The sequence below is a fragment of the Aythya fuligula genome, chromosome 1 (genome assembly GCF_009819795.1).
Source record: "Aythya fuligula isolate bAytFul2 chromosome 1, bAytFul2.pri, whole genome shotgun sequence".
Lineage (NCBI taxonomy): Eukaryota > Metazoa > Chordata > Aves > Anseriformes > Anatidae > Aythya > Aythya fuligula.
In genome coordinates this window covers 65,511,871-65,583,402 of record NC_045559.1, presented here as the reverse complement: position 1 = coordinate 65,583,402, position 71,532 = coordinate 65,511,871, and the positions used below count along the sequence as shown (strand labels likewise).

The window sequence follows — 71,532 nt, the reverse complement described above, 5'->3', positions numbered from 1 at the left end:
GTGAGAGCACCATCATCACTCATGGTCTAAAATCCTCGCACTTCTGCTTTTTTCATCCCAGAACAGCTGCAACTACCGCTGCAATGCAACTGAAGGTGCAACCCTATTAAAGCCAATTAAAATCATTATTACTCCGGCTTTGTCAACGCCATCCTGCAGCAGGACATCCCGCAGCCTCGTACGCACGAGGTGGGAAGGCACGGAGCGTTTGCTTTCATCCAGCCCGAACCATTTGTCTTTCAGCTCCACTAAGTGACCTCTTGCTAAGTCATCTGGAGCTGTAAAGTAAATTGGCGCAACCATCTGGCTCGGTCCTGTTCCTTATTTAATATATTGCTAACATATCTGCCTGCATCTGATCGCTTTTATCGCTCCTTGCTAATTGTTCCTTTTTCATCCTGTGTTTCCCTTTCCCATTAAGTGCTGGCTATGCACGGTGGCAGGGAGTGAGGGCTGGCACCGCGCTGGGTCCCGTTTTCCACCATGGCCAGGGCACTACCCAGGAGGAGAAATTAGCAGAGGTGGAGGTCCGGGGGGGTCCCGGTCACTGTGCGGGGTGGGAGGTGCAGGGAGGCCTCCGAGCTGATGGTCCCTTCACCTTCCAGCCCAGGAAGGGGCAAATCCCAAATGGATGCAGGAGGGAAGCCCCCGAGGCACCCCCTGAGTGCTGCCAGCCAGGGCAAAGGGAGCAGGGCTTGGAAAGCAAACAAAGGGAGCGAGGGGAAATGTCTTGGAGAGGAGATAGAGAGCGTGAGCTGTGAGTCTGAGGGGCTGTGTGTGCGAACAGAGGCTGCAGCGAGCAGCAACTTTGATCTCCCAGGACATCTGGCATGTGGGCACCGCCATACAGCTGCCTACAGGGCAGGCCCAGGGCCGTGCGTGACTGGGACAAGGGGCTGAAAACCCGCAGCGGGAGAGTGGCTGCTTCCCATGCTCCTTCAAAGCAGGCAGGAGGCGTCAGCCCCGGAGAAAACCCCGGCGCTGGTGGGCACGAAGCGGTGCCACGGCTGCCAGGGCTCCGAGCAGGCGCATCGAGGAGCCACCGGGGTGCTGGGCTGAGGGAGATGGCGTGAAATGGCCGCCGGGACAGGCCTGAGGCGCTGAGGGGCTTCCAGCCCTGGCAGTGGTGCTCATTATCATCAGTTGGGTGTCAGGCCCACCTCAACCCGTCCCACACCCGCGGGCCTCACAACCCAGTGCCTCCCTACCAAGAGGCGCTGTGAGAGGTGCTTCCCAAGGGAACGTGTGTCGGGAGGCAGGGAAGCGCGGCGGGGTGCCTTTCCCTCGGGAAGCCGAGATCACAGGCGGGCGGCCAAGGGAAGCGGGGCGGACTGGTATGCACAGGCTGTGTCCTCGGGGAGAGCTGTTTCATATGCAGGTATGTCTTCAAAGGGGACACCCTGCATGCTGCCGGGGTGAATTACCCTTGGGAACCTGAGCAGAGAGGCAGGCGCCCGCGGGAGCTGCGTCCCGAGGCGTGGAGCTGGGTTGCTGCTTATTTTCCTACGGAAATGTAGTGGCGCGGGATCTTCCAAAAGCCCACGCAGCCTGGAAACCTCAGGGACCATTGGCAAGCAGGGCTGTAAAGCTGCCGGAGTCTCCCATGTTGCCCGTGCTGATGCTGGCTGCAGGCACAACCCCTGCAGGACATCTCCTATTGCTCTGCCCAGCCAGCATGCCACCGCCCTGCAGCCTGCTCAGGAAGGGCAGCTTCAGCAAACCCTGGCAAATCCCCTGGGCAGGAGCACATCGTGCCCCGGCCGCCGTGCCAAAAATCGCCACTGTACCCCTCCGAGGCCATGCGGGAAGGAGCCCTGCCCCTGCCCCTGCCCCCAGCCATCAGCAGGGTGATGGATTGCAATTCTCCTCCGCCACGGCCAAAACAAAGGTCACGGCCCGAGGAAATTGCAAACAACTTTTGCCCACTGGCCCCGGAAGGATCAGTGCAGGCGTGACAGGGGGGGTGAACTTTTTACGATCCCTCCATGCTGGCAGTCTCACAGGGAAAGGAATTTAGAAACCACAGCAGGCGCTGGGCAGGGAACATGTGGCCGCCTGGTGCTGACAGAGGAGGAGCAGCCTCACCCACGGGCAGGAAACACCGTGGCAGGCCTGGCCCCTGCCCACCGCCTCCTCTCCAGCAGGGCTTTCTCCATCTCCTCCCCGAAACATCTTTCTCCTCCATCGGGCACCCCAAAGGCCCCTTAGCTCCAGCACAGCCGTCCCACCCTGTGGCTAGAAGCTCAGCGCTGAGCTCTCTGCAGGAACTGAGGTTGTTTGCAGATAGGAAAAAAGGTGAAGAATGAGGGGGAAGATGTGGGCTGGCCTGACACTGCCTCCCAGGCCGCCGATAGCATCTTGTCGAGGCTGGGACATGGCATTTCCTCCAGCACAGATAAGCTTTGTCCGGGCTGTAGCTGCGAGGGCGCTGTGAGCGCAGCGGCTTCCCAGCCCCTGGGACTGGTTCCAATTAGTGTCAGCGCCGGCTGCGCCCCTGATTAGAAATCTCGCCCTGCTACCAGCCCCCCCGACCCACACAACATTTCCTGGGACTGGGGGAGCAGCCAAAGCCCAGCCCTGGCACTCCCTGACCCGCCCCAGGAACGGGGATGCCATCAGCTCCTGAGCAGGCCCTTTATTTGGGCTTTCTCCTCTCCTTGTAAAATGCTGGCAGGCTGACTTAGGGCACACAGGGAAAAAGAGGAGCTGCAGGAACAGGATGAGGCCCTCGGTTTGGCCAGCAAGCGTGGGGTCCCCCATCGCACGCATCTTTTGTGAGCATCCCTTCGCAGAGGCAGCCCGGGCGCCCCGAGAGCTGGGCGCAGGAGGCACAGATGGGCCCCGTGGCGCAAGCTGGCTACCCTGCGAAGCTGTTTTGGCAGCAGAGGAAGATGTGAGCAACAGCATCTGTTACCAGCCCGGGAGGAGACAGAGGGAGCTTTCACCAGCCACAGCCTGGGAGGGCAGGGGGGGCACGCAGCGTGCCGCCGGGAGCCCCCCTGCCCCCGCCTTCTGCCATCCATCCCCTGCTCCACGTTTGCTGGCACCAACTTTGAAAGAAATCACATTAATTTTGCCCTGATGAAAAGCTGCTGGATCAGCAAAACGGAGCTGCTTATTCAGGGAGCAGCTGAGCAGGGGCCAAGCGCAGTCACCCCTGTGTACGTCCAGCAGCCACCAGGCCCATTCCCGGTTTCGGTGCCCAAACCCCTGTGAGAAAGGGCTGCGTTGGCTCTCAGCACCCCTCTGCTCAGAGGGCTGCGGCCGCTGCCACCTTTCACACGGGAGATTTATTAAACAGCGAACGGTCTCCATAGGACTGCGGAGCTGCCCGTGGGCTCAGGCAGCTTCCTGCTCCTCTGACAGCCCCCGAGGGCCTTCACCCCCTACACTGCCTGGCAGCGAAACGGCACAAAGGGAACCACACCGGCTCGGTCGGTTCGTCCTTCACAGCAGTGTGACACCATGGGCTTCACCCCGGGGCAGTCGCCCTTATTAAAGCGCAGAGAGACTGGGGGTGAGCACAGGGCACCTGTGGGAAACCAGTGACACCACCTCGTTCCCACAGCCGGGCTGCTGGTAGGCAGACAGCTGTGCTTCAGGAGGGGAAACGATCCCAATTAGCTTCCCAGGTGCTCTCCTGTAAATGGTTTTCAGGTGGTCCCACTACCTCTGACCACAGCCCAGGGCTTTGTCTCTCTAAAAAGACCTCTGTGTTCCCCTCCCGCCCCTCTCCGACCCCCCTGCAAAGGAAGAGGGAGGACATCCCAGAGACAAGAAAACACACGCACAGCAAGGGTGATTGCTATTTTAAGAATGTACTTTATACAAAATAACCAATTCATATGGAAATAAAATCTACAGACCTCCAAGGATCAAGCTTTTAAAAAAGTTCTTTAAAAAAATTACCCAACACACAGTATTAAACTAACTATTGAGGTAACTGTCGCTCTTGGGGAACAAAGGTAATCAGCAGACCAAGACAAAATATACACAATATAAAAATAAATAGCATTCCCCTTTCCAGTATTGACCAGGAAAGTTCACACAACTTTGCAGCAGCAGCAGGAGAGAGAAGAGGATCCCTGACACTGTGCTCTACGGGACGGGGAGGGAGGCGGGGGCGAGCTGGGAGCGGGGTGACAGCAGGGGCAGCAGCTCCAGCCCAAATTTGCTCTTGCATGGAGAGGTGTGCGCCTCCCAGCCCGGCCTTTCCCTGGCTCAGCAGCATGGGCAGCCAGCCAGCTCGGGGTCTGCCTGAGCCGGAGAAGAACAGCACCAGCCCTTGGTGTGACGCCCCACCCGCCAGCAGAAGACCCCGGCGCAGATCCCCCCGCCAAAGGATGCAGGCAGGGGTGGTTTTCACAGCCTGGGGGGGAGGTCTCTGCTGCAGTGCCCCCACCTCCCGGTGCCCCGGGATAGCTGCGAGTGGTGGCTGGGGTCAGGCATTTGCCCCCGTGGCTGCTGGGCCCCCTCCCCGCCAGCAACAAAACCCGCAGCGATGCAAGAACAGCCTCACCCCGAAGGAGGAAGGCCCCCATTTCCTCATGCCCCCGACAGACAGATTACATTCTTTACAAACTTACAATAATACAAAACAAAAACAACAAACCCAGCCACCCAACACCACCCAGCTGCAGAAGGACAGATGCAGAGGCACAGGTGCCCGCTGCCTCCAGCCATGGGTCGCTCCGGGGTGCGCCCACCCCTCTCCTCCCTGCTCTGAACCCAGGCTATGGACGAGGCTCAGCTCCAGCTTGCTCCCTTCCCACCCTCAGAAGAGTGACCGGCTCTCTCCTGGCCACCTAAATCAACCTGACAGTGGCTGGGAAGGCAGCAGGAAGCCCCTTGCTCCCCCAGTGAAGTCGGGAGCCCCGCAGCGCGTTTTATGGCCGTCCTCTGCCTGACACAGCAGGGGAAGGTCGAAGCTGCACCGCTGCACATTATTATTGCTCAGGAAAATCAGGCAGCAGTTGAGCTAGCAAGGAAGAGAGGTAACAGGTTTCAGGGCTGCACACAGTGTGTATTTTTAACCAAAGCCACCTTGGAGGTAGACACGGCAGGGTCCCGAGAGAGGCCTTGTGCTGGCAGGGGGACAGACATCGCCGTGCCAGGGTGGTGAACCCCGGGGGCACGCAGGGGACCGCTGCTTAGCCACGAGGACACCTTCACTCCCGTCACAAGGAGGGCAATGCTTGCTCCCCGCCTGCTTCCTCCATGCATATGCAGAGACAGCTGGCAAGCCCAGCCGCCTGCCCTGCCCTGCGCAGCGAGCTCTCAGCTCCGCGGCTGACAGCGGCGAAGCGAGCAGAGGGGGAGAAAGCGAGGGGAGGGGAAATGTCGGTGCGTGACACGAAGGGCGACCAGAGGACTTTCCAGAGTACAAGTGGAGGGCCAAGCTCCTGTCCTGCCTGACTGGGTTGGGAAGGGGAGGAGCTCCTCTGACGTGCCAGGCAGCGCTCGATGCGCGAGGCGTCTGCTCACGCTGAAGGCCGAAGGAGCCCGTCACAGCCACCTGGCCCAAATTCATCCACCACAGTGGAATCTGCCCACACACTAAGTAGAAGTGTCACTAAGTGTCACTTCTGCTTAGATTTTTCCAGTTCCTACCCTTCTACTAGTGAGCCATGTGTTTCCAAATTAAAAAGGCAAAGGACAGAGGAACCTGCTACAACTGGTGACAATCCCAATTATTCCTTAGCCCTAATTAGTCCTTTGGCCCCCTCTTCCACTGCTGGATGTAGCTCTCTCTGGCTCCTGGATGCACTATCCTCTGATATCCTACTCTTCAGAAAGAGGAAGGCCTTTTCCAAAAGAAATCTAGGCCACTGTTGCAGAATGAGAAAAAAAACAAGTGGACACAAGGCCAGCTGCAGTAAAACCACACAGCGCTCCATGGTCTCTCAGCTACCGCACGTGAGCAAAGGCAGGACAGCAGCCAGGAAGGGCACACCATCACACTGCACATCGAGGGAACATTTGGATGTTACCTCCTAGCTTCAGATACATACACCCTGCCCCGAATTCCTTCCCTAGGGGCAGACTGAGCTTTGCTGTCTCCATCCCAGCAGCTCCTATCCGAAGGTCCCCCCAGCGCCTTTTCAGAGCGGCGTGCTGGAGGGAGGTGGGCAGCAGAGCGAACACCACAACGCTCGGTTCATTATGTGCTGGTTAAAAGCGTTTTCCTTCCGCATGGGCGGCAGGGGTCCTGCCAAGCCGGAGCGTGCTCTCCCCCCATCTGTATGTTAAACAGGTACAGATGGGGAAAGGCTGGAAGGTCACCGTTTGAGATGCTTTCTTGGTTACAATAAGCACACGCTCTTAAAGCTTGTCACATGGCCCGCAGCTGCACCACCACTTTCATAGCCTGCTATCTCAATCTCAGAAAGGATACGGCACTCACACACCTGCTGTTCAACCACCAGCACCAGCCTTAAAGTGAAACAGGAATTCTGCCAGAGCCAACTCCTCTGCTTCCCCTCACGTCCTGCGGCACCATTCCCGAAACTCCACAGCGCACAGCGCAATGCCGAGGCGTCTCCTTGGGAAACCAACCCCGAGCAAAGCCACAGAGAGCAAAGCAATAACTCTGGCTCAACGCAGAGATGCAGAAGACTGACAGGGATCGGCAGAAGAGAAAGATGCGGGTTGCCGTCTAATTATACTTTCATTTTACATGGAGAAGTGTTGGGGTGTAAAGAGAGAGGAGCTGCAGGGAAACTGCCTCAGTCAGCAGAATGAAAGACAGCCTCTGTGACTAGCTTTCAGATAAGACATCAAGCTGATAGCTCTCCAAGACCCTGAGAAACCACACTTACAAAAATATACACAGGAGATTTGCTTCAGAAAGCCTGCACGGGAAAGGCATTTGGCAGACAAGGAAGAATTAGAAACTCTTCCAAGAAAAGTGTCTTCATGTACTTTAGAGTCACAAATCAAGCCAGTTGGGCCTTGAAACTTCAAATTTACTTTCCTCTTTTGTCCTCCTCATTGCAGACTGGTGTCTTGGACTGCTACCAAGTGGTTTGGTGGGTCACACCATGGAATTCATAAACTGCAAGCTTCTGCTGGACGCAGCTAAAAATCACTGTGAGGCCTGAGCTACTGACCTGCTTAAAATACTTAGTTGAATTGCCAGGGCCTGTAGTGCTTAAGATGTCAAAAGCCACCAGAGTCCCAGGGGAGGCTTATACAATGGCATTTATAATGGCAATCGAGCATCCAGGGAGCCTGTGAACACCACACACCACTTGCAAAGACGGAGGTGGTGGGGAGAGCGAGAGGCTGAAAAGCCAGAAGACAAGTACAAAGCTGCTCTGGGAATATTGGGAACTTTTGGCTTGCTCAGCATCGTATTCGCTCTTCCTATTATACCTTGTTTAACATGGATATCCATAATTACAGCAAAACACGTCCTCCGTATGGGAAAAGTAAGGGAACTGAGCAAAGTCCCTAGCTCAATATGCTTTCTGAAAAGGGTCCAACTGGTAATATATTATATTACAACAACGCTGGAGGATGAGAAAGAGGGGTTCCGATCAGAGCCCAGAATCTCTATATTCTGTTAAAATGTTATTTGAGAGAGTGATGCAAATACAACAGTCAAAAGCAAGGATATTTTAAAACGCAGCTACCTTTCTCCTGCACTGTTACACCAACTCATGGGGAAAGAGGTACCATCCTGTCCCTAAAGGGCTGCCATTCCTCTCTTCTAAATCTCTCCTTAAACCTGTCTCTTTCACAATGTCTACAAATCGGCCTGCACAGCATAGGTTAGGAAACCATAAACAATGAAATTCATGTTTTCTGCTTCTCTCCATGTACTTTCGCTTTTGTTCTACCTTAGCTATCTGCTCCCAGTCCCTGGGAGCTCTGAGGGGTGCAAATTTTCTGAGGGGTGGTTTGTTCAGATTGTACCTAGCGAGACAGAGCTCCCATTTTTGGGGGGATGCCTCAATGTCATCACAAAATCACAAACAAACAAAACCAACTAAAAAAAAACAAACACAACCAAACCCACAAAACATTTACAAACAAAGCATTTGAAAGTCTGGAAACTCCGAGCTAAGGTTCCACAAGCAGCTCTTGATCTGAGCATGCCCTGTCCCCAGGATGTCCCTGCTGCCCAGCCATAGCTTCCTCTACGCTACGTTAGTGCTTTTCTAATACAAACCATGTGTCCTCCCAGAAGCAGCTCGTTAGTCGCTTTAACAAGAATTACCAACTACATCAAAAGCCTTTTACCTAGAAAACCTCCCAAGGGGAGGGAGTCGGTTTCACTGCTGTTCCATCTACCCTCTGCAAGTCACCTCCTCCCTGGTTTCCCATTAGGTCAGGTAAGGGACTGTACCTTCACGTCTCACACTCCATGTAGGATCCTCACAGTATCTATCGCTGTCTAACGCTCCACTACCCTCTCTGCACAGGCCACAAGCAATTCCTGCCTTTCTTATTCCTCCTGATTTGATCTAGGGTTGGTACTCATCCAAATGCCATGACCACTAGAAGCGTGTTTTCAGTGCTGGTTCCAGCTGAAGACCAAGAGTGCTTTGGCTTGTTCATTTTGTACAGCTTCAAAACCTCCTGTTCCACAAAGTTCACACTGAGCTGAAAGGCACTTCAAATATTTGAATAGCTGTCCATGATACAGAAGACACAGGCTGAAGTATGGCAAGGGTTGTTTGCAGAATCTATGTTCACATTTCCAGAATTTCGAATACTTTGCTATATTTGCTATATTTCACAGTTCCTCCATTTTTAATGAAAATGAACAAAATGAAGTAAAGATTGCCTTAAAAAGAGATGCAATAGTTTTCTCATTTGTCCCGTTTGTGTTTTTTTTTTTTTTTTTTTTTTTTTTGTCCTGAAGAGCAGTTATACTTGCATGCCTTTTCAAAAATACCTATTACTGCTTCAGTGAAAGAAAAGCTAAATCCAGACTTGCATTTCCCAGCAGCTGGGGCCCCTCTGAAAACCCAGTGCCAGCTGATAAGCCAGCAGTAGACCCTCGGATCTGGGACAAACTCAGATCAGCCACTGCATAGTTCTTGGCCGGGTAGTGCAGTTACCAGCTTCTCACTCCAAGGACAACCTTCAGGATTATCTATTCCAGTTTATACCATTCCACCAGTGACAGCTGTTCCCTGACTGATGAACACAAACGGGGAAAAAAAAAAATCTCTTTTTAGTAAAGTAGTTGACATTAAGCTGAAGTCCTCCTTTGGGGAGGAGCCTGCGAAGCCAGGCAACTCACTGGACCGAACAGAGAGCAGCTGTGGTTCAAAGGCTAGCTGCAGCAGTGAGTAAGGAGAAGTGAATTTATAAACACACTTGTGGGGCTCGCATGAAGAAATTTAACTCCTCTTAGGCTTGGAAAATGCCTTGGCTCTACACAGCTCGTCAGAGGCAAAACTGCAGCAACAGGGACTGAGGCTCATTTGTAAGAGTGGCACTGATATATCAGTCTTTCCTCTTTCTTTTTCAAGAAAGACCACTTCTCGTCTTCTAGGCCTTTTGTGTTTCCAGAAGCTGAGGACAGGAGGAGTAATGGCTCAGTCAGATGCTACCTGCCATTTGCTCAAACAACTGTGCCAGCACATGGTCAATACACACAGCAGGACATAGGCAGTGTGGCCACGAACGCTAGTGCAATCCAGCTAACAGGGGTGACAGCACCATCCAAGGTGACAAAGCAGTCAAAAATTCTCCAGGAGCTTGGAGAATAAAACCTTCCCCTGGCTGGTACTGCTGACCAAAGGGCACGCTGCTCTGCCCTCACGTGCTCACTTCTGCTGCCACTTGTGCTCCCGCAAGCACAATTTGGCCGGCACATTGGCACGTCCTTCTTAACTATATATAAATATACACACACCGCTGTCCTGCCAGAGCCAGAGCCAGCCTGCACTAGGGCTCTGGTCCAACAGACCTTGCTGCCCAGTCTTACAGCACAGCAACTCCACCTTGCTTTACCCCGGCTCCCCCGAGAACATTCAGCTGTGCTAGTTTCAAGGTATGGATAAGCAGCTGCAGAAGAGATGCCTACTGAACTGATGTGTCGAGGGGCTCCCCGTGCAGTGCTGCTGCTGTGAGAAGTGCCTGCAGACCGAAGCTGCCACTGTACTGGCTGCTACAAGATCAAAAACAACAGAGGTAAACTGACTCAGCTCAAGCACACGGCTCTCTCATCGCCCACTGCCCAAGCCATTCCACCTCAACATCTGATTTCAAATCAGTGCTTTCTGAATCACCAGCTTCTTGTAAACACCAAGCCCAACTCTGCTGGCCAACAAACAGCTCACGCTAGCAAACAAACCATTCCCCCAAAACAACCTTATACTCCTGCTTTCACAGGCAACTGAGAGCGGTCAGGAATCCTGGTGTGGTTTCTGCTTTGCTGCTGCTAAGAGGTGAAAATAGGCAAGGAAAGAGAAAGAAAGGAGGGACGTGGTTCCCCTCCTCAGGCAGGGAGGGGTACAGACCTGCACATTTGTTCTGCTGAACAGGTGCTGCTCCACACCCAGCTGCACTGGTTTCACTGAAAGAAGTCTAAGATGACCATTTGTGCCATTTTCTGTTTTCTAGAGCTTAACTTACTCCTACGAGAAAGGCAGGGAGGAGGGTACTACGCTAGCAGAAGGGACAATGCCATGAGTGTCCTGTCCTGGTTTCAATTCCTGGTCCTGGTTTCCTTGTTCCCCCACGATGACAGGGAGCTGGAAGTGCACTCAGGCCCGGGATCCAGAGGGGTGGAGGCAGGGGTGAGAGGGGAAGGAGGAAGAGGAGAAGAGAAAGAGGAGGACACGTTATGCCCCTGAGCAATCCCTGCTAGTCAGTCAAACAACTATGAGTTGGTGTCTCAGTTGCAGAGGACAGCAAGTCATCCATTGCATGTTCCCTCACCTCTCCCCACTCCCACAAAACCCTCACCCTATCCTGAAAGATTTCAGTGTGATATGATTGTAAACAGTTAAGGATTCCTCCAGTGCTAAGCCCACTACAAGCTGGGCCCACCCCCTCCCCCATTATGTACAATACATTCACCAACAACAGAAATTTATTTAAAAAGGCAACAGGTTAAATTCTGTAAACTGGATCCAGCTCCAAAACACACACGTTAATACTACAAGTAAAATTCCATCATCGTCCTCTTCCACCCTGAAAAATATACCTGAGTTTAGCAGTCAATGAAAGTTTCAGCCCCCACCCCCGCCCTCCCCACCCCAAAAATCCCTCAAACCCTGAACGAGACGCAGTCTCCAGTCACGGAAAGCCACTAGGTTTGGCGATGCTCGCCCTGTGGTGGCGAGCCAGCTGCTCGGCCGGCTGGGGCCCTGCACCGCTCCGGGTTTCCAACACAAAAGCCGCCGTGGCACCATGCTCCACCGACCCGGGAAGCTACGTGCTGCTTGGGTGAGGGGAGGCTGGGAGGAAGGCCTGCCCCTCCTCCCCCTTGTCCAAATCACGTGTGGCTTTCGTCTTCATGAGGTCCTTCCTTCCTTGGACTAGCTCTGGAAGAGGAAGAAGAAGAGTTGGAGACTTTAACGGCCAGCTGTAGGAAGGAACAGCCTCATGATTTCATGCAATTACTTCAAAGCTAGCACTACGTCAGCCCAGGTTGTGTGTTATAGACAGAGACATCCCCAATTCCTCTACCTAACAGTGAGCTCACTTCCCAGCTTCCTCCAATGCTTCCCACTCCTGGCAAATATTTCTATCCTTTAATTGTCACTAAGAAAAAAGGCTCTCATCTGAGCTCTGCTTTCTCGGGTGACCCTTACTTGATCCAGAGGCAACGCTGATGGTTTTTGTGGCGTCAAATCTTCCCGGGACATGGTTGCTGTAGGCATCTTCGGGAAGGGAACTTGAGCCTGATGCATTTGCATTCTGGAGCCAGGTTGAATGGAGAGAGTTTTAGCACATGAACATCAAGAGCAAACCCCATCTACTTGACTGAACGCACACACACACAACTTTCACATACAAGTACGTATTTTGCATGTCTTCTTTTTTAAGGCTTCCCGCCCACCCCCCAAACACAAACTTTGACTCCCGTCCCCCTCCCCCAGTGACACAGTTGTAACCCCTCAACACTAGGAGAAGAAAAGTCCTTTGGGTCCTTTTTCTCCACATCTGCCTTACAAGATTTACTGCTCAAGTCATGCTGGAACTATCGCAAAATGGTAACAGCTGAAGCACATTTATGAAGTCTGAACAGGGAATTTTTGGAGTAGCAAAATTTTCCACTTGGGAATAAAACTTAATATGCAAAATCTCAATGAGACTTGATTTTTCTTTAAGGGAAATATGAGACAGAGAAGAAGGGCAAAAAAGAAAGAAGAGGGTGACATTAAAGTAGAGGAGTTTGTAACAAGAGGCTAACTTCCACTTCAGTTAGGTACTCTGTTGCACTATGAGAAAGACAAAATGAAATTCTTGCAAAGAAATTGGTACGAGACCCTTTGATTAAGAGATGCACAACACTGGACAACATGCTAACAAAATACTCTCAGATAAAACAAAGCACCAGTGTGGAGACGGACAGGAGAGGCTAACAGGTTTCCATGATGGCTAAAATTACGTGTTTTAAAAAGCTGCAGCAAGACTCTTTTAGTTTCCCAGGAAGGTCTAAGGGACCTCTTACTTCAAGAGTCTGAGTAACCCATTAGCCTTTCACATTACCTGCCAGCTCCTCCGTCTTCAGCCTGGGCCTTTCAAGAATACCCAACACACATGGTTACCCAGGCATCACCCCCTCCCATCTCGCCTTCTCACAGAAAACACGCTCTTACCCCGATGATCTATACAAGTCCTGGGGTGGCCCCCCCATGCCACCTCCACTGCCTCTCTGCTCCATCAGCAAGGCCTGAAAGTGACCTATGTTCTCCTCCCGGCAGCGGTACAGGGGTCCCTCCTGAGAGAGGCCGTTGGCCTGGCCAGAGGCTGGATGATGATGAGACAGGTGGGCATTCATGGGCGATCCGTATGTCCTGGGTTGGAAATGGCTGGCGGGATGCCGGGATGCATAGGGAGAGCCAGTCTGTAGCATCACCCCGTGGGGAGGGAAAGCCGATGGCCCAAATCCCATTCCCGAGCCCAAGTGGGGCGGGGGAGCTCCGTAGAGGAACTCTCCTGCTGCCACTGAGCTTTGCCTCTTCGTGGCCGCATTGTGGTTGTCCAAATCAAGGAACTCTTTGGGACTCTCCGGCCGCTCCTGCGATTCCTCGGACTTCTCATCTTCAGGCCCCAGATCCTGCCCATCGCTCGGAGAAACCTCTTTGGCACTCGCTACGTCCATGCGGTTGGGAGAAGCCAGGGCAGCGCTCAGCGCCTCGCAGCCCTGCAAGCCGCTCACGTTCCCCCGCTCGGAGAAGGGGGGTCTGGCCAGGGGCGGGTGGCCACTGGGGCTGGCCTGGGGGTGCAGAGGCCTCTGCCAGTCCGAGTAGCCCTGCGGACAGGCGTAGTAGGGCGGCCGCTGGTAGTGGTGGTAGGAAGGTTGAGGCTGGGGCTGGTAGGGATAGGGCATGCCCTGGTGGGGCCGATAGCGGGGGAAGACCCCGGGGTGGGCGTTGCTCGGCTGGAAGCCCCGCGAAGGGAAATGCTGCGGGTGGGACACGGGGGGAGGCTTGCCGCCCATCACCGGGCTGAAGCCTTGCAGCCCCGGGTTGATGTGGTACCGGGCAGCTGAATTGGGGTACTCCAGACCAGGCATGTAGAGAGGGTGGAACTGGTTGGGGGCAGCCCCCACGGTGCTGGAGTCCATGGCAGGGAGGCCGGTGCCCTGCCCCAGGCAAGGCACGGCCGCTTCGGGCAGAGCCTTCCCCCCGCCGCAGAGGGGCTTCTCCATCAGGCTGGCGGCCAGCCCCTTCCCCTCCGCCGGCCCCTCGCCCGCTGCCCCATTCTCGGGCACGGGCCCTCCTCGCTCGGAGGTGGGCGCCAGGTCCCTCACGCAGCCCTGTGGGCCAGCGTAGCCGCTCTCGGCTGGCCAGGCGCCCTTGCTCTGCCCTGCCTTCAGGTCGCTCTTCATGCCGGAGCCGTCCCCCTCCTCTGGGGGCAAGGCGCGTCGGGTGCACTCCATGGGCAGGGGGGGCTTGGGATGAGGTAGGAGTTTGGCGTAGGCCCCGTCGGGAATGCCGATGCACTGAGCCTTCTCCTCCACGCCCGCCGGTGGCTCCACTGGAAAGAGAAAGGGGAAGTGTCAGGTGCTGGTCTTGTTTTGCACGTCAGCCCTCCCCACCCCACAGGCACACTCACCCAAGGCAAATTTGCCAAAGAGGAATTCCTGCCCGCTCAGCCAGATGTGCCAAAACAACCTCCTACCGTCTACTTTTGACAGCATGAACAGCAGCCTCGGTCATGCTGGGCCTCCCTCCTCTTTGGCTGCTGACACAAAGCCCAAGCGAAAACCTGAGGGCCATCCAAATCTCCAACATTTGGATGGAGAAAGCACCCTATCTTGATGAACTATTAAAATGGAAGAGGAGTGACTTTATAAGCTGAGCAGGTGTTTCCATCAAAGACTTTGAAGTAAGTACCTCAAAGCCTACAACATCCCATCCTCTACTCAGACGTCTTCATAAGATGGCTGGAGCACAGCATCATGCTAACTATGGGCTTTGTGGGGCTGTAGTCCCCCTTCCTACAGCCAATACCGTTCTTTCAGAGACCCATAGCAATTCCAAACTTTGCAAAGTTGGCTGATCTTTTTGAAAGAACTCTTTTAAGTTACTCCTAGCGTTGCACACCTCTCTCATAAAGACAAGGCATGTGAACTGAATCCTTAAGATTTCCATAAGATACAGCTCCAACTGCAGTTTGCAAACCACCTCCACCAGAGAAACATGGCACATGTAGGTTTGCTCTGACACGTGTGTACAGAAGCTGCCCCATGGAGAAGCAGCTTTGGGAAATACTGCAGAAGCCACATGAGAGCAAGCTAAGAGCCAGGGCTTTTTTTGATTTTACACTGTGTTGCCCCTTCTGGTCCACAAAGCTTGTTTGCCCACAGCTGGGCAAAAGCACTACCACATAGCAAGGTACTGTGAGGCTGATCACAGCCATATTTTAACCAACTGTGATTTGGAGATGCAGCCACTCTGCCCTGTAATCACTCAACGTCCTCTTGCAGTCTCTGTTCTATATCCAGCACAGTTAAATGATAATGAGTTTTAAGCAATGCCACACAAGGAAAGAGTTTCCGTAGTCCAAGGCACACAAGGGATCGATAAAAGATACAAGGTTTTTGATCTCTAGTTTACCAGCTAAAATTAATGAAAAAAATTGTTTTTGATCTCTAGTTTTTTTTGATCTCTACTTTAGGTTTGTTTTAAGTTTTTTTTTTTTTTTTTTTTTTTTTTTATCTCTAGTTTACCAGCTAGAATGAATGAAATTCAACTAGAAAGAAACTTGTGGTGGCACACATGACACGCTGCCATCTCATCTGAACTGACATGACTTTTCAGTGCCTTTCTAGCAGTCCTGTTCTGTGAAGATTTTGAGATGCTAAGCTCAGAAGGCACATGTGCATTTCAGAGGAGAAGCCATACTGACATATATTCAAGGAAGTGTATTCAAACCATTTCTTTGCATAATGTCTTCTCTCCTTACCTAACTCTTTGCAGATTCAATTTTTATATTAAATCCAAGTGAGTTCTAGAAGCATTACAGACTTACAGACCGTGCACCCAAAGGCAAACTGATAACTTGCAGGTATAACTGGTATGGAGGGGACCTCTGGCAGGTTACAGTGAAATGAAAAATCTTAGAAAAATCTACGTGATGGCTGGAGCAGAAAATATATTCTGATTTAGAATTTGAAGAAAAAAAAAGACGTGTATAAACTATGTGTCCCACAACTATTTACACAAAAAATTAATCCTTTTCTAGAATAGAACCTGCTTTTGTTGCTGATCTTCAGCCAGTGCTTAAAATGGCCCCCAGTGAGCCTGAAAGTCAGAGCATCTTTCACACTTCTCTAACGGTGCAAATCCAAATAAAGCCACATCTGCAGATGCAGGCTTTGTGCATCTGCAGCACAGTTAAGCTCAGGACCCCAAGAGTCTGGAGCAGCAAAGCTAAACTATGTGGTGTTTCCCAGCTCCTCACAAGCACCCACCTACTACATGTGAACTCACAAACGCAGGGCATAGCTCCTCGCTCCCTGTGGCTGCTTGCGCACCCTTGATGTGTGCAGACAGGCACAAGGATTCATGGGGCTGCATCCTCTGCTGAGGTCCAGCAGCAGCAAGAACTGGGGAGAAGCCTCTGGGTGGCTTCTGGTCAGTGCCACGGGGAGTTACCTTGGTTGCTCTCCGGCTCCATGGTCTGATCCTGCGAGCTCCCATTTCCCATGACCGGCTTTGGGGGTGGCACGCCAGCAGAGGCGGCGTGAGCCAGCTGGGGAAAGGGTCCGGGGAGGTGCGGCGGGGGCGGCTGGCGAGGGTGGTAAGGCACGCCCGGCGGGCACACGCGGGAGGACAGCTGCTGCATCGCGATCATCTCTGGGCTGTCCATCATTGAGTCCCCGCCCTGGCACCCTCTCTGAACCTGAGCCGGTCCCCCAAACAGAGCGGCCGGCGGCTGCGGCATCCTCTGGCCAGCAGCTTTCCCGGGTGGTCTGATGTACCCTGAGGGAGGCACCCCGTGAGGTAGGAAGTTTGATTGCTCAGTCCACTGGCTGGGAGGCAGAGGAGGCCGTAAGGCCCGGGGCTCCATCATGTGGCCGATGGCGCGGGGCTGCAGCGAGGGCGCTGGCCCCATGGGTGCCTTCTCCTCCGGCCCCACGGCACCCTGGCTGGCGGTGCTGTGGCTGCCATTCCACAGGGCTGGGTGCCCGCGGTTCAGGTACTTGTAGGGCCGGTACATATGTCCAGGGGGCACCTCCGAGCCTTCTGGCGGCCTCACCGGAGGCCCGTTGTGCCTTGGAGGGAGGAAGCCCTGCTGGAACTGGGCTGGCGGGTAGACGGCGTCCGGAGGGGGGCCGCTGACGCGCCCCAGCTGCAGGGTGCCGGGACGGGGTCCGAGGCCGGTGACGTGGGTCGGCCCCGCACACACCTGCTTCTCAGGGGCAGCCAGCCTGTGCCCACGGTGCTCGCTCAGTCCCACGGCCGGCTGGGGAGGCAGAGAGAAGGACATCAGTGAGAGGGAGGTGGGAAAAGACTGATGCTGGCATGCCAGCAGGTTGATCTGAGAGGCAATGCCACCGCAGGGGCCATCAGGGAGTCCCCCACACAACAGAGGGGACAAGCAGGGCACTGGGTGCCATGATTTGTTGTTATGAAACAATTGTTATTGTTATGAAACAATTTACCTGCATGGCAAAGTGCTGGTGCTGCTGAACCGGGTCTCCAGGATGGGGCTCTGGCACTCGCGGTGAGCCATACAGTTTTGTTGGATCTGATCCGCGCAGGGGACCGAACGTTCCTGGCACAGCTGGTCTCTGGGGGACGGGGAAGGGAGCAGGAAGGAGAAATAAACACATTTGTGAGATGCAGAAAAGCAGAAGAGCTGCTTCAAGCAGAGGGTAAGCCAAGACCAAAAGAACCACACAGAACAGACAGGCTTTTTGGAGATGCCATGAAAAACCTGTAGGCTTTTCTATGAAATGACACAGCTCTCCTACCACAGAGTATCATATATCCCTGAGCTCAGGTTGTGATACACTCACCTACCACCCAGCTATTCGGAAGCAAGTAAGACAACTGGAGGGGACGCTGGTTTATTCCTGTCCCTGGAGCAAACCACAGGAGCACGTGAGCAGAACAAAGGGGACCATGCTGGATTGCTTTCAAAATACTTGCTGGCTCCAGCTCTCCTACTGGCTTCTGCTGCTATCTGCATCACAAGAATCACTCTAAAACGTTTTCTTTCCAGCTAAAAAAGTGAGGAATAGCCTGGATCTCAGAAAAGCAGCTGTCACACTACACCACAAGACATCACGGGTTAAAAAGGAAAAGACAGTAAAGGATGGGTGAGGAACAGCCCATAGAAGAGGCAGAACAGGTGGCCCTCGGAGAGGAAACATCAGGCTAAAGGGAGGTCACTGCTGCAGCCCAGGGTGGCCTTGTGTGTGGTTTTGTTTACTGCTTTTATAAATATCAAGGCACAGAATGCAGTAGTATGCAGATGGCACAAAGTTACCGGGCATCTGTAAACAATTGAGACAAAAGAAGGCTGGCTTGTTCAGCATCATAAACTGGAGGTTGAAAGAGGAAACGTGACTGCTTTACGTGCACAATGGGGTACCTCTCCAGGGAGAGAGAGAAAACCGGGGGAGCCAGGACTGCCCAAGCACACATGGGTACTTGCCTGCAAAAAATGTTGTTAGACCTTTCCTAATTAGTGTGGTAGTGATCTAGTTCAGCCTCCAGTTACAGAAGTAGCTACTCTTCTAGCTCCAGCTACTCTGAACAAAGTGTGTTATTTCCAGTCCTATCTCCTCAGCCAACTACACAAAGACCGGGTAAGGCCGAACTGTCTTGGTTTAAATTTAAGGGCTGAAAAGTTTCAGTTTGAGAAACCACAGCTCCGACCCTCAATCTCTGGGAGGAGATCCTTGCCACAAAGTAGGGATTCCACAGGGGAGAGTTCAATTCCCTTTTCCCTCCCTGCCTCTCTCCACAGGCAGGATCGATGAAGAACAGCAGAAACTGCTCCTTACCATCTGGCCGGGATGTGGCACGGGGCTGGGCATGCCGCCGTACTGCAGCGAGCGGGGGAAACCTCGCCCATTGGAAGGGCCCACTTCTCGAGGAGGCTGCATGGGGTTGCCACTTGGATCCTCTGCAGAGGACGAGGAGAAGGAGGAGGAGGAGGAAGAGGAGGAGGAGGCGGGAGCCCTCGAAGCAGCTCGATATGGTGGAGGTTTCCCTCCATTTTCCAGGCGCTGCTGCCTCTTGCCTGGTCCCTCTGGGTCTCGTGACCGAGTCCAAACATTGCCAGCGCTGGAGCGGCCAGCCCGCCGGCTCCTCTTCTCCCGCCTCCCATCTTCTCTGATCCAAAACTCCTCATCTGTGTCTCCATCTTCCCCAGGGAAGTGCTTCATCATTGCTCGGTGGAAACACCTCTCCAAGTTGTAAGCCATCTTGGTATATTCTGCCAAAAGAAACCCAGCAACATCAAGGACAGAGCCTTACAGAGAGAAACAGTTAAGCAACATCAGACTTTCCTCATTTCCCCACAAAAATTATCTCTTTCTGCAGTTGTTTTTTTTTTTTATTTTTTTTTTGAGGAAGACTTTTGTTTCTACCTAGTTGACCGGTCTATATTCTTAAACTCAATAAGCAATGCAGCATCAGATTTGTTCAGTAACCCCACCAGAGGACAGGCACATAGGCATGACAAAGTACCATTAGCAGCATGGCTTGCACAGTCAGCATTAACCTAACATCCCAGAATAGTACCAAGAATTACATTACGGCAAACACCACCTCTGCTTGCAGAGATGTGTGACCTGCACTGCTAGCCAGCAGTGCTGAGAAGAGAAACGTTAAATTCCAGCAATGCTATTTGATTCTGCTCAAGAGGCTTTTGCTGGACTGGTTCAAATCTCTGCTGTATGCTACAAGACAAAGGAAAAAAATCAGCAAAGATCATTTATCCATGTACAGTTTTTAAAGCACTTGCTGACCATGACACATAAGCTATTGCAAATACCACGGTCACTACTGTGCAATTCCCACAGGACAGTTCTGCTCTGAGGGGCTCCTACTTTTCATTGGAGTGGATAAGAAGGAAAATACAGGTGAGAGGTGTCGATCACAAAGTCTTGAAGCAAATGACTTTCCAGTTGTTTCCACTGAACTAAAAAGTTCCTTGGACGACAAAGTTCCCCCACTGGCAGTGCAGAAATGCTTTTACTTAGGGCCCAAAGTGACAAGCTGAGAAGCTCTGTTTTCACTTTCAAAGCGGTGCTGTTGAGACATGGTCTGCAGCGATGACCCACCATATGGGGAGTGACTTCTTACCTAAGCAACGTGCAGAATTTTAATCGGCGTGGCAATTAAACCCAGGGTTTCCCATTTGTGGGCTTATGCTATTCATTCAAAAGCCAAGCAACCTAAAAAATACATTTTCCATCCAAAAGGCTACAGATGTGGCTCACTTTTCACTTTTTTTTGGGGTACTCAACAAACACTGGGGGCTGACCAGACTTGTTATGTTCTTCAAAATGTATTAGATATCATGAGACAAAGGAACACAGACGCATGCAAGCACACAAAGGAGTAAGCTCGTAAAGAAACAGACTTTCTTCTCTTTGTATGTTCTGCCTTCACCACCTATCAACATGGGAGCCCCTTAGGATGACAGGCCGCATATATCAGCATGACAACTGTGCTAAAAACCTGGCTAAATCCCCAGGCCTTACTACTCAGGAGCTTTCCTCCAGCCTCTCAAAAATATCCTGAAAGAGAGTAAGCACAAATCAAGTTCTGGTGAGTAGGTAGGGATCAGTGCCTGCTTTAACTCAGCACTGGAAATAGATGAACTTAGCATCTTAGTGCTCTTACCACTGCCTTCACCATTGTACTTAAGACAGTTCCTGAACATGGTCTTCATATCGCCCACAAATTCTTCCTTGGTGCAGTACTGACCTCCATTCAACTTCTTCTCCATGCTAGAGATGTCCATGGGGGCCTGAAATTCAGCAAAACTTTCTTTGAGTTACAGCAAGAGCAATGGGACTTACAAAGGTACATAAATTACTAGCTTCCTCACAGAGGGCATGCAGAGCAGAGGCTGCTCTCCTGAGGGCAGCCTCTCCTCTTGCATTTCCTATACCCAAAGGGATTACTGCAGCTTGACTGTGAGGATAACACAGCTCACAGAACTTCAAAACACTTACAAGTAATTGCACCCCAGTCAACAAAGAGCATCAGTCAAGCACGCTGCGCTGCTTTCCCTACCTTAATGATCTGGTAGTAGTTAGGAGCATACGACTCATCAACAGGTTCCAAGAAGGGCCAAGAGTCCTTGTGAGCCTTTACCACATCTAGAACTGGTAGCAACAAAAGACAGGCGATTACACACATGCCTGGGGGACTGTGTCGCTTTGAAGAAGTCATGCAAAGAGGAAAATCGGGACAGGTGGACTAACCTTTGTACATGGCTGTGAACTCATCATCCAGTTCAAAGCTGTAATTGGAAGAACAACAGTGAATAACAGAGACTTAGCACATATAAGGCATTCCCTCTTACCTCATCCTCCCTTCCATGCCACATGCAGTGCCATGAAGTTAAACAGGCCTCATCACAAACACTTGTCTCGCATGGACCAAATCCAGGTGTTTCTCAGCTTACTCCTTGCTGCTCTCCAACCTCACTTATCCCTCCTCGTTCCTGTGAATGACCACACTCCTCTCCTCCCCTCCCTACTAAGGCTTCACTGCACGGGTGTGCTGCACGCCCAGCTGCATACTCACAGATCCTTGGTCCTTCGCTCTTCCCTGGTAGGGGAACTGGGATCCAAGTGGGAAAGCTCGGGGGGCAGCTCCTTCCCCTGTGCCAGCAGCCAGGCCCGCTCTTCACGAAGCTTCCTCCTCCTGGCTCGCTCTGCAGCAGGAAGGGGAGACAAGCAGAAAAAGCCATTCAGTGCTCCTTGTCAACAAGGTCTCACAGAGAAAACTCAGGCAGCTCCTGCAGCTCTCAAGAACTCTCTGCAAAGAAGCAGAGGATCTGAGAACACCGTACACCACAAACACACCTCTTCATTTTCCCTTGACTAGTCCATCAGTGATTTCGGAGCATTACTGTGATGCAGATGCTCCACATGCCACCTTCCAGACAAATTCCTGACCACATTGTGGTACAAAGAGAGTTCAAAGCACAGACCAAGGCATAGATCAGTTAAACAGAAAGAGATGACTTATTAAATTACCATCCTTTATCTGCTTGCCACCAGTCCCCATGCTGTCAAAAAAGCACAATAACTCCTCAGCCAGGTGAGCTCACAGCAGCTGGTTTTGCACTGAGGCTGATGAAGAACAGTGCTGAAAGAAGGGTGAAGTTCTACCAGCTGGGTGGCAACGAGTAGCTGGGTCAATAATATCCTCCATCCCCACAGCCAGCTTTGGGAAGATTGTTCAGGTAGGCCTTCACGGCCAGCAGCCAGAGAGAGCAAGCTACCACACAGGAGGGCCACTGGGACAGCTTTGGTTTAAGAGGTGAGAGACAGGAAGAAGCAACGTTAGTAATATAACCTGTGGTTTGCAACCAGACAGCTGGCTAACAGATTGCTTCATAATAGAAAGTTTATGGACTCTTATGAACCTCATTTCCTTTTTGTTATAGGAAACCTGAATTCATTTGACTTGCTAAACACCTGTACCAACTTTCTGTTGAAGCAGAATTCTGTGAAAATGCAGCTCAAGGAGAGATGTCATAGCTGCAACACCCCAGGAAATTGGCCACAGGGCCACACCAGGGAAACACCCAAGTGAAAGAAAGATTGGAGACCTGGCCAAAATCCTCTAACAGAGGCTCCATCTCTGGACAATGACCCAGACTTGAGAAGCACATGCTGGTAGAACAGTATTAATATGCTGTCCTACTGTGCCAGTCAAAAGAAAGCCTGTGATGAGGAGTAGGAGCACAAGAGAACTAGGAATGAGTGTCTCCAGGATGACCCTATCTGTATGCATTTAATCTTTACTCTTACAAGAGAATCACCACTCAAACAGACATTCTGCTGCTAAATAAAACCTTCCATGCTTCTCCTGCAGCGACTGAGGAAAATGTAGGTACTCCTTCCCTGAAGAGGAATTGACAGCCACACCTCATGCCCACTTAAAAAAAACAGTGATGGATTTCTCTTCTGGGAAGGAACCTGAGATGTCACAGTCATCAATGGTACCACTGCAAGTCATGGTTTTACTCCAGGAACAATACCCATATCTGAAAGCACACTCTAACAGGATAATGGATATTGTTTAGGAATAGCTACAAGGTGTATGTTTTCCAGAGAGGTCCATGGCTAGATGTATCAAAGATTGGTAAAAAGAGTCCAAATTTAAATTTTCTGTTAGAAGACTCCGGGCAGCACTGAAGTTGAGAGGACAGGACTTTCATTTAATATGTCCTACAGAACCTATCAGCATCTGTTACACCATTTAGTAAGGTGAGGTCTAACATCAAACTACAGTTAGCGGAGATTATCAGTCAGTCCAAGCACAGGTTCAGTATTGCATGCTTCTTTAGTAAAATTAACCTCGCTTAGATAACATTGTTATGGATGCCTAAGTGAAAAAGCTGAGAAACACGTATAGTAATGACTTGGGCAGCAAAAGGAAAGTCTCATGCCAACAGCAACCAAGAGGTAAGGTCACGTAGATATTAGAAATCCATCAATGCCTGCCAAGCATCTGACATGGTAAACTGACAGAGATTGCGGAGCACTTCTGTGTTACCAGGCTGGAGCTCAGTCAGTACTGTGACAGGTCCCAGCACCACAGGGAGGAATTAACACAGCTATGTTAAAGGTAGAGTTTGCTGCCATGCTGTTGGCCTGGACTGAGAGGCCACCAAATATCAAAAGCTGACCAATGCCCTAAAAAGTACCTCAAACAGATAGAAAGTCGTGTGTGAGAGGTAATGTTACAACGGCATCTGGAAGAGAACTGGAAGATTCTAACCTGCTGTTCTGGGAGAAATCTAGAAAGCTGCTTTGACTCCTAAATTCAGGAAAATCCAGATGGGCCCAGCAGGAGGGTCCCTAACTGGGGTGCGCATTGGAGTGGAGGGAAGTGAAATCCCACACTGGAAAGAGGAATGCGATCTAGAGACAGGCATACAGTCCAAACCCAAGATGCAGGTGAAGTACTGATGAAGTCACAAAGAACACAGATATTCCACCCTGTGTTTCATATCACCCTTCTTAACAATTTACAGAATTGTTAAATCCTAAGCAGAAGGCAAAATACAGGAAAGTCTTTGTTACCCTAAAAATATCTGTCAGCGGATGTCCAGCTTTAACAAGTCTGAACCAAACAAAACAAATGACTTCATTTTCAAATCACTTTCTGTCCATCATAAGAACTATCACAGTAAGTGTTAACAGAGGGTGTTGGAGGGTGAGCTTGACAGTCATAGAACCAGTAAGCAATAAGGAAAGATGGTTACGAAGCCAAAAGTCTTACCCAGATAGCTGCTGTTTCTATGGATGAAAAATATAGCACTGACTTAACAGAACAGATCATCCATTCAAACAACCTTTCCAAACAGCTTTTGCACCAGTTTAAAAGCAGACTTCTCTTGACTTAGCCTAAACTGACTGGGAACAAGTTTGAAGTAAATTGAAAGAAACTGCTCAAACCAAAATAAAAGCATGCCTGCCAAGAAAAGCACTAATGTATGCGAAATGGCTTAAAACAGCTTACTGCCCAACCCCATGCCAGTTTTTTGAGTGGCTCTGGTGAGTTTGTATCAGATGACATAGTTATTGTATTTACCCCCAAATTCACAAGGCTTTTATCAAAACAATACCTGACCAACTCTGAATACTAGATTTAAATTTGCAGCTCCTCTGGATCTTGAAGATTAATTTTGTCTATACAGATGGAGAGTTAAAGCACAGGGAACATGCAATTTGCCAAGGTGAAACAGATACCTGTAGCAGATCTGGAAGCTGGATGATTCTGAGTTTAAAGTACCAGATTAGCCAAGACCAGCAACCAGAAATATCCAAAGGCCAAGCAAGTAATTGGATTTTCAAAAGGTTAGAAAGTAAGCAGGTAAAAGGAACTATTCTTAGATAACATCTGGTCTGCTACCAGACATCTGGTAGCAGACTTGTTTCATCTTGGAAAGTTTACAGGGTTTGCATGAACCCTTTTTCCCCCCCCCCCTTTTCTGGTTCTTTTTCCATCTAAGGATTCGCAACAGTGATACTGCCACGCATTGTGAGAACATATTTTCTGACAATATTCAGTGTTTCCCTGGAACTGCAACAGCCCAGCCAGCCACTGGCAAAAGCAGCAAATAAAGAAATCCCTGTAAAGGAGGCTAAGAGAGGTGGTGGTTAGATATGAGCCTGCTCTTAGACACCAGTACCTACATGTACTGGCTGAATGTCTCCAGTCTGTGTCTCAGACTGATGTATGAAATGCAAGACCACTGTTTCTTGCAGAACAGCCTATATTTATGTTACTTAAAAACATCAGAAAACAAGACCAAAACTTGAATTTGCCACCTGCCAGTGCTCTGTTTAGCCTGGTTCCTTCACCTTTAGTACTCCAGCTGATGAGGTCAGGAGCAATATAAAAATAATACCCTCACTATTCCCATGTTGTCCCCTTCCCTTTCTCCCCGAAAGGAATCCTCCTTTCATCATGCAGTAGGCCATAAAGACCAAATACTATTCAGTAAGAGTTAAGCCAGCTAAGCCTGCATGGAGGGAGATCTATGAGAAGCCTGGTGGGGACACAAAAGAAGGAAACCGAGGAACAACATGGATAGCAGGAGAAAAATACAGCTATGACAAGGAAAAAATGAGTATGACTTGAAGAAGACAGAACTGAAGAGAACACTAGAGAACAGCCATCAATACAAGAGGGGTGGACAAGGCAAAAAGAAAATACAGTCAGACCAATTTATCTAAGCCAAGTCCAAGAAGAGTTATTCCCATCAGCTTGCCTGGCAGGGGAGGGATGCAAATAGATCTTAGTTCAAGATCTCAGACTCAGCTTTGAAATCTCCCACCTCTGCTTCACACTGGCTGCACGTACCTTCCACTGCTTTGACCTTCTCCTCCATCTCTCTTTTTCTCTCCTCCTTTAGCAGCTGCTCCTGCTCCCTCTTCTGCACTGCTATAAGGATCTGGCGCTCCTCCTCTTCCTCCCTGCGCCTCTGCTTCTCCATCGAACTGAGCACATTCGGGTTTACCTGTGACAAAACAGTGCACAGAAAAATGTAATGCAGCACTGGCTTATTCAAGTCTGAGCAGAAGCAGGTTTACTTGTGCAAGTATTAAGGCATACCTACAGTGAATGGCTGGAACAACAAAAAAGAGAGATGTACATATGAATTCTCAGATAAAAAGCAACATGGAAAGGTAATTGTCAAGCAATGAGACCCTACTGACTGAAAGGCAAAGGAAGGAGAAGTGATTGGTTCGGCAAACTGCTGCTCCACCAGGGATGTGCCCCATGGACTTCCCTTCTGGGCAAAGGAATCTGGCTGTTGTCACCCCTGTGCAACACCTACACCCCTTCCAGCTAGCCGAGTCCCGAGTTACAAGTGTGAGCAGAAAGAACTGCTCTGCTGCGCCTGGCTCTGCCATAAAACACCCAGTACTTCGGATAGAAAAGGAGACCAGTACAGCCTTACGTCAAGGTATCATTTGGAGTGTTTTTCTTTCCCATTCAAACTAAAGCCCACCATACTTCTATGAGCTAATCTCCCATGAACCAGCCCTCAGTCATTTGTTTGTTTCCTGCTGGGTCCCCTGGCCAGCTTTCTCATTCAAGTACGCCTGGCTCTTTATGGCCCCACTTCCTCACCTCCCCACGCCCAGCAGGCTGTAAGGCTGTGTTTGATCCCACTTAGACTGCACGCTTCTCAGACCAGGAATTGCCTGCTCCTGTTTCTCCAATAAAGTGCGAGGTATGTATGTGGCAGTGTGGAATTACCTTTATTGGCTTAATTTAATTAGAAGTCAAATGAATCAGCCATCTACTCCCACCTCTTTGACTTCTGCAAGATCAAGGTATGTGTGCCTTATCAGCAGGGAATACTGACCAGAAAAGAACAACGCACATACGGTTTTGTCCACCTTCATTTCAGGGACTAACCAGCAACCACCACTTAAGCAGAAGGTATTTCCTGAGGATTAGCAATCAGCTGGGGTCCCCTGGCTGCTGCTCAGACCATCAACTTCCCTCGGCCTACTATTAATCCCCAGAAAAAATCTGGCACTATGATTACTATTTTGTCCTTGTTTTGTTGCCTACAAGGGGAACCTCAGGGTGTTTTGATAAATGCCTAGAAATGTTGTCTGGTTTTAGTGTACATTCATTCCCTCTCTCCTTCCCCTTCCCCTACACAATGCTGCCCTACAATCTCCCCCTGCAGCTCTCCATGGACAAGCACCACATTATTGTCCTGTCCTCAGCAGCAAAAATACATTAAGAGAATTACACTTCAACCACCACCAGCTACAGAAAAGCGTCCAAGGGAGCGCTACAGGATTTTTCACGACATCAGGTCCATATCCTGCCTTTAGAGACAGACTGGACAGCACAAGCACCTATTCTGTGCTATCTTTTTAGGTGAAAGCCACAGCATGATCTCACCACAAGGGAACTCTGCCTATTTTCCTTCTTAGTTCTTTGCCTACTATTAGTACTTAATGCTTCAACTGCTTTCCAAAGGAAACCATTCTGCAAGTCCACACTCCTTTAGGTTAGCCAGCATCTCCTCGCATTCAGCCTGAAGTTAATTTTTCATCCCCTCATTCCATCCAATTATTCCTAGTTACTCTTTTCTAGTCCAGCATAAATTCCCCTCTCCTTCAGTCACATTCCAGTGTTTATGAGCTTCCTCAGACACTTGCACAAATCTTCTGTTTCTGTAATTAGGTTAAATATCTCCTTATAAAGCAACCCTTCCAGCTCCTTAATCATTCCAGTTGTCTTTCTCAGATATTTCCTCCAACCGATCAATATCTAAGCACCAGCATGCCCAGGACTGACACTGGTATGTCAAGTAGAAGATAAGAACTTGCAGAATTGGGTTCTACATTTTCGCTTTTTATTCTTTTTCAAATCCCTTTCCTATCTTATTTTCTACTCATGCACTACAAACAACTTCTTTTCAGGCCTGATCCTGACAGTCTTTAAACAGCTTTCCTCCCAACCTCCTTGTCTGACCTATAAATTGCAATAGAAACCAAAGAAAACCATCATTAGGAAGAGAAAGAGGTAAGCAGGAACCAGCCCTCAGAAGTCAGCAGCACACCAGAGATTTAATTGAGGATGTGACCATCAGCCTTTGGACTCTCCAGCCAGTAGATCTAAGCCAGCCTGTCATGCCACACTAATTTGAGCAAGTGTCAGTGCACAGGTAAGCCCTCCCCTTCCCTTAAATTCATGCAGCATCCACCATTCACAACCTACATAAACACAACACCCAAGTCGCAGTGGTCACACCAGGACCTCTCCAAGCCTACTGGGTGCATTGAGCACCCCATATATACTGTAATGGCACAAGACAGAATCCATAGCACGTTCTGGATCAACCCTTCACAAATATCATGCTGACAAGGCAATGCAACAATCTTAGCAAAAGAGAGAACGTCAACCTGGCAAATCTAGGAACAGAAGGAAAAGAGAAAAGCAGGAACCACAGACTGCAGCAGATGCCCCTAACAACTGCATTTGCTCACTGGGGTGCTTGCAGGGCAGTGGCAATGCTGGGTGGATTCCTCACGACACTTCAGACACAGAAACGGCCTGAATTTCAGAGGGACCTACTGCCTGCTGCTGCTGTCCCAGTTAAAGCCCATTGGAGCTGAGGGTGTTCATCTCAGGGTTAAAAAATAAGCAAGCAAACACAAACAAAAGATAGATAGCAAGTTTCAAACTCCTACTAGACGTGATGGAAGCAGACACCCATTGGCATGACAAAAGCAAGAAACCAACACAAGTTAAACTTCCTTCTTAAATGAAGCAGCAGCAAAGAGAACATTTCTCCAGCTTCATTCCCACTTGTATGAAAAAAGCCAACAACAAGCAAACCAACTCTCGCTTCTGTGACCACCACCTCCTTCCCTCCGCCAGAGAGCACTCCAGGACACAACATTGCTGCCTCCCCCCGGACCCCAAAAGGGCCAAATTTCTGCCTTTTACTTTGCTCTCAGACAGCGGGTATCAGACTTCAGGAGCAGGAGGCGCGGGCGCCCTGGCCCCTCGCCCTCCAAACCTTCCCTGCTCTGGTTTCCGCAGCACTGCCCTAATGAGGGTGCTGCTCAGGCGGCTCTTTAATGAGGAGCTAATCTGAACCACCTGTTGAGAAATCCCCCGCAGGATTAGGAGCCTACGGAGCAGTTGCATCTCGGACTGAGGCGGCATCCATCTAGCGGAGCCGGGAGGCAGGGGTCACCCCTGTACAGGAGGCAGTGTTCTCCCCGAGGCTTGCCTGCTGCCCACCCCTCACTCAGCCAACAAGCCATCAGATGCCTGGCACCGTCGCTGGCTCCCCTGCGTGCTGCATCCCGCTGGGCAGGCAGCACACCCGCCCAGAGATTCCCCATCCTCGTCCTGGCTGAGTCCCCGCTCCCCACTGCGGCAGGAGCCAGGAGGGCCCCCCGCTCACTGGAAAACGTTTCACTGGCCCACAGGCAGCAATTAACAGCCCTCTGCCGCCGCAGACCTGGAGCACCTGCGGTACTGATTAGCATCGTTCAGGCTCCATGTGTTTCCCACTCCCCTCCTCCTCTGGGATTTCTGCTGCCTGCGAACAAACACGTGGCCCTGCGCTTCCTGGACGGTGGGCTCTGCAGAGGGCAGCGCTGGCCCCCAACTGACCATCGCCAGGGTCTCATTTTCCTCTCTGCAGGCTTTTATCTGCAGCACGATGAGAGGCTCTTCCTTCCTCCATGTATTTTAAGCAATCGTGTTTATTGCAGGGAGCGGTACTTTCTCCTTTGTTTTGCAGGAACCCCTGGCTCACGTGGGATATTCCCTGCAGCTCGATTTCCCAGGGTTTGACAGCATTCTGGGACAAAACAACAGGTAACTATGTTTTCATTACGTCTGCAGTGAGGGATCATGCAATGGCCTGACAGAATCAAGCCACTTTTTTCCTCTAGAGCTAATCCTGTGTTGCCTGACCACTTTCTTTGGGTAGCAGTTGCCAGTTGAAAGAACCCCCATCTCCACCGCACCATGCCCCTGGCTGTACCAACGTGACTGTTGGGGGCTGTGTGGTGAACTGGATCGGAAAGCTGATCTATGTTAAAAATAACCAACCAAAGAAAAGGGTTATATTTAACTCCAGCCATTTTTCTGGGTCTGGTTCACTGCACAGACCCGCAAGCAGCAGCGCTTTTACACCGATGGGGTAGAGAGAAGATGAGGGTGAGGAGGCACGGAGGGGCCATTTTAGCAGACAATATTGTAGTTTGATGAGCATTTCTTTAAGAAAATGCCTAAATTGTGACTTCCATTTCCATCTGACCCCCCTCCTAGCTCAGCTCTGTACTCCATCAAGTCATTCTTCTCTTTCCCCGCACTATCTACACCCTCATGTGTTTGCAGCCTCACGTTTTCCCCTTGGCTGAATTTCTGTCATTTCCCTTTGTAAGCCAGTTCTTCTAGCCCTCTCATCCTTCTTCAACTTTTTCTTTGAACTGCCTCGAATGTGCCAGCACTTTCATTGAAGTGGAATTCCCCAGGCTGAGTACAGATTTCCATATGCAGCTGCACCAGCGTCTGCGGCAAGGCCGCTTACCTCTGCGATCCAGAGGGCAGCACCTCCCTGCTCGCCATAGAAACCCCGAGTGTCAGCCTGCGTTTGACGGGCATTACCACCCATCTCCCTTTCAGCACGAGCACTTTCAAACGACTCCTTCCCACTGAATAGCGATGCTGCGGTTTATTTTTTCCCCCAGGAGGCATCTGCTCTCGCCTCCCTCTGTTGTCCTCCCCCTCGCACCCCCCCTCACCTCCTGCTTGATTGGTTTGATGGGCTGATGGTCAGACATCCACCTGGGAGAAAACTCTGGCCGCTGCAGACGCTTCTCCTGAAACAGGGTTGAGAATTGAGGGAAGGAAAGAGAGAGTGGAGGAAATTAGGGCACATCGGTGATACTGGCAGGAGAAACTCTGGGGGCTAGAAGTGACCATGAAATCCCTATTAGATTTACATGGGCAGCAAACAAACACACTGAACTCAGTCCAAGAATATCACACTGACTGCAGAGCCCATTTTGCAAAGCCATCCAGACGAAGGATCCTGTTCCTGCTGTCCCACCTGAAAATGTTCCTTTGATGGGCAGCACCCTTTGGAGTCTAAGGGCTCTGCCATACCATCTCAAGCAGACCTAGCTAGGACAGCTAAAGCAGCAGCAACTGCCCCTTCAGCAGAGCCAGCTGAGAAACTGCAGTAAAAGTAAAATCAGAGGCAGCTTGCAGAGAAAAGCCAGGCAGTAAATCGCAGAAGTTCAGAAGCAGACAGAGTTTCCCTGCTTGCAGAAAAGGGACGCACAACATGGCTGAAGACAGGAACCCCTTCAGCCATCCTACTCATGCTACCGTGCAATCACCGACCAGATCTCTAGCCCTACCACTCCATGGGGAGAATCTTTCTCCCCATGCGTGAGCTAGACAGCCCCTGCATCCAGGGCACGTGCAGGCCGGAGAGGGGAGCAGGACGGGGTGACAGCTGCTTGGATTTTGCTCTCCTTCAATCAGCAAACGTCCATGCTCTTGGAAGCAGTCGAACAGAGGTAAACAGGATGTCATGTCTCCTCACCTTCTGTGCAATCATGTTGCAGATCTCCGGCAGGAAGTCTTCACTCAAGAGTTTGTAGAGCTGCCGCTCTCTAAGGGAAGTCCTCTCTCTGAAGCTCTCTGTGACCTGCCTCCACTCCTCTTCCGTCTGACACAGCAGCCACCATGTCCCACGGCCTGGCCCTTGGGACCCTTCAACAACATGAAAGGATGTTATCTCCACAGCAGTTATGACTAAACTTTTCTTTATCCCTTCTCTTCTCCTGCCCTCAGGGCTTGGGAAGAGGAAAAGATACTGCCCATGGTCACTGTTATGGGAAACATGCTCTAGGAGGGGAAGTCAGTGTGCCTAAAAACTACTCTCAAGCTACTACAAGTGTGGTTACTTCCCCTAGCGACACTGACAGTGATGCCAAGACAGAGGAATTCCAAAGGTGAAGAAGTAAAGGTGGTGTGACATCCCTGCAGTAACCCTCCACTCCAGTTATGATGTACCAGAGGAAAGGATTTAATTTGTTTCTTGTAATGGAGGCTGTCAGCCAGAGCAGGACATAGGGCAATGCAAATGTCTGATTTAGTCTGGCAGCAGAATAAAAACAATGAAAATTAATGTTATTTGAAAAAAGCCATTTTTTTTAGTACTGCAAACCTTTGCTGCAGTGAATAAAACCTTCCATTCTACCCAAATGAAACATTTTGTTTGCAGGCACTTGAAAGAACTGAAGAGGAAGTGAAGGATGGGGTTCATCGGGCTGCCAGATGCTGGGGAAGTTGCAAAAGTTCACATCCCATCCCCTGCTTGATCCAGAGCTGGATCTGAAGCAGATCTCCCACCACTCTGAAGCATGTCCTAACTACCAAGACATTCAGGGCTGTTCCGCTTTGCGTGAAACATTTGAATACTAATGGTGAAGGAAAGGCTCTCTCGCATGGTGGTTGGAACACCCACCTGGAAAGAGGGAATGCGGTTCCTGCTGCACAAATGTTTACACAGAGCGGAGAAGCCTCATCAGTTGCAACTTGCATGCTTTTGCCCCAGGATGCTCTCTAAGCAGAGAGCTCGTGGCTCACTTTTGGAGAGGGGAAGATGTTGGCTCAAACCCTTTTGGGTTGAGAGGTTCTCAGCTGCCTCAAGAAAAATCAGGCCAACCACTGTCTACTAGAAAAAAAAAAAAAAGGAATGGCCACATCCCCACCACCAGCAAATAACATGCAGCTTCTCACCGCATTTTCAAGCAAATTAGCAATGAAAAATAAAAACAAGCAAAAAAAACAGAGCCCCTCTCTCTCTGAACATGACCCCAGGCCCTCTGTGGATTTGAGCTGCCAGTGGCTCCTGCACACGAGCTATCGGGTTGCCCCAGGAAGGACAGAGAGCTGCAGCCTCCCTCCGGCCACCTGCCCTTGGTCAGAAACCTCAGTGCCATGGTAGCTGCAGGTCACAGGCCAGCAGACAGCTTAACCTGCCATCGGCTGCAGCTCATGTTAACATACCAGGGACCGGAGAGGGCAAAGCAGCAGCCGTGTGCTGTAGCTTCTGTCGCCCTGGCTCTGTGACGCTCTCTCCTTTGGCCGAAGGAGGCAGCGGATGGCTAGGGGCTGTGACACCTCAAGCTACTGCAGCAGGGAGCTCACCTGCACGCTGCCCTGAAGCCTGCCCCCTCTTTTTCCCTTCCCCTGCCAGCTGCCTGTGGCTGACTGGCTTCAAAAGCAGCCAGGACTAATGCACTGCTTTGTGCCACCAGAAGATTACTCCACAGCTGAAGCGGCACAATTTGCTAGAAAACAATGATCTGATAAAACCCAGCGTCTCATGCGCGTAGCTGCAGCTCTGCCTCCCAACTCCAGAGCAGCAGCCAGGAAATCTGAGCACAAAGGCAGAAGGGAACGAGGCACGGGAAAGACAATGCCACAGTTGCCTTTTATTGTGGAGGAACGGGCAGGCTGAGCCCGTGAGTTATGTGGAAGCCAAGGGATTCACATGTATGACAAATGAGCCCTGGCCCCCTCGGACTCCGTTGCACATTATGTTGCCAACTCTCTTTCCCTGCTTGCCTCATTAACCCTTAGGTGGGTATCCCCAAGTCGTCATTGACACAGCACCAAGCACAGCCACCAACTGGAGGGAGAGGTGAGGAGAATCAGAAAGGTCCTTCCCTATCTTGGCATCACTGACCCAGCTCTCTTCCCAGCCCGTGCATGAGGCATGAAAGAAAAAGTGTGCCTGCTACAAACAGGGGCTTGTGTTCAACTCCCCCCCAGAGAAGTGAGGGCCATTCACAACCCATTTCTATCAACTTTAGGGAGTAGGTGGGCCCCTAAGGCCTCGTGTAACCCAATATGTTGCGTTTGTTCATCCCAAACTAATCCAGGATAAGATATGAAGCAGGCAGGTGCCCAGGCTCCCAGCTGCAGGGCAGTCTGTAACACTAACCCCTCCTTCCAGACTCAGCTGGACCACTGACAGACGGACTCTCCCTTTCCTGAGAGGCAACTCCCCGAGCTTTGATAATTTAGGAGTTGTGTTAGCTGATCACATCAACCCTGACCCCACAAAATCTCTTTACCATTTCTTATCTGAGTCTCACGGATTAGCATGTTCTCTTCTGCCTTCTCCCTACCAAGAAGAAAGAGAAGTGACACAATAAATACATTACTTCACATCACTGAAAACAAGACACTTCTAAGAAGAATGAGGATACAGCAATCACTGCACACAAAAAACATGCAAAACACCCCATTCCTTCTATAATATGTGTGTATATGCATGTATATATACACACATACTTGTCATATACACAAACACACATACTTGTCATAGCTTCACAAAACGTTAAGGAGTGAAGAATGCAGGCTAGAATTTGGCAGAGGCAGTATTTCAATTCTCACGGGAAGTATCCCAAAATCTATACTGACTCAAGTGGCCAAGATTTTGGCTTCAAGTGCTGCAGAGTGAAAGCACTCTTTTATCAGGAGCGTATCCCCTAGCACTGCACAGAGGAGCTGCATCAGAAGTGAGGCAGTTGGAAGAGTGATACCCAGTGTTTCACCGAGCTTGGCATCCATCTCAGTCAGAATTTTCTTTGGAGAGTGATCAAAGCACCCACCAAGCCCGAGCCTGCTTCACTTCACAGATGCATTGAGATTATGGCTGCATGATATATACATACTTACTGGGGGAACCCCAGAAGCACATTATATTATTAATTGCGAGAAATATCAGAGAGACTTCCCTCTGGGAACACAGGCATCCTATGTCTCTTGCGGAACAACCTTTCCATACCTCAGCAAATTTTCCTCCAGTAGTTTTTTCCGCTTTGGGGGTCGCCCTCGTCTCTTGCCTGTTTTCCCAGGAACGTTTGGGGTGTTCGCCTGCCCCCCACACCCCCTGCGAAACAGCAAAACCACCATGAAATATCTGCTGAGCACGGGAACCGTGGCTGGCAGGGAGGGAGAAGGGCAGGGAAATGGGAACAGCTGCTAGGAACCAAACCGAAGGGAGGGATTACATCAGAAAGGGGAGGGAGGGAGGGGAGAAGACGAGGGCTTCCCCCTTGCTGGGAGCCTGCTCTGGGAGCCGCCAGCGCGGTGCGGGGCAGACAGCAAGGAATGCGGTGGGGCAGGCAGCATCGCTCGGCAGCAGGCTCTCCTGGTGCCACAAAGGCTGCAGGCTGGCTCCGGCATAATGCGCCGCGCGGGGCAGCTCGCAGTCTGCTTGGCAACTTCGCTCTCGCCCCGCACGGCCACGGCCCCCTGTTCCCAGCCGCCCCCCCCCCGGGACAACAGCAGTCAGGCGGAGTCCCCTCCGCCCCCCTCCTGCCATGCCCCTGGCTTGGGCACGGGGGCATTCGAGGGGCTGTTACCTGTCTGGAGCCAGCTCTCCGTTGGTTTTCGCCTGCACCGGGTCCTCCTTGTACATCCGCGTGCCGTAGAAGTACCAGTACAGGGCACCGCTGCTGTCCTCGCCCAGCGGCTCCACGCGGAGGCTGTCGGCGTCCAAGCCCTGTGCCCACGGGGAGCCCCCCGCCAGACGGTGACAAGTTGAAAAGCGGCCACATTGTCACACAAAACACGATGACACCCCCTCCGCAAACACCTCCCTCCCCTCCCACCATGCCACAACAGCAGTACAGCTGCTCCTCCGGGCCGATCTGGGAAAATGTTACTCCAGGGGGAAGGCGACGTTCGCTCCCCGTCCAAGGAGGGATTGAGATTGGCATCTCTAATTTGAATGGCCTCCCTCGTTTTAACATTTCATCTCTGGTGCTCCTGACAGCGAAGGTCTAATTAGCGCTGGCGACAGTCACGCACAGCCCTGAGAAGCTCCCTCCCCCTTCCCACCACCCTTCCCCCAGCCCCCGGTGCACTTCAGCCCCATCCTTTCATCTCACACCATCCCTCAGCAGCACAGCCCCAGCTCGCCCAGCCCTGCCATCGCAGTTGGAGCATCTCCAAAATTCAGTCTTCTCAGGAAGGGTAGCCAACAAAGCCAATTTACTTTTGTGTTACAAACACATCCCTGTAGAACAAGAGCCCTGGGAGCAGTCCTCCCTGTTTGCCTTAGTTCGCCTGCAAGGTAAGGGTTGGGGATCAAGATGGGGAACCGCTGCCCTACAGCACCACCAAGTACCTGGCCTAAAAATTCACCTAATAGCAGCATCCTCTCCCTTCTCAAAGAGATTCCCTAATCTGGCCCAGCTCCTACAGCCCCACCTTTTCCTCCTTCCCTGCTCCAGCTCCCCAACACACCTTGAGGAGGTCAAAGACATCATCTGCATCGAGCCGGTAGTCGCAGAGGCGGTGCAGGATCTCAACGCGAGTGCGCAGGGGCAGCTCCTGGAAGGTGGACTCCCGCAGCGGGTTGGGTTTCCCTTCCTCCAGCTCCCAGCGGTAGTTGATGATGTCCTCCAGGTAGCTGTGAAACGTCTGGGATCTGACCAAGGAAACAAATGTACACTTGCTGAAGTTTGCCTGGAGCAACTCGAACACAGGCAACACAGAGACAGGTAGCCCTTGAAGGAGAAGCGTGCCCTGCGACGGTTACAGCTAACTGCAGCTCTGTAACTCAGGTTTTCAGGACAGAGATCTAGTTGCAACATCATGGCATTTCACATTATACACAGCTTAGCTTGCAGGACTCGATGACTTATTTCTTTCCAAGCTGAAGGAACAAGCTAAACATGATCCCACTCCATCCCCTTTCCATCCCTGCGGGCACTGCCTTGTGCTAGCACCAACACTGACCCTTTGCTAAACCAGGACACAACGAAGCACATGAGTCTGATCCCCTTCTGCCTCTCTCCACCTCATGCAGATATCCTCATCTTCACCTTTCCATTTGCTCCTCACATCTGCCATTGCTAAGCTCTGCTCCTCTCTCCCCCTCTTCAATACTTTTCTACGCGCTTGTTCAGTGGTTTGAAACTTCGTGTAGCTGATCTTCTCTGCCACCACCACTTCCTCCCTGCTCCATCACCATATGCTTCCCACACTCCTGTGGTGGCCCCTGTTCCCTTCTCCCTCGGTCCCAAGGGTGCTGACACTTTCTGCCCATTCCTCCACCAGTGGCTCTGGCAGGACAACTGCACAGTTAGTGCACTTGGCTCGGGCCCTGCTACACAACAAGGCTTGCTTCCAACACGGGTGGACCTCCTGAGCATGGTTCAGCCCAGAGGAAGACCTCTCTCAAGTCTCCCAGGTTATCAAATCGAACATTTGAGTTTTTCAGCACTACCACTAAAATGGTCTCTCTCATTTGCCAGCTGGGCCACATTAAATAATCTTTTCTTTGCCAGCAGTTCACCACATAACCCAAAGAAACACATATTTCTTACTCTCAACTGACGTTGAGGATAAATGCTCCTATCTGACATATATCAAATTGCTGGTGGAGCTTAAGGCTAAAAGAGCTCCTGCCTATATTTTATGGAGAGCTTATTCTGACTGCTGAAAGTTTCAGGGGAGGGTATGAAAAAGGCCTGGGGATACGCGTCCCTAAACATGAAATGTGTCCCTAAACATAAAATTTTATACCAAGATCTGTCCTTATGACTTTGACACCTGAGACTTTCCAGTCTCTTTTAGCCTGCTAGCACTGTGCCCTGAGCGCAGAGGAGAGGACCCCCCCACACCCCAGCCATTCCTGCACACACGGGAAGTCCATATGCCGGCAAGAACACCACTGGGTACACATTCCCACCAGCTCTCAAAAAGGCAGCTCAACTTGATAGGTTTTTGGCACAAACTGATTACTCTATATGATTAATGGAACTTTGCCAGCACTGCAGAATTGCATTTGCCTGAGAAATTGCTAACTACTACAAAAGCTATTATTTTTAAACAAAGAGAGAGGGGAGCACGATCCAACTGGAAGAAGATCGTCAAAGTCAATATGAAGTTAGCTATTAGATGAGGGGTTCACACATTTGGTAAAGAGTGGACTTCCTTTACAAGGACCACGACTGGACAGCGAGACTGCAAGAACGAGGGAACAGATGCCACATGATTTCTCAAGCCACGTCCACCTGGCAGCGCTTCCCTTCCTCCTCAGATGGAGAGGAGTTGATGTTACCACCCCGCAGATTGCTCCCCACCAACCTGCTTCTTTCTGACGTCAAATGGAAGCTCACCTCCCAGAGCTAACTCCTCTCACTGGATGAGTTGTGTCACCCCCTGGTTGTATTTAACAACAGATGCTCAAATGTATCTGGATCTAGTGCCTTTTGCAGCCTGGAGTTTGTTCTTTTCTGCATGACACGAGCAGACTGTTGGTATTTCCAAGTGTCATCGTTTTGCCCCACTAATACTAGCAATCAAACACAATTTGAAACAATTCACAACATTCAGTCAGCACAATAAAGAGGACTGCCCCGTGAAATGATTTCTGTGCTGTCTCAAGTAATAATTTTAGGGAAAAAACTACTGAAACCATACTTTTTCTGAGTAAATATTCAATGCACAACACATCTACCTTAAGTCGCTGTGCATTTCCACAGTGACTTCCTCATTATAGTTCAAGACCTAATCCAACTTCCAATGACTTCAACGTGGCAAAAAGTGTGATACCAGATTCTCTGTATAATCTTTTTCTCTTTGGGAGTGCTACTTGATCACAGAGAGCTGAAATACATGATATTTACTGAAGTCATCCTATACATATAAACATGTATACGTAAAGACACATTTAACTCAAGGTTTCAGAACAGAAACAGTGACCAGAATATCCTTTCCTGAAACAAGTCCAACACCCGTATTCAGATGCTTAGCCCACTGTGGAAAAGGGATGTAAGTTCTCTAACAGCATCTGAGCTCCAGCACCCTGAGCTTATTTTGCCAGACCTGATACAGAGTCCGTATATTTCCAGTAAAACAGACTGCAAAAACAGTTCCTAGGATCCTAGTTCCAGGATCCTGCAAAACTAGTGGTGACATGGGATGCCAGGAAGAAGCAACAAAGGGAACAGGGCTTTGACCTGTTAGCCTTCTAAGTCTTTTTCCACAAAAAACAGGGGAAAGGTATGCATCAGACAGATACTCTTACCACTGGCATGAGTTCACTGATCTTGCTCTACCATTTCAACTACTCTCAAAGAAAACTGATCCAGGAAGCCCCTCAATTCCAGAAGATCATCTGAAATCTTTGCCTATGTAACTCTCATTTCCCCTGGGGACAGGCTCTGTTGACTTAACCAATTTGGTTTGAGTTTGACTTTCACATAAGTGGCTAACACTAGAAATTTCCGCCATCCACCCAGTGTCCGATACATTACAAGCTCTGTTCTCAAGAGTGCTTTGAGTTCCTACCCCCATCAATTTTCAAAGACGGCTACTGTGCATTTGTCGCTTTGAATAAGGATAGAAATGAGAACCAGAGATGGGAACCAGATGTCTCAAGGCATTCCCAATCACTCTCAATCTTACCCAATTTATATTTTCACTCTTCATGGGGGCTGGCTTCTTTTCCCCAGACAAATGCGGGGTGCTCGTCTTCAACCTCTCTGCCACACCTACGGTTAGTCTCACTTGGCTGGTCTCTATTAAATTTCCCTTTGAAAAGGGTTTCTGAAATAGACCCCCTGGTTTGGAGGAGAAAATCTACAGGAAGCATAGCAATCTGTGAGAACTCTGCCCTTGGGGTTCTTCCCCATACAAAGCAGAAATGCTTGCAACTAATTGTTCAGCATTAGCCATAAAATCTAAAACCAAGAACCAGACAGACAGGGTCCTGGAGTGGAATGACATGGACGCAGGCTGTCAAATACTCTTTTTTCAAGCTCTCAAATAAGACAGCGACACACCTGCATATTTGGCAAGTCCCACAGTCTCTGCTGCAGTTGAGAACCTCTAAAACCCTTTTGATAGGCAACAAGAAGACAGGGAGGAGATCGCTGAGATGAGAGAGAGGTATCTCTTCTCCCAATGTTCTCAGCATCACTGAGACTTTTAACAAAATTCAACCAAAAGAAGCAATCAATGTTAAGTGAGCAATATCCTTTCCTTTCTCTGCAAATCACATGGAGGAATAGGTTGATGCATGCAGACCTTCTGTCTCAGGACACATATCCAGAGGAAAATGAACTCTCCCTTGAAGTAAATTGGAGTTCCTAGGACCTATTTGAGAGACCATGGCCCACCATGACTGTCACTGTTTCCCACCCTTCTCTCTCCCTTTGCCACACAGCAATAACAATCTGCCACACAGCTCATTAGCGAAGGAAAACTATTAGAGAAATCACCTACAGGAGGTCAGAAGAGTTACTTCAGAACACTCCGTGACTGAAATTTCTTCCTTCCCCCCAAGAGGTATTCTCCCCATCCCAACTTCATTAGCCTCTCTCTGCACCTTCAACGTTTCAGAAAACAATGCAAGGTTAACCTCACTCGTCACTGCATCCCCTACTTTGCAGTTGCCACCCAACGTTATCCAAAAAACAATTTGGATTAACTGCAGTGAGAAGTGGTGGGATGGTAAATATGTATCTGTGCAATACATCCTGAGTGGATGCAGCTGATTTCTCGCATGAACCCAACATAATTTTCATCCCTGACTGTGAAACCACTGGGCTGCTGTCATGGGTCCCTACCTTTTTTGCAATGGTTTTCAAGGGGCTCAGGCTGAATTGCACCTTTAGTTTAAAGTTTTTATCATACGCGGTGGACCTCTACACATATAAAAGGAAATCTGGGACACAGGGAAGGACACGACCTAGCACATCAGTGTCAAAGGGGAGAAATAACTGCAGGCAACCCACAAGGGTACCGGCGAGGCTGCAGCTCAAGTTCCCTGTGATCTTTAGCAGCAGCTGCAAAAAAATCAGGGCATAAAGACGGCAGGAGCAAGGCTAAGGAGGGGCTCCTCCCCAACATGGGTATCAGCGTCCAGAACAGTCGGAGAAATTATACACCCCCCGAGAGCCCAGTGCTGCAGCCCGACCATCTGCCGACCGGCTGCCTCCCCGAAGAGGGAGGTTTCTCCGCGCTCCGGGGAAGGGGAGCTGGGGACTCCTCCCCCCCGGCCATCCCAGTTCAGCAGCCTGTCTCCCTGTCTCTGTGGCTTGCCCTGCTCTCAGAGGCACCCTTCTCACTCCACAGGGTTTTGCCGTGCTGGGCCATGCTCTGAAAAGCGAGGCCAGCGCATGGAGCAAGCCCCTGACCTGGTGCTTACATGCCTCCCCGAGAGCCTCCTTTGGAGGCCGCTGAAAGAGAGTGAAAACCTCACGGGGTTGACAAGATACATCAGAAAAAAATTGTTCAGAGCTTCTGGTGAGCTCTGTTGGGAGAGGACAGCTGCTCGCAGGGACTCCAGCCCCACAGATGCTCTGTAGGGCAAACACAAAGTGAAATTCCTCCTGAGTGAAGCCAGTAGGGCCACAGCTACGCACATACATGCATGCACACTTGTTTGTTTGTTGCTTTATTTTTTTTTTTTTTCAATCCTCATGCTGAAAGGAAGCAGAGTCACTTGTGCTTTTAGTTTTAAAGTCTCCAAAGTACATCAAATCTTGGCTGGGAAACTGTAAACAAAATCAAGCCAAAAAACAAAAGCAAAAACAAACACTGATTCAGTAAGAGAGTCCCCGTGTCAATCTGCACTTCCCGCAGGCAGGGTGCCACGGCCCAAGTATGGAATTACTGTCACAGCATACTTCCCTACGCGGTCTACTGCTGCCAATTTTGTTACAAGCTCCCCCCTCACCACTCCAATTAAAAAAAAACAAAACAAAAAAAGAAAACAACAAAACAGAAACAAACCAAAAAGAAAACCCCACAAAATCCCTGACTCTGTGAGAGCAAATATTGGATAAAAAGAAACATTAGGATAAGGAGCTGGAAACACTGGAGACAAAAATCTCTCACTGATGCTCAGATACTGCTGGCACACACAGATAAGCCTTCCAAAAGTTCAGATGCCAAATAATTGCCTGGACCCACTAGCTGGAATATCTATCATGTTGACAGTGTTTTAAGTTTCGTTTCATTTAATTTACAAAATGCAACGGAAGAGTAAATACTGGAATGCTCTTGAGCTAAAACTGCTGGGAAAATGGCAAGCCTGACCTATGTCTTTTCCCAGACAGCGCATTGTTCTGCACTGAGGTTAAAACCAAGAACCCTGACCAAGCCAGAGGAGAGAGAGCAGGAACAATAATAGGCCACCTCCACCTTCTACCTAAGATATTTTCAAAGTAGTATGTGGGAGGGAAATGGAAAACAAGACTGGGAGAGCTCAACCTTTCTCTGAAAGACCATTTATTTGAACGGGAATAGAATTACTCTCGTAGTTCCCTTTACGGAGTTCACCAGTAAAAGAAAATAATAGAGGTGATACATTTATCCTATAAAAGCTTTAAAAGCTGAAAAAGACTTGGATTCCCTCGGCCACCCAGCATAACCGATGCTTACAAGGGTTTCAGTAATAAGTGAAAGAAGACTTATTGGTATCTAATTCACGCTGCACGAGAGAACTGTTTTTGCCTCTGCGATCTCTCTAGTTGAAAGAAACAGAAAAATCAAGGTCTCATCAGAACAGCCGTTTTATCACAGAATTAATTTTACGGACTGAAGATATTTCACCTTATGGGCTGGCACCTTTTAAGTTCTGAATTGGCAAGAAGGCACCAGCTTGGTGTTGGGAGTCACTCAGGTGTTAATGAGAGCACTAACTGACAGATGGCATTCAAGATATTCCCCCCGCTCCACTGAAGACAGTTTCTTTGCTACAGCAGAGACCAGGAAAGCTTAATTCTTAACAAGCATACAATGCTTCAGCAAAAAGGCAAGCCCACTAGAAGGTAATGGGAAGGATTCAGGGTTTGCTGGGATGACCTCAGTCAAACATCATTAACAGGGTCAGGAGAAGCAAAGCCTATTTCAGAAGAAAAAATAATGTAAGGGCCCCCAAGATCAATCTATCCTGGCTTGTCAGAAAGAGAAAGCTTAGGCTGACCTCAGAAGCAATATGAGTTACTACTACCAGCCTGACCTTGAGCTCTCATGTAACAATGGAGACTTTTTTTTTACTGTATTAATGAGCTTTCTTATCTGAGGTGGGGGAGGAAGGCTTATGGACCAGTTTGTACTTTACCTTCAAACCATTTACCTTACTCAGAAACTAAGTCAGGCATGAGGCAGGGGGGAAAAAAGATACTACCTCATCCTTTTGGTAGGAAAAAAAGGGTCAGCTAAGGTATAGTCCCTATTTCCTTCCAAGCCCTCTGTGTGCAGCTCACTTGGAAGGCGTGCAAGCCAACATAAGGCACGTACTGCTCAGTCCATGGGCCAACTTGTCATCAGGGCAATCAGACTGGCAGAGGCTCAAGGGCAATAAGCACCCTGAAAGGCCTCTCCTCAAAATGCTTCACCGCAGCAGAGCAAAGTGACCGAGGAGATGGAGATCCAGAAACCATGACCTCAAGCTTTAACATCCATGCTTCGCTTCCAATCCAACCAGTGGCTTTCTGAATTGCTGGTGGGGACAGACCTCATGAATTCCAGCCAGGGAAGGAGTAACTCATGGCCCCGCCAAACCTGTGGCAGACCTCAGCAAGGTCTGAGCCTGGCAGAACCCCTGGGATGGAGGAAACAAACACCCAACCTCGCCCCGCTTTTTTATGCCTTGAGAAAACCAGCTGACCTACAAGGGGTTGCGAACAGGAGGACAGCTTACGTTAATGGGCCCTGAATAAGACTACAAAATAGAAAAAAAATAAATCAAACTGGACTGATCAAACCTCCAGAGTGAAGTTTCTTCTCCCACAGTCAAAAAGAGAGCAGAGATTGCTGGAGGACGAGGCCATCACAAGGCACGTATAGGCTTGCCTCCTCTGCTTACTTTCAGCTAGAACTAGTTGTCTGAATGCAGACACTGCCCAGACCTCAAGCAATACTGTGGCTTACCTGGGTGACCATTCAGGAGCGTTGGCAGTGAAGGAAGAGGAGAAAAAAGATCAAAGAATCAGAATATGGATTGCACTGAGCTCTACGCACAGTGGTCTCTGTCCTCACCTTTGCTGAACACAGGAAGACATTCTTTCTACATTAAAACCACGATTTAGTCTCAAACCACAATGACAAAAAAATAGCTTGTTAGTATACACTATGTAGCAGCAGCTCTTCTCTAAAGTAGTCTGGTTTAACCCTGTATTGGGCAGTCTGAAACATGAGTGGTTGGAGGTTTTCAAGTTCCCAAAAGATACAGCTAAATCTTCCACAGAAGTAGAGGACAGCAGAGTAAACTCAGCACCTCATCAATTCCCATTCCCTGCCACTCACCTGCACATCACATAACCTGCTCAAATGTGGCACTGAGACCACCACAAACAGGCTGAAGAAATGCTTAGAGGAGACATCAGGGTTCTGGTGTAATTTAGGACCTTTCCTCCAACGTGACAACACAAAGCTAGGACGGGAAGTTCTCCAGCAGAAGGGCTGCTTGATCTTACTCAGGATATCTGACTGACGTTGTTGGGTGCTATGGAATCCACCACCTTCCCAGGTGAATTCCTAAGCTATTCGTATTCAGGAGAGAGAATATGCTCAGAAAAAAAAAAAAAAAAAAAAAAAAGGGCTGTCAGCAGTTATGAGTACTCTAATCCTGTTCCTCATCTTCCTCCATCTTACTCGGAGCAATCTTCCATAGAATAAACGCTGGGGAAGCGGGAAGGGGAGCTGGCAGACATGCCGTATCCCACAGAGAAGCAGAATAGGAACAGCTATGGAGCGAGGCAGTGTCTCCAGGGAGGCTGAGAGAATGGAGAGCTGATGTGGGCTGTCTAGTCTAATAAGGGATCACACCATGGGAGCATGTGCTGGCTTGACAGAAGCAAGTGCAGCCACTTAACCTGGATATGACAGCAGAAGTGGGAGCGTTGCTTTGCTACCCCCTCAAAAAGGGGAGCACAAAGAAAGAAGGAGAAGCCACAAGGTCACCCCAGCTGTCCACCCTTCAGGGAGGTTCCAGGTCTGCATGTACAGACTTCTTATGACCACGACAGGGAAACTGAGCAACCAGGGAAATTTCTAGCTTGGCCTCTTTAGCACCACGCTCACCAACACGTGGATTAGATGGAGATGTCCTTTACCTGCTGTGAGACAAGGTGTGCTGCCTTCCATATCATACAGACCCATTTTCCCCTCATGTGAGAGCCATGAGGCAGTAGGTCCATCCCCCAAAAAAGAAGCCAGATCTGAGAACTGAACTCATCTCACAAGCCAATGCAGCAATAGGGCGTGCTCCTCAGCTGTCCACAGTCCGTGCTTTTCCTGTGATTCTGCCTTTATCTAGCAACCACCCTATGCGCAGTACCATCGCCAAGAGTGACTTGCTTGTTGTTTTGCTGAGAGGAGACAGAAAAGCAGCAGAGATACTGGAGCTGATACAATGCTGTCCCATATCAGCGAGCTCTGAAATGGCCCTTCCCTTCGGCTGGCAAATGCTGGGACAGGCAGGAGTTTCTGAGATAAGTGTCTATTTGATCTTCTCTCCCCCATTCACCCTGGATTTCTCACTGCTTTATGTTCACAAACTGCCGAGGCAGCTAATCAGTGCTCTGTGACCCCTGTTAATTGGGCTGAGAGAGAGAAAGGCAGCACCGGCAGGAGAAATCACACATACCTGTTACTTTGAACTGTCCTGCCATTTTCCGTCTCCCTGCTTGCAGTGGCTCCAAGCACCCTCCTGTGAGCCAGGGCTGCTCTATTTTCATTGCCAACCCCAGCAGCAGCAGGAGGGGCCACAAGCATTACGTGTAATTGTCCTTCCTCTAACATCTCAAGGTACAGGGAGGCAACAAAGAGGCATGCTCTATCTCCACCCCAGCTCCTTCCGTGTGAGAAGGTGAAAGTGATTTTTAGGGAAGGAAACACAGTCAAACAAGGATGGAAACACAAGGGCATTGACAACCCTTATTCCACTCACGCCAAGCTGCTCCTCACTGCCCTTATCTGTATCCTTGTTGCTCACCCTCTCCACACCAAAGCATCAGGAAGAAATGACTAGATGCCCAGCATCCATTTCCCTGCCTCAGTACAGCAGCCTATTTGGTCAAGTAAGCCACAGAAAGAAAGCAATTGGTTTGAAGATGTGAAACACTGAAGGACAGATGGGGTGGATTTGCCAATCCAGTGGATTACATGGCATTTGGAGGATGAGGAAGACATGTATGGCTAACTAGATGCACACTGGCTGTAGGGGACTGCATTTGAGTTTTTAAGTATGAGCAAGGGTTGCTTGCACGTTTTTGTTGTTTGGTAAGGGAAGGGAAGAAATACAAATACGAACAGCAACAAAACCAGAGCAACCAGGAACACCCCAAGCAACAACTAAAAATATATGGTGGCAAAGAAAGAGAAAGTCCTGAGGGCAACAGGGATGAGCAGGAAGATGTGTACACTGCCCAGACAGAGTAAGAGAATGTTAATAAGAAAATAGAACTTAAAACGTAATGACTGTTTTTCACTGCCAGTTCAACCCTTCACTCAGACTCAGCGAGTCTTCGCAGTCTCCACAAAGGGAAAATTTGGGCTCTCAACTTATGCAGGATTTTGGTTTAGAGTTATGGACAGAAAATATTATTGACCATACCCAAATACAAAGAGACAATTTGAGACAGTTTAAAAAATATTTTTCCTTAATTGTAACAACTGCATAAACATGGTCAAGTGTGATTGTGCTATTTTCCACAGGTATTGCTGGGTTTGATTCAGGATGACTACATGTATGTTCAACCCAACGGCATGTCTAAACTCACCTGCCCAGCTTTGCTAGCACACTAACCTCACATATATTCTGTGCTTTGCAGTTGATTGAAGTTTAGCCTTAAGATACTACCTTGAAACTATTAGTCAAAAGGTGCAATAACAAGTCAGTTGCGTTCAAGCATGATCATGTACAACCCATGAGAGGAGCAATGAGGTTTGAACTCCAAAAAGGAAATCAACTCTGTAATCAGCCACTAATATGCATTTCCCTACCATCCAAAAATACAGATCTCATTTCCTTGAGATATGGCTGAAATTCTAAAATAATGTGCATCTGGAAAGTCCTAGGAACCTTCAGAAAACTCCCGGTAAGATGGTCTGTCAGATATCCTGCCTGTCTGAGAGGGAAGACAACTTGAGTGCCTGCCAAGTAATGAAAGGTTTCTGCTTCTTTATCAGGGTTTGCACTAAGAGCAAAGATCATTCCTGGAAATGAGCACTGGATATTATAAAACAACAGCTGCCAAAAAAAAAAAATCTAGTGATTGATAGAGGCAGGATACCAGGCATTGAATAACATGGGATGCTCACTTTGATGGACAGTCCATCAGTCACAGAGAAGACGACAAGATGCACGTCGCCAACAGTGTCTGACGCACTTTACCAGCCTTAAAGAATCAATCTGTTCAGCCAAGGGAGCCCAAGAAAGAGGAAATATCAGTTACTGAAGCTTTACCCAGAAAGGGAGGCAGAGCTGATACTAGAACAGAGGGTTACCATCCCCTGACCGAGGAAAGAAGTTGTCTCGGCCCAAGCGCCTATAGCAAGTTAATGACAGAATTGAAAATTTCTTCGTATTGTGCCTGAAGGAAGTTTGGCGTTCAGGTGGCATGTAATACTGAGGAATACCCCAAGGGAGATGGCTAAGTGTATGTCATCTCTTACTATGTGATGACATTGATCTTGGCTGGGAAAGGGCCCGGGAAAATGGCTTTCATTAAGCAATTAATTCCCTGGTATGCTAGCAAATAGGGTTGGAGAGATGAAGAGAGCCAGAACCCAGAGCTTCCCCACCTGAACAGATCCATCACTGCAGCTAGACTAGGAACATAATTTTTCCCTGACAGTGTGGTAAGATAAAGTAGCAAGAATCTCCTGAGACCCTAAAGTGCAGAGTTTTTTGCCAGGCTCAAAATCAGAAAATGAGTAACAGAATGGCAGGAGGAAGAAGAGATGTCCAGAGGCATAGCATCAGCACCAGGATGTGTACTGGAGGCACTGGTGCATATACTGGTACCAGCGGACAGGAAGGTTAACAGCGCTGCGGTATCTCGATGACCAGTGCTGAGGTTAGTGACACTGGTGCACAAGGCAGAGGTACAGAGCGGGAGAGCGAGCTGAAGGGAGAATGCACTAATCCGTAGGGCACAGCTGGGCTCCTGGTGAAACATTAGATCACCAAGAGAAGATTAAGCAATACTGATGCCAAATTGGAGACTTTACAGGCACATCAGCAGGCAGTAGGCTTGATGACACTGACAGACTTAATGGTATCAGTAAATTATGTCACTTTTGGATGCAACTGAAAAGCAAAAGAACCTAGGTTCTCCTCAGAGCGCGCACACACGAAGCAATAAATCTGAGACACAGCAATTCCCAGCGCCAGTCTTAGAGCTTAAGGAGCAATTCCTAGGCTTTGAAACAAAACTGTCTGACCTGGACATTTTTGAGCGCAAAGTAACAAAGGAAGGTACCTTCCTTTGGCAGATACCAGGCCAGATTTTTTTTTTTTTTAAAGGGAGTCAAAGGCAGAAAGGTCCCTAAGCAGAGTGAAGTGCTGATCCTGAAAGTCCCTGAAGCAGCAGGTGAGAGGGAAACTCCTCCAGTCTCAGCATGGATGGATGCCTCCCAGCACCCCTCAGGAATTCGGAATGCTGCATTCTTCTCTGTGCAGCTTATCAGACGCCAAGGATGGGAATCACTTATAGACATAAGCGATGCCACCACCAGGACAGTGTTTGATGCCTGGGGGTTTCTCTGCCTTGCTTCTGTCAAGCACCTTGGGCTTTGAATAACAAAACAGTCCCTTGAGGGATCAAAAAGAAAAAAAGGAAAAAAAAAAAAAAAAAAAAAGAACCAGTGTTAGAATCATTTATTAATCAACCCCAAAATTATTTACAGGTTATTAGATAACCTGATTAGATAAAAGGAAGAGAGAAAGATCTGGGTGCTCAAAAGGCAAACAAGTACCTTGGAGAAAGCTTGCTCTGTCCATCAGTGCTGGGGTGATGGATAATGCCAGGGTGGAATGGGAGGCCTGTTAAGACGCAGGCTGACAGCTACTGGTATGAAGGGTCCTGCTAAAGCAGGCTTTGACTCACATATCCTGAGTTATAGCCAAAGCACACCAATCTGACCTGGAAGAGATGCTCAGTCCTTAAGGAAAGGATCTCTGCTGCCACACAGACACAATTACATGTGAGAATTGCTGTTACAGTCTGCTCTTACTGCACTGCTTCTACGTGCATGCTTTGACTCTTAAGACATCAAGCTATTTCCTCCTTATTGCGTCTTACTGTGTTTGATCTTGACAACACTGTGTATACCCAACAAGCCACTCCAGAGGTTATGAAATGAAGACAAAGCCATAGTAGTTTCTGTCTCAGGAGGGATGAACACAGCCTTCTGGATGGTCCAGGATAGAGGAACATACCTAAAACCTGACTTTCACCTGCTGACTTGATATCACAGCAATGGCTTTGGTCCATTTGTGATTTCTCTTCTCCTACCAGTTACCTTCACCTGCAACCAACCATGTTTCAGTTTGTGCTTGCTACTTTTTTATCTGTATACTTCTTTCTTTCTACAACTGTTACTTGATGGTGACACTCTTTCCAAAGAAATGCAGATCAGCTCCTTGGAGCTGGAGCTGATTACCTTAAGACCAACCCAAATACGTCTCCTATATTCTGAAAGAGCAAATAAGAATAAGGCTCACTGTGCTCCACATTCAGACTGTAAGAGGATCATTACTTACTATTCATTCCTGGATCCTTGAAGAACAAGTGAAGCCAGCTTAATGCTGCATTGTTTATTCTTAGTGCCCATCAACAGAAAGCATGCTCCCAATTCATAGGCATAAGGAAACACAACAGTACTGCTGCACCATAAGCTCTTCGGATTGTTTAGGGGTTGTAGAGAGGAGTTTAGGGTGTTACAGCAATGATGGAGCACTGTGGGGAAGAAGCTGGAGTTATTGTGACGATGATGATGGGGAAATAAGACATGTGTGTGTTATGGCACAAATCCATAGGAAAAAAAATATTATTTGCCTTGCTGCTCATAGAAAAATATGCTTATTGTAGGAGAAGAGAGACTCTTTGGAGGTAAAATTTCCTATAGCGTGGGGTTGCCTTGTAGCAAACAAGCTTAAATCCATTTCCTAGAACCAGCCAAACAGATTAAGTATTTTGGGGGACAATGGGTAACAACAAGCTTTTACAGATAAACAAGTGGGTCCTTAAGAAAACCCATTCAGGATTTGTTTCAGAATGGGTTTTTCCTCTTCTTGTCTCCAAAGTTTCAGCTACTACACTGCTTGAGCCAGAAGAGAACTGAGTAAGGATGGAAGATAAGATAAAACTAAAAGCATAGATGACTTGGAACAGAGACTTGATGTGACACATCAAATCACTGTAGCAGCTTCACAGTGAGGCAACACCCACCCCAGCTGCTCATCAAGCTCACTGAGGTTAAAAGCCTCCAAGAAAATAATCACAGAGCTCCTCCAATATTCAACTTTGGGCTAAAGACTGTTTTCAGAACCTGGCTGAGGTACTGGGAGGTGGTCTGCAAAAACACCTGTGCACAAAGCGAGGACAAAGGTTTCACGTGGAGAAGACTTCCACATCTTGTCCCTCTTTTTCCATCATCCTTTTTGTCTTTTCCCTTCTGCCTAAGCAGCAGATGTTTTCACATGCTTTCTCAATTTCCTTTTGTCATTGCTTTCTTCCTCTTGTCAAGGGTATTTAGTTTGCAGCATCAAGAACTTAAACATACAGCTGTCCGTTTCATATTTGCACAATGACAGCAGCATGACGACATCACTGCAGGCTCCAAGACCCTTCACTGACTGTTCTTCATTCGTCCTTTTAAGTTTAGCCACATATTCCTTCCCGTCCATGTTCTGCATAACTCCCTCTCCCCAGCTATCCAATCTATTTGTCTCTCATCCATCCACCCTGACAATAACAGAGAGCTTTCACACACACAACACTGTCTTTTATTCCATTTTCATTCTTTATTCTCCTCCCCCCCCCCCATGGAATAGCACTTCTAGAACATGCCACCAACTTTTCTTCAAATTCTTCTTTAAAGATTCATTCTATCCATCTGAGAATCAAAGACATTTACTTAGCTTTATTTATACTTGAACTCTATAATTTTATTCCACTGTGCTACTCATTAATCTCTGAATGACCGTGTTATTTTACTGCTGTAATCTCATCCTTCCTTTCCCAACACCTGCCAGCTGCCTCATTTTCACTTTTTACCCTTTAAAAGGCTCACCTTGCATGGCTTGGCTATTATTATAATAAATATTAATATTAGATTCAAGATGAGCAATGCAGCCACTCCATCTCCCTCGCCCCCTCAAGATATCTCCTGCACTGATGATACTGGGTCGATTCGAGAGGCCATCCACCAATCTCCATGATGTATGCAAGGCAGCACTTGTTAAAAGTCAGACTGTAAATAATGCTGATCTTGTTGATATTCACTTAGCATTCATGAATATGATTCTGAGTTAGTGAGGTGGTTTGTGACTGGGCCACTGAAACAGTTATAATCAAGGTCACTGGCACAAACACAGGCATTGGATCTTAAAACTCTTCCCAAAAGGTACTGTTCCCCAGCGATGGGCAAAAGTGACAAAGTAGAAGCAGGAAGCGAAATAGTCAGAGCTTTAAACACAGTCCTCAAAAACAGGCATTCTGCCTGGACGGGTTGGCAGATTTCAGATTATCCCTTCTCTCTTTCTAATGATCACTCAAATAAGTGATTAGAGAACAAGCATTAGAAAGCAAGCAGAACAGAGGCAGTGTTCTGGATTGGCAATTCAACAGATAGGGAATACAGTTCTTCAGGGGTCATACTGGGAATATTTCTCAACACCAGATAGGAGAGAAATAATTAAGTCAAATGGGGGTGGGGAAGGAGTTAAGGAATGTCCTCTTGGTATTTACATTAGAGCAAAACAAGCACAAACTACAGGCCAAAGACTGCAAGGTTAGTTTACGGATCCAGAAAGAGCCTAAGGTAGGCACAAAAGAGATGGTCCACTTGGGAAGAAAACATCCCAGGGAAGAAAACATCCCAGGGAAGAAATGACAAGAAAAAAAATAATTGAGGTTCCCAAGTAAGCAAATGCCTTCTGTGATGCCATGAAAGTCAATTAGATGGTTTTCAGCTCCAGCGATGGGCCAATCTCCTGAGATAAAAGAAGCAAAGTCTCATGGGGCATGGGCAAGAGAAGAGAGATTGTTTTGTTCCTCACTTTCTGGCACCTTTGTCTATGTTGAAAAAAATAAAAAGTGAAACATGTTATAAGAAAAAGTAATTAATGTTTTTTCAAGAGACAATAGCAGCATACAAAACATTTCCCAATGAGAAGTATGATAAAGTCACTGAAACTTTTTATGCCATCACATTAAAAAATAGCAAAAATACAATAACAGAACAGTGAAGAATGAGTTTCACCCAAAGACATGCTGAACAGCAGGAGCTTTTCTGGATTATTTTAGTTGAGTGTACACATCCATGTCACACCATCACTTCTTACTTAAAAACAGCTGCAGAAGGCTCCTGCTGTGGCCTTTGCCGTTAGCTGAAGCTCTGATCTTCCTGTCTTGATACAAGTCATCAAGTCGCATTTCCTGCTGGAATTAAAGTGGCAGCCCCTAGGGACTATGCAGCTGCCCAATTTATATCAGAGAAATTCTGAAGCAAGCGTGAGCGTTTTTTCAAACTGCTTAAAAAATTTGTGTATAAACCCAAAATTCTATGGAGACTTCTCTCCCTTGTCACTCCCCACTTTCCAGGCAGCTGCACTTTGAAACAATTAAAAGAAAACACACGCTTCCAAGTCTGTGCTTAAGAGCTAGAGGTTGGAAAATGTATGGGTAAACTCACTGACATCAAACCAAATTGTGCCTATAGCATAAAACTGAGCAGAGAGATTGTAGAAAAAGCTTCAAGGGTATTAGTTATTATGTGGTTAGTAGTTAAACAATAGGGATGGTATATGAATACTACAAAGGACATTTGAAAAAAAAAAACAAAACAAAACAACAACAACAAAAGCTGCAGATCATGGCACAAAATTATTTTGATCGGAATGAAGAGAGCAAAAGGGAAACTGTTCTGGCCAAGTCTTCTGACCACCCAGTGCCAGACAAGAACAGCCACTGGGTCATCGTTAAAGATGGGGGAAACCAGAAATGCAGACTACCATCTTTTGGTTCTATACTTCTACAGTGCTTAACACACCAAGAATCAGGTCAACAAAGGGTGCTCCTAGCTGCTGTCATTATGATAGGTAACAATTTGGAGAATAACATGTGGCATCTCATTAAGGAATCTCAGTAGTTAAAAGAAGATATCCATAACTCAAATAAAGTTCTAAGCAGACAGTCAGGACTCCTTAACCATCAAGCAAGGTAAAAAAGTGTCTCTCCTGTACGTAATTCCTTTTAAATAAGTCTGTCAAAGAATATCAAAACCAAGGCAAAGCTGCAAACTATACTGCTCTACTTCAAAACCAAGAATCACAGAACCCTATAGAATTATTAATATTTTTTTTCCAAGTAATAAGCAAATCAAATTAAAGTATGTTAAATTGTGTATTAGAAGGGCTCTCACAGCTAGGTTCCACTTCCAAAATTACTTGAGAGCACATTATAATTAGCAAAGGTATGTGACAGTTTTATACCCCTTTATGATGCATGATTAAAGCCAGGCAACCCAGCTCAGCCGTAAGTTCTGCATGCCGTCAAAACAGATGTGACAAGAACTGCAATCTACCCTCAGACAGACTGTGAGAAAACATAGACAGATAACATTTTGGCCATCAAAGAGGTAAGACGCTACACAAAACTAATTAAAACTCAAAAACCCTCTGAGAAGTAGTTAAATTGTATTTTATATGGAAGTTATGTTAAGCATCTTGTGCTTAAGCCTCAGTGCCCCAGCCTGAAACCAAGAACGAGAACAAGCTCCTACCTTCCCCTCCTAGGTGCAACAAGGAACAAAGTTTACAGCCTAGAGATTAACAGCTCACAGCCTCAGCATAAGGATACAGAGCACAAATGACTGTAGAAATTGCTCTTGTAATGCCACTGTGATGGTCTGTGATTGCTGATTTTTCCCACGCAAAACAAATACCTACTGTTTGCAACAGAAAAATACATTGAGTCCTGGCCCATTAAAAAAAAAAAAAAAAAAAAAAGCCAGATTTAAACACATCTTCCACACAAATTCTGCCTCTTACATTTGCACATCCTTGTCCACTGAGCACTCACTCGAAGCTCAATTAGAAGTTCAACTGCTTGCCATTAAAGGAGGAAAAATTTAAGAGTGGGAAAGCTGTACATGAGCCAAGGCTCTTGAGCTCAGCATAGAGGGAACAAAGGTGTTAGAAATAAATGTGTAAGGAACAGTGAGAATTTTAGGCTTCAAGAGTGCACTTTTTGGATAAATACTCCATAGTTGGTCGTGTAAGCATGAACAGCTGGATAAGTATGTTTCTGAGAAGCATAACCACGCCACCATTTTCACTTTCATTTATCTACAGATTTCTGACTAACAATTAGTCTAAGCTTAGACTAACTACGCTAGGATTAAGATTCAGACCAAATCTTAATACTACTTCTTTCATACCATCCCTCTGCATATGATACCTTTCCTTCCGTTTCCAGGTACCCCTCCTATTGCTTCCATCGCAGGGCTTCCAAACCCACCTCCCCAAAGTCCCAGTAGCTCCAGACAGTTTCCTTAATACATTCCTTCAGCCATTCCCACCACATTGCTCCTGCTCTGCTCCTTTCCCATCTCCTCTGGGGAAAACACTCTTCTCATTACTCCCCCAGCCATGGGTTTGTCCCCTTCTGCAGGAGGTGTTGTTGTAAGGCTTTTGCTGGTTTGGCCTTCAGGGACCCTCATGCCTTCCCTAGCACAACTTTTTAGGTAAGGCTTAAAGTTCTCTGTACCGTCACGCAGCAACTGCTCTGTGGGTACTTAGCTACGTTGCATGCACACTGCCTAGGCTGCACAGAAACATGCTTGGGTTACTGCCTCTTCCTTCTGCAGTGACATTATCTCCTTATATCTTTTGCACCTCATTGCTAACCAAGGCTGTATTTACACACACAAACCGGGTCCTGCACACAATATTGAATAACAACACACTGCTGGAGCTGCTGGGTGAGTCATGTTGCTGTGCATGAGCACATACACACGTATGTGTGCAAACTTCCCCAAAAGACAAACAACTTGCCAATGCCTAACAACTCACTCATGATTCATGCCTCATTTTTCTTAATTAAAACAGCTGAGAAAGGGGAGGCAATTAAACAGTGCAACTGCTAAGTGGACAGTCCTAAATCTCAAGAGTTAAGGAGAATCTCAGAATGCCGAATTTATCAAATTTGAGTACAAAGCTTCTACAAGGGTGAGCTGGCTGGTTAAGGTTGGGAAAACACTTAAACCACTACCTTTCTGGGGTTTCCAGTATGAAGAAACAAACTCAGCATGTTTATAAGCAGGTTTGTATTGCTCTGTGGCTATCTCAATGAAGAAGGCATATACATGATTGTATATATCATGATGCATCGCTTTACAGTCAAGCTTCTCATCACATCAATTTAATTCACAGACACTAAATGCAGTGCAGCTGCCTGGTTCAGGCCCCGATATACACTCAGGATGACTGTCAACACATCAGTGCAAGAGAAACTACCTAATTGGCAGATATCTTTTTTGCTTCAATATCATCAGTTAATTCCAAGTAGCATTTTCAGTGCAAGCACCTATGGTTACATCTACGTACCAGCACAACAGGGGAATGTTACACAGCAGAATTGTTTAACACCTCTTCTAAGCAACAGCAACTGTTGCCAAGCTGTCTTCATCTCCCCAGTTATGCTTTGCTATTAACATGATTCACAGGAGAAGAACAAATAAAAAGCACCGCAACAGGCCTTTGTTATCACTGGAAGCACGTTGCACTGTGTGAGCAGTGACCCTCTAAAGAATGATGTTTACAAATGTCTCATTTTGGGAAGCTACTTAGGTGGACACTAACAAAGTGTCTCTGGATGCTGAAACATCAAGAGAACATGTTAAAGCACTTTACAGTGTCCTGCAACTGAACTGTTTTCAATGCTCCTCTTATTTCCAAAAAAAATAACTACAGTTGTCTCTCTGTAAAGCAGAGAACTTCCACACAAGTGAGGTGGCTGCACAGCAGCAAGTGTTATTCCATACAACATACATAAAATGTTGAAGACATGATAATTTGAACTCTTACTGTGGCATCACTAAATCGACCAAATAGAGTTCAGACCATAAGAGCAGTTGTGAGTGTGCATTAGTGCTACATCAGAGCATCAAACAGGTTTGCATGAGATACGATATTTTTTTTTTTTTCCTCTCGAAGAAGTTTGCTTAACAACGTGTCTGTAAAATTGAAAACCTGCAACTCAGCCTTGGAAGAGCTGGAATTCCCGTCCACTTAGTAAAGAATCTGGCCTGATTGCTGGTGACTGCCGATCACTGCTATGTCATCACTCCAAAGCTGTGAAACATCCCTGCGACTGTGTTAATTAGCTCCCCTTGCAAAGCGCTTAAGCCACAGAGCGAGGTTACTCACGTGATGTCCCTGCGCTGATAGCAACCTTGAAGAAGGCAGGCGATCAGGTCGCTGATAAACTCCACATCATCCCTGTGAAGAGCAGCTTCCAGTTCCTAATGAGCAGAAAGAAGAGAAAAAAAATGCCACCCATCAAACTAATTCCTTAGAATATGCTGTTAGTTTATTAGGACCAAAAAGAGCCAAGCAGCCTAAAGTACACGCACAGCAGCAGGGCATACGCTGGGTAAGCCGACCTTCCCCATCATTAAAAATACTTCTATTGCCTCCTCACCACAAGAGTTTATGGGGAGACCTTGAAAAGCTTTTACTCAATAACTCTCTCCAGCTTTTGTCTGTAAACAGAAAAATATGGTTCAGTGAGGTTAAGATACTACAGCCTAATAAGAAACCCATGATTTCTGCTGTGTTCAGCTGACAGGCAGGAGCCAACAGTTTCGTTCTCCTTTGTTTTCCCACTTACAGCAACTAGTGAGTTCATTTAAAAGATTTGCTCAGAAAGTGCGTCCCAAAAAGCCACTCACACGGAGAAGCACAAATTTAGATGGGTATGCAGAAATGGGTGAAAGCTAGCAAGCAAGTGCCTCAAGGAAATGATCAAAATGCCTGCTTTTAACTTATTTCTCTTCATTTTTTTTTTCAATAACAGAGAGAGAAAGGGTGGAGGGATGTCAGACCTCATGACCTGGCCCCAAAGCCTCAACCCTTCACAGAGCAATGGAGAGTATTACAGCTTATTTCAGCACAAGAGTTTGTATATAGGTGTGATGCAGAAACTCATCAATAAAAAGGATAAACTTCTAAATGTAGTTGTTCAAAGTTATGCAAAGTTTGTGTTTTTCAGTTAGCAATTTCAAGCTTTTCATTTTTCATAATGCTCATAGATTAGCTACAGTTTTATTCATATTCCAGAAGAATCACTCACGGTAAGAAAATCCACTTCCTATAAGTGTGATCATCAGCAGTTACCTTCATAGTAAGATTTAATATGGATAAACAACATAGCCATAAGAAGCTATTATTTTTGAGATTCAGAGTAAATAATGGATTGAATACAAATTCCTACTTGAATGTTACTCCACAGACTGTTACACAAACGGCTAAGCTAATGGCTACAGAATAAAGGTTAATGGCCAGAGAATAAAGGATAAACGTTTTGGCACTTACCCAATAAAGAAGGGAAAGTGCTTTTTTATTAGACTGCAGTAACTGCGGTAATAAAATTATTGATAATAGATTGCAGATTAAATGCTGCTTGTAGTTTTTTTTTATTGGAAACATATTAATGGCATATATTCATTATCAACACCACTCTTATTTACCTCTCGCATAGTACCCAGAGCAATTCATAACCAGAAGCCTGGCACCTGCCCTGTGAAGCATGTATTAAACACATCTATTATATGGGAAAACTTAAGGCAGAGAAAGGACAAGGGGCAGCCCAACCCTGACACAGCATCTCTGCCACAGAGGTAGGGAAAGTCCCAAAAATCTCAGTCCTAGCCTTTAGAGGACTACCCTGCCTAACGAGAAGTTAATGCAAAAACTACAGTTACTGCTTGCCATCGCTTAGGTAGAGTGATGTTATTACTATATAAACAGCAATCATGCTATGTAAATAATAATTACCAAGTGAATTCGCTCGGTAAGCAGATAGTATTTTGGAGGCATTGACTTCTTTTGTTTGTAAAGGACTTTGGTGGTCATCTGCACTCTAACAAAACATACCCGACAGAGGGGGGAAAAACATCTATGATGTGCTAAAGCATCCCCGGTTATGTTCAAATAAGTTATCACAATGAACTTGTGAAAAATGACACACAAGGAAAGAGAATAAAGGGGAAAACAGTGAGCCTCCAGTTCAGGATATCCCTCCCCCTTTCCCTCACCCACAGTACATTTGTGCACTAAAGCCGTCAGTCACCAGCCTGCCTTTGCCAGGATGTGACAGCCTTTTGTACGAAGGGATATTTAAATTGCTTCCCGTGAGCCCTTTCAGCCTGCTGTTTGACTAGCACTCATTAAACAGCAGCCACAATCCCCTCAGATAGCCCTGTATCACCAATGATTGTTTTCCAGGCCCGGCGGTGACCTTTACATTTTGGGAGCCCGCAGGTCGCTGGGGGAGATAGGGGACATGCCTCAGGCGCTGGGCGAGGATGGACACAGGGTGAAGTGGCCTCAGCTGCCTCCCCTTGGCCACCTCTGGGTCATTATTTGGCTGGGGGTGGTTAATTGTCTTAGAAAATGGTGCTGACACACTGCCCTGTCAAGCTTTAGTCTACTTCTCTTGGGGTGCTACTTGTGACAGGACAGGAGCAGAGAGGTGCTGTCATTTCCCAGAGATGGGTCCCATGGTCCCATTCAAATCAGTGCTGCCATTTTCTATCCACACGCAGTTCTCTGGCTTTCTACCCCAAAAAAGGTCTAAATGCTGAATTTTTCCCACATGCCCAGGGTACGATGGGAATGCCAAAGAGCATGACACGATGCAGATCTCTACATCTCAGGACCACAAACAAAGAGTTGGGATCCTCTTGGGTTCCCAGCCCAGACTGTGTAGGAGGAGGAAGAAACCTTGCTTTTCCAGTCCTCCCTCCAACAGCAGTCGGCAGAGTGGCATGGAGCAGAGGTGGGCAAAGGACTCCCAGGAGAAAGAGGCCACCAAGCCCTGGGTCCTGAGGGCAAGGCCTGCCCCTGGGCACCAGTCCCCGTGCTCCGGCCAGGCCAGGGCGAGCGCCTGGGCTTCCTCCCCGCCACCATCCCTCCCCCCGGCGCCTGCAACCCTTTTGTTTTTCCCCTTTCTCTTTGAGCACTGAGCTGTGAGCGCAGAAATCTGAACCTTGCCAAAACGCTTTGGGGACAGAACAGAAAGGAAACAGAAGAGGCAGCAAATCAGCAGAGGAAGGGGGGGGGGGGGGGGACACACACATCTCCTCCTCCTCCCGTAGCTGGAGAGAGAGCAACAGACAGGAGAAAAGCAGGATTCTCCCCCTCTCCAGCTGGCGTCACACCTCATTAGGGAAAAGCCTGTTTAACGTCTTTCCCTCCCCCAGCCCCGACTAAATCCCCTCTGAGTCATGCAGTGGCTGTTGGGAAAAGGCGGCCGCAGGAGCAAGGGTGACCACCTCGCCCGGGAGGCGCGCTGGCCCGCAGCGGGGTGAGCGGGGCCGGGCGAGAGGCCACGAACCCGGCCCTCTGCTCCCTGGGAAAGGAGCCAGCAGGGTGGGCTCCAGCTCCCAGCACGCTGCTGGGGAGGGATGGCCTCACCGAGCTCCCGGTTTCGGAAGACGGGCTCCAAAATCGCAGGGAGGTCTGGCACGTGTCGCGGCACGGCTGGGCGCGGAGGTGCAGGGCCATGGGTTTCAGCTCTGCGCTGGAGCTGAATCATCCATGGCTGGATCTGGTGGACATAAACAGTTTAAGCATGGCTAAGCCTCGTCCAAGTTAGCCACCAGTTTAAAAGCCCAATCCCCTCAGCTCTATTTCTATACGGCTGCCGTTATCAGCTTTCCACGGCAATGCTCCCAAGTGACTCAACAGGCTTTTGCTGAAGGGTTTAGCAGATCACCGAAAGCCACCCGTGTGGGCCGAGCTGAGCCAGCCCCAACTCGTGCGCTGAAATTTCTGCATTGCTGCTAAACGAAGCCAGGACGTCTTCTTCCCCTCACAGATAATTAAACGAGGGCTGGTACCCAGAGTCTAGCAAATTCACAGCTTTTGGAAAGTGTGAAAAGAAGAAGGGTACAGTCACCTAGATGGTGCAAGGAGAGGAGAAGTCAGGTGCAGGTCTGAAGCACTTCCAACAAGCACCATGTATCCCTGCTGTCCCTGAAGAAGCAGCGGCTCAATATGCAGGATGCAGGGGCTCTGGGAAGGACCCACTGTCCCTCCTCAAGGCATCCTGAAAAGAAGAGTACAATGCCCTCCTTTTGGTGTGATGGGCACCCAACTGATCTGCCTGAAATGGCAGCAAGAGGTTAATGCAATGACAACCAGGATGCTGTCCCAAGGCTGAGGTGACAGGCTTCAGCTACACCACAGGCTGCTTCCTGTGTCTGCCGCATAGCAATCCTGTTGGTCTATCCATGGTGCTTGGCCCCTGCAGTGTACTGAGCTTGCCTACAAATCCCCCCTCTGCAGCCAGATCCTCTTCTGCAGCCCAGTACCATGCACTCGTCGGATGCGATTGCTGCCGTTGTATGGAAATAGTGCTCAAAATATGGACCCTGTTGAGGCTGCCAACCTGGGGTGACAGAGAGGGTGTTGCACTCTGCCCCAGGAGTGCACACAGCAGTGGGTTTAGACCGCTTCAGTAAAGCGGCTACGGTTTCTGGTCCTGATGGAGTCTCCCAGCCACATTATCTTAATTTCAGCAGCTGGCTGGAGGCACCATCCATTATCCAAATATTTGAGAGGAGATTACACTCCCAGCCTCACCAGTCCCGGGGACAAAGATGCTGCAGAAACTTGCATGGCTCCCTCTCTGTGCAATGCCCCAGGGCTGTACAGATTCCTGAGCAAAAATTGCCCCTGGCTCCTCCAATCTGTATTTGTATCTTGGGGAGAGGGTTGGCAGCTCCCCTCAGGGAAACATTGTCTTCTGCTTGTCCCCAGGGGACCACAAGCCAAGCTGGTCTTCTATGGTAGCTTCAGGGGTGCAAAGTGAGGGGATTCAATGATACTTGGCACTGCAAGCAGCCTCTTATCTGAGACATCATGGTGAAAAGCACACACCTGATTGAGAAGAACTGCCCTGCTAGAAAGGGATTATACTTTAGGGAGGGTAAGGCAGGAGCAGCAGAGGTTTTCCTCTTTCTTAGGTCAGTCCTTACTGTCTGCCAGTGCCTTCAGAGACCTCACTACGTTCCTCCCTTGCCTTTCTGTAAGCAGGCTTTGAAGGCTATTTCAAGCCCCTTGTAAATAGGAGCATAATGTTACACCAGGGCCAAGCAGAGGTGTGAGATGACAGCTTTATTCTAGGGAGATGGTTATAAACAGAAAGCCAGGGAGAATTTCTCGTATTGCCTCCACATTACGGCTCCTTGCAAAGACCAAATCCCAGGGTGCTGGCAGGGCAGTAGGTAGCCGTAATCTTCCTTTTCCCCTAGCAGCTCCCTTCGGCTAAGGACAGGGCTGCATAAACACTGTATTCTCCTCACTTCAGCCCAAGTAGGTTTCAAAATACAAACCCTTTCCAATTTCGATGAGCATTTCTGGTCAGGCTACAGCTTTCTAGGTTTGGTTTTCAGACATACCCTGGTTTTGTCCTTTAGCCTTTCTATCAGGATGCTTAAAAATCTGGGATGAGCACTAGAGTGCTGGTGACCCAAGACCACTACTAAGCTATCAGCTATCCCGCAGCCCCAGAATGGTGGTGTCATCTTGTACTCCGTGCCAACCTGCTACCTCTGATCCCCCTTGGGGACTGGGACCCTCCCCCCTGTTTGCACAGGGCACTGCAGCTTGCTCTGCAACTGGGATTTTTCACTGCCACACAATACAAACAAATATGAGCAGCTCACACTGGGTGGCTAAACTGTACTGAAAAGAGATTTCAGAACGATCAGTCTGGTCTCCCTCACAGCCCAGCAGCCTACTGTTAATAATAACACTTTCCTGTCTTATAGCTCACCTTGCCTGCAGGGTAACTGATTTGGGACAAGAACTACATTCGTTGTGAGTTTTATGCACTGTCAGCACTTCTATGATGTACAACTGCTGCTCATTTGGTTTCTTCCCCCTACAAAGTACCTTTTCAGATGGACAGGGTACATCTGAAGGTCTGGAGTAACAAGTGATTAGTTTCTGCTTAATAGTTACACATTAGTACTTTATGCCTCCAGAGGAGCTTTCATCCTAGAGCATCAAAGCATTTTAAAAACATTTAATAAAGCTTTACAGCACCTGTGAAGGAAAGGGAGGCACACACCCACATACAGAGCAATTTTACAGATGGAGAAACTAACACAAAGCCCAGCGTCCTTACCAGGGACACATTTCATTCAGCAGCGAAGCTAAGAGAGAGCCCATAAGGTCTGACACTTGATGCCACTGCCATCTTTCTTTTTGATCAGTTTTATTAGCAGCCAACGCATTTGGAGATTGTGCTATTTTCCTCCACAGGATCGTTTCTCCTTTTCAAAATAATCCCCTCTTCCTTCGGAGCAGATAATCTACATAATTTACTATAAGCCAGTTATGCTGGCTGAGGGGCAAGCATCACACAGGGCACCAAACTGGCTTTAGCATTGTGAAGAGACAGATTTCAGCCCTAGTAGAACAAATGGTCACCAGCCTGTGGTTTGCAGACCCTACAGAAGACTTCCAAGAGGCCCATAAAGGGCAATTAAGAAAAGCAAGCTCAACACCAGGATGCTTAAATTTCTAATCAGAGATCTGTGCCTTTACGGGAACAGTACTGGGGTCATGCCCTCAAACAAAACAAAACAAAAACAACCACCAAGCAAACCCCACAGAACACAAAACGCTCCCACATCGTAGCTGACCACTACTGCCCAAGCCACAAGTTCAACTCCTCTAGCTGAAAATAACCTCCAGATACAACAGCATGAGAGGAAACCGAGTCCACTCGAATTGCATCCTGTTTGCCTCTCTGTAAGAAAGGCACCATTTGTTACTGCCTAAAGACTCTCTCCTGGTAGCTGCACAGGTACGGAACAACACACGCATTCAGATTGTTAACTTACTTGTAGACTTTACTGTTTTTTGCTTAGAATTCCCCCAAATGGGATGTTTTAGACACCCCTGACCCCCTCTCTCCATAAACGCTGGATTTAGTGTCCCCATTTACTAAGTACTACCAGTGGCTAAAGACTAAAAATTTTAGTAACTGTTTGACACCGTGCCTTGGCTGAGTGAAATGAGGTAGGCAGGAACAGTGCCAGCACAGCTACCTGCTCTTGACATTGTTTCTGGAAACAACATTGCCAGGCTGCCTATGGCACCTCCCCGGACGATTCGGCTGCACGATAAATAAAGAACAGCTGATCCTGCGATGTCACCGTCTCCTAGGGTAAGAGGCTTCCTGGGCACCTAGTGGGAGTTCTGCTAAGCTTTTAAGCCCATTGGCAACGTGGTGAACAGTCTGTAGCTCCAAAGCCAAGAGGCTCGAAGTAATAATCCGATTTCAAAGCTCCTCCTCCTCTCCAGCCAAAGGCAACAAGGGAGGATGAGATCAGACTGTAGATGCTCTTCATTTTAGGTCTGGCCATTGCGCTCATCTGCTCAGCATGAGCACAGGGAAGAGAAAGGATGAACGCCAAAATCTGGAATGGATTGCTTGGTGAAAGTTTCTGCAAAGATCTCAAGACTGACTGGGAAAATAACTTTTTAAAGGGAATTTTTGCCACTCTCGATACCTCCAGACTGAGGCATTTAAGGCCAACCTCCACTTTTCTAGTGCACAACCACCCAAAACTCCCGGACAATTTGCTCTCTGCCACCACATGCTGCTAATGCATGGCATTCGAGCTATGCAGCTGTTTTGCACTCCCGCCATCAAAGTTTTCCTGTAACAGTGAAGAGCAATGCTCCAGCACTCACAGGGCTCCCCCACCCACCAGGATGCTATTAGCTGCTGCTAGATAAGCACATCATTTAAAACAGAAAAAAAAACAACACTATTTTCTTGTGTGCTGAAACAAGCAAAAAGCACAGATCATCCTCTAAGAATTCAGGTGATTCCCTACAAACCCTTTCACCCCTTTGGTGAAAACGACAGCCTGGCTTTTGAATGGGGAAAAGGTTTCTGCTCACCCTTGCCTGAAAAAGCAGGATGAAACGGTGAAATGCATTAAGATTTAAAAAAAAAAAGGCTGTAAAGCCTTGCTTTTCTCTTTAATCTGATCTCCCCAGCCAGCCATTCTTCTGACTCCCCTTCAGCTGCTGCGCTGAGTGCAGTCCACAGAGTACCCATCGCAAACAAACCCTGGCTTGTGGCTCAGCGGGGAGATTGGCCTTAAAGTGCTATCGGCACGAAAAATTCTTCCTCCTCGCTCTGGGTCAAACAAAAGAAAAGCTGGAGCGAGCCTGTAGCGACGCACAGGTACTTTGTGGATCTCTACCAGCACACGTGGCCGAGGGATGAATCTTGCAGTGGTGGTATGCTGAAATCCAAGTTCCAGCATTTTGTTATTCATCAAGCAAAGAAAAATTTGCAAAAGCACAAAGTAGCTGCCTACTGATATCCATCCTGATGATGTGGTCAGCCAGCCACCCAGGTGTATAAACTGCCTGTTTGCAACAGGCCTAGTCTCAAGTCTAAGAATAAGCTTTAAAAATACACATCTATTCCATGGCTTATCACTCTGTGGAAATGTAACAAACAGTCCGCTTTTGTACTCTCAGATAACAGCCTACACTACTCTGGATAGCCAAAAGCAGCACCTTGCTTGTCTGTCAGAATCCAGGAGTTTCTTCTAAGCTTGCACAGCCCAGACATGCTTCAATAAAAATTAATGGCTTTTATACAATTTTTTATTATTATTGTAAGGAACACAGATGCTACTGTCTGAATGAGAGCTGCATACTCCCGGGGATAGGCTTGTCACAGGAAATGGTGTTCCAAGCCTGCTGAATATGGCAGTGTGAGTCACAGCTCCTCACGCAGCGCTGTCTTTGCCATCTTTGTAGCGCATGGCGCCACAGAACCCAGTATCAACATAAATACAAGAAGTTAGCTCTTTCAGTCCTCATAAAACTTCAGTCCTGTCCAAAATCTGTATTCCATCAGATGTGAGGAAAAGCACCCCCAGAGCTTTTAAAGCTCAAAGCATCCCTCCCCAGCATCAGCTACCTAGCCCCCATCCAGCATTCGCTCGCAGCTGGCTGCCCAGCTCTGATGGGAATCCCACGCTCCCTGGGCACTCCTGCTCGGCACACAGACCTGCCCTGCTCCACTGAGCCCTCATCTTCCAGAGGATGCTGGTGAAAAACCCAGGGGGACCCAGCAGCGTTGCCTAGTGACCAGGGCGGCTGCCGGGAGCAGATGAGACGAGAGCCCCGGACCCACAGGAATTCACATCCCACTCGCGCAGCCGGGGGAGAGGCAGGAGGGAGAAGGGCCTGCTTGGAAAAACAAAGCCAAAAGCTGGGAGTGTGCAGGGGTTTTAGGCGGAAAGTCTGAACAGCTGCTTCTTGCAACATACTCAGAATAACTTGACGCTAGTACAGATGGGAGAAGCGCCACCCTGACCATCGGCCCTTGGCCGGAGGTGGCAATGAACTACCAGGTCTGGAAGGAGCCCAGCTCAGGTTCGTGTTTGCCAAGGGAAACGAAACAGAGCCCCATCGTGCCTTCAGGGGGCGGACACTCCGTGTTTTACTCCACATCTGGCATTGCTGCTCTATAAAGAGGTGATGGAGTGTTTGTAGCTCTGCTTTTCCAGCGCATGGGATGAATATCGTCGTCAACGTACACGCCATACGCGAATTCCTCTCTAGCTCAACTCGATGCTGCATTTACAGCCAATAAATTTGCAGACTGTTACAAACACTTGGCTATTTATGTAGTAATTGTTACTAGCCAGAAATGGCAAATTGTTGCTAATGTTAGTAATAATTATGTTTATAAACATTAATGCTAACTACACTATTAAAACACATGTTATAAACAGTGCCAAATAGTGTCATAATTTGAGAGGACAGTAAACTATTGCCCAGATGCACAAGAAACTATGTCTATTGCTGTAACACTTATCCTACAGGCTGTATGTCACAGTACGTTTCTCCTCTCCCAAATTCTTCCTTCACATTCAGAGTAAGAAGAAAAATGCGGACTTGTTCCATCACATTTTTAGAAATGAAACAAAGGTCTGTTACATCTCTTACACCTAACAGCCAGCTTTGTCCCTGAAATTCAGCGATGACATCGGATTATCCAGAGATCCATGCAGAATGCTTCGGTCGGATGAAATAGCTGATCTGCCTGAAGCGGGGAAAAACAACGGTAACAGATAATTACATAACCAGCTTGTGGAAGTGTTATTAGTAGAGGATGGGATCAGGAAAGCCCTGGCCTTTATTCTCACTTCATGCATTCAGTGATGAGAGCTAAACTTGTCTGTCTGTCTCTCTCCTCCCCCTCAACCAAAAAGGCAGATAATCTTTACCCAGCCCTGTAAAACACTCGCAATCTTTGAGTAAAAGCAATGTTGAGATTAACGCACTGCTACTTCTCAAATGCGCTGTGTTCAATGGAGATAACAGAATAATACTGGATTTTTTTCCCTCTCTGCAGTGTGTTCAGATAAAGTAGCTCTAGGACTCGGGGGTAAACCCTGAAGTTCAACATTTTGGTTTGAAAGGACATTTCCAGTCATTGGCTACTGGAATTCAGATCTTCAGATCTCGACTGAGTGATAAAATACAACAAAAAGAGCTTTGCTGGTAGGTATCTATCTCTTTCTTTCTGTCTCTTTCTTTTGAGGAAGCAATGGAATCATCAGCCATTCTGTATATTAACTAGGAAAAGCAAAAAAAAAAAAAAACAAAAAACCACACATGTGGACCTTGTTCTCGGTTATCGGCAACTGGACATCTCTGGAAATCTTTCCCCATGAGTACATCTTCTTCCTCCTTTCTCAGAAACGATAGACAGAGGCATATCCAAGCAGGAGAAAAATTAAACTAGTGGCAACAGACCTTGAAGGTCTGACAGTGACCTGCAGCACTAAGGTCTTCGGAACTGCTTTCATTTGCCAGAACATAAATTAGAGTCTTCACTAGGTACGGCACCAGGGTTAATGGGAGCTTTATAAAGCCTTCTTTGAACGTACAGATTATCCTTTTCAAAAAAGACTAATCTTGGGGTTTAAAGTACAGTACCGGGAGCCAGGAAACCTATTCCCATCTTTGTCAGGCTGGGTGACTGCAGGCAACCCACTTGACTATCCTCTGCTGTACCTCAATACACACAAAATAGGGACAAATACCTAAGTCTCCCATGAGGCTTAATACTTGTAAGACAACGAGAACGAGCTTAACTGTTCACAGATCTCCCTATGCAAGAGAGGATGGCAGACTCTCTTTTATACAGGCTTGCTCCAAACTCTCCAAACAGCAAGTCCCACAGATAACAGCAAGGACAGCTGCACCAGGCAGCTCATACACTCAAGAATCCCAAATTTTAGCATTGAAACATTAAAATCTTTCAGCGATCTGACACACTTCCATCCAAAGGAGGTACTCAAAAGAAACAAAACTGGGGAACAAAAGATCCTAGTTCAGAGAAAGCCATGCTGGCCCAGCAACTCTCAGAGAACAGCCTTCCTCTACAGGACCTGATTTCACTGTGAGCACATTACATACAGCGTAAGAAGACAACAAAATTAATTCATATATATATTTTTTAAAATCAATTGTTTCAAAAGAAACATGTAGAAAAATATCAAGTGCATGATGAAGCAGAGCATTCAGCACAAGAAATGCCAGCCACTACTTTGTTTTGGAGAATAAATTCATCCCAGACACGTCCACTACGAATATCAATACTGGTTTAGGGTATTCTTGCAGAAAGCACACAACATTCACCCCCAAACTTCCCTAGTCACATACTCTTTGTATCGTGACTTTGATACATGTGTGTCATTTCAACTCTTAAATAAAACAAGGGAGTCTAAGTCATTCATAAAAGCGGTCCACATAAATATTGTAACTTTGTCACACTACCTTGCTTGTTTAAAATTAGACTGTATGCTGCAGGAGCTGGGATTGATTGAAATATGACTGAGTGCCTAGCGAACACTTGGGTATAAAGGAACCCCATGATTTCCTTAAAAGAAAACTCCTTAAAAACTCCATACCAGAGTGCACACAGAGCCTTCCCTGTGCTACGCACCACAACATCTGGAAGACTCACATCTCTCAAGACTGACTACAGCTGTTTTCTGCACGCACCAACATTTTGATCAATGCATTTGTATGCTGCTAGCATTCAAAACATCTACTTGCCCATGGGCACAGGTGACTGTGACCTGGTCAGCGCCAGAGGACCGAATCCCTGTGTGGTGATGGGTGAATCCAATCCTGTTGACGGGCTTTGCATCTCTTGTGAACCAGCCTCACTAGTAAACCTTTAGCTCCAATGACTGCTCCTACCTCTTCTCCCTTCAGAAAGATACACAAGTCTCAGGAAGCCATTATAACTCTATAACCTCCATGCCACTTCCACCCAATGGAAACAAAAGAAAAAGCAAAGAAAAAAAATCTCATTATACTCCACAGACCACAAGATTTGCTCTGCAGGATGATTCAAACAGAAGAAAGTTGTCAAACCACAGCAACAAAATGTCACTTCCCATTCCTCTGAAATAAGTTTTGTGAATAAAAATCCCTCCCATGCATTTACTGTGGGCAGCCTTAATTAACACAGGAGCATATCCACAGCCAGCAGTCAAGGAACAGCATCTAGAACTGTTTCCGTACTGATCCCTATTTCGGATGCAAAGAATTTGCTTCTCCCAGCCTGTAGACCTAAGAAATTAAAATCCCCCCAAAGTCAAACTAATTTTTGTGTAATCTGAGGTATCATAGCTGTTTAATAGTCAAAAGCAAACTTTTTTTTTCCCCTCCTAGCAGCACTTGCAGAAGAGCTAAAGCAGATGTGGTGCTATTCTTTCTTTTTGAACACACACCCAACCTGCAGCCCCTGTGTGCTTGTTGGTAATGTGGAAGGTAAAGCAGTGAGGAACACTGAAGGATTAATTCTCACAATAGCAGAAAGCAGGAGTCCCAGCTCCTGGGGAGGGGTCACGGGGAACGATGAGCATGTCGACTGCATCAGCAGTCTTCGGACTTCCTTGCTGTGATTTTGTATCTTAAAGCTATCTTAAAAGGGAGCCATCCAGGAAAAGGGTGCCCCAACAACTCAGATTTAAGAGTGCTATGGGAGTTTTGTTAAACCCGCAAAGACCACGAAAGGGGATTATATGTGAAATAAATGCTGTGCATAGAACAGCCTGGAAAAGAATAGCTGAGGCACAGTTCGCAGTCTGTTTGCTGGGAGTCACATAGTATTGGAATAGATTTATGATTTAGGTGTTTCAGCATTAGTTAACACTGATTAGCTCAGACCCTTAGAAAAACAGAGAGGGAAAGATTAAGCTTTTCTCCACCCCCGCCCCTCTCACACTTCCCTTGCCTGGCAGCAGGGTTTACCAATTGTTTCTGTCCCTTTCTTAACATCAGAATGGCTCTGCACCACATGTACTAGAGGCAGATCACTCCACCAAGATAATCATAAACATTAGATTCAACAGATAATGCTTTAAGCACAATATCAGATACTCAGGTACAACAAATGCAAGTGTTTTAGTGAGATATGGATAAATAGGATTTCATTTATTTATTTAACTATATTTAACTTTATTATTTATTTAACTATAAAGATTATTCGGGACACAGAAAAGCTGACAAAGAAAGGCTGAATTTGTTAACTTCATCTTCAACCTCCATATAAGCCCAGTAACACATGTACAAGAGGACTTCATGCATCTTTACGGTATGTAAGCTCACAACCACCACGTGGGCTTCTCACGGATGAGTGTCTTGCCCAAGATCGCACAGGAAGCCCAACGCAGAGCTGTAAAACTGTGTCTAACAGCTCTCAGACCAGGCTTCTGACCACTGCAGCGCTAATCCGCTTCTAATTCAGTTTCATTTAGCTCAGCTAACATTTATTCCAGTGGACTGTGGCATAGTATGAAGCTGTATATTAGAGGAAGACATCTGATTTGGACTTGTCTATGAATCACATCTCTAAACATAAATGTAACGATGCAGCCTTTCAGGCAGTCATCACCCACAACCAGGGCACCTGAAATACTGCTGACCTGCCAAACTCAGCTTGCCGCAGCCAAGCTCACTGGTCAAGGAGGACAGAGGAGGAGGACACAGAGCCCGCCTCACTGCACCTGCAGAATGCATGCTGCCAGCTCCGACCAAAGTCCAGAGTCCACAAGGGAGCACCTCCATACAAAACACAATTTTTGAAGCACTTGGAGGCCACAGAAAACCCTTTCTGTCAAAACTGTATGGGATACTACACTTTTAGAGGACAGAGGGAACGAATCAGAGTAGTTTTGCCATTGTAATGTGGATATAGCAACTGCAGGTTATACTGCTGTGAGCAGAGCCCCCCTGCAATTCCTTGCTTGCGTTTAAAAGACGTGGCAATACAGGACTAGTGCAGAAAGGCACCCGATAGCAGACTCCTTTACAACAAACCCAGCCAGCACCACTCCTCCAAGACAACCCCGGACAACCACTTCTGAGCTAACAAAACGTACAACGTAGGCAGCAAACATGATGCACTTGGTACCTCTCCAGCACTGCGTGTGTGTTCACCACTCGCAGAGCCTACGTACAATCAAGCGCGTCTGGAAGGCAAACACGCCGTACATCTGCACGGCGGGTCCGACACAGACAAGAAACAGGCTTATTATGCATAAGTTACACAGATCATCTGAGTGATTTCTATCCAAAAACTCCCAGACAGGGACACAGGAGGCCCCAGACTTCCCTGGACTGTTTCAGAAAAACCTGCAGTATTGCTTTCCTTGGGATGCTACTCACACTGTGATCAGATTAAGTTCTGTTAATATAAGACACTTAAACAGCGCAAACTGGAGCTAAACATGAAATTATCTGCACTGGTGTAAAATTATACCTTAATGCACACAGAAACCAGATTAGAAGACAGATGGTGAAGAGGAAAAGGAGAAAGAAGAGTGGATTGGATATACATATGTGGATTTTCATTCTGTGAGCTTGGCACAAGTCTTGGAGGCATTTTTTATTTCCAGCATAATAGAAAGTTGCCTGACAGTGCTGGTACACTAGATAAGGGGAAAAAAGAGAGCAGATGCTTTTGAATGGCTTTGTAGTAGTATGAATCTGGCAGGAATTTAGAGATCAAGGTAGGTAGAAGCAATGGAGGAAGGAAGC

At 48.0% G+C, this 71,532-nt stretch overlaps 1 protein-coding gene across 1 annotated transcript; it reads right to left on the bottom strand.

Moving 5' to 3' along the window:
* Nucleotides 1–11,246: 11,246 nt before the first annotated feature.
* On the bottom strand, nt 11,247–36,269 carry LOC116497329 (cat eye syndrome critical region protein 2). The gene is made up of 17 exons (XM_032201031.1): nt 36,189–36,269; nt 35,303–35,442; nt 34,723–34,827; nt 34,007–34,056; nt 31,462–31,631; nt 30,653–30,730; nt 25,716–25,872; nt 21,417–21,546; nt 21,092–21,129; nt 20,901–20,992; nt 20,505–20,631; nt 18,656–19,089; nt 17,306–17,434; nt 16,296–17,106; nt 12,789–14,172; nt 11,778–11,883; nt 11,247–11,507 (listed from the first exon to the last, which is right to left on the bottom strand). The coding sequence occupies exons 2-17, from the start codon at nt 35,356–35,358 to the stop codon at nt 11,502–11,504; spliced, it is 3,873 nt and encodes a 1,290-aa protein (XP_032056922.1). The 5' UTR covers nt 35,359–35,442; nt 36,189–36,269; the 3' UTR covers nt 11,247–11,501.
* Between the last annotated feature and the right edge of the window lie 35,263 nt (nt 36,270–71,532).

What these genes read in the sequence shown, in the direction of transcription:
- LOC116497329 (XM_032201031.1), bottom strand. Translation starts at nt 35,358, where the DNA reads ATGTACAAGGAGGACCCGGTGCAGGCGAAAACCAACGGAGAGCTGGCT. An exon ending in GGAGCCGGAGAGCAACCAAG is followed by an intron (nt 14,173 to 16,295) that starts GTAACTCCCCGT and finishes TTCTCTTTCCAG; the next exon opens with TGGAGCCACCGGCGGGCGTG. An exon ending in GACTTGTATAGATCATCGGG is followed by an intron (nt 11,884 to 12,788) that starts GTAAGAGCGTGT and finishes ACCTGGCTCCAG; the next exon opens with AATGCAAATGCATCAGGCTC.